General features: G+C 41.6%; 3 protein-coding genes across 3 annotated transcripts; 1 reads left to right on the forward strand and 2 right to left on the reverse strand.

The window, feature by feature from the left end:
• The first annotated feature begins 8008 nt into the window (after positions 1-8008).
• LOC311133917 (survival of motor neuron-related-splicing factor 30-like) lies at positions 8009-15824 on the forward strand. The gene is made up of 6 exons (XM_084167533.1): positions 8009-8127; positions 10059-10178; positions 10310-10452; positions 10774-10929; positions 11073-11226; positions 14971-15824. The coding sequence occupies exons 2-6, from the start codon at positions 10059-10061 to the stop codon at positions 15106-15108; spliced, it is 711 nt and encodes a 236-aa protein (XP_084023659.1). The 5' UTR covers positions 8009-8127; the 3' UTR covers positions 15109-15824.
• Positions 15825-17685: 1861 nt separating this feature from the next.
• On the reverse strand, positions 17686-29741 carry LOC311130882 (max-interacting protein 1-like; the record flags this gene model as incomplete). Its single annotated transcript, XM_084163694.1, has 6 exons — positions 17686-17849; positions 22663-22834; positions 24352-24466; positions 26800-26829; positions 27662-27764; positions 29534-29741. The coding sequence occupies 6 exons, from the start codon at positions 29739-29741 to the stop codon at positions 17686-17688; spliced, it is 792 nt and encodes a 263-aa protein (XP_084019820.1).
• A 6859-nt stretch (positions 29742-36600) lies between these two features.
• Positions 36601-59779, reverse strand: LOC311138033 (gamma-adducin-like; the record flags this gene model as incomplete). Its single annotated transcript, XM_084172682.1, has 14 exons — positions 36601-38691; positions 38941-39033; positions 39250-39373; positions 39643-39732; positions 40131-40247; positions 46862-47122; positions 50934-51107; positions 51821-51919; positions 52230-52373; positions 52648-52797; positions 53388-53468; positions 53775-53926; positions 57848-57992; positions 59579-59779. 14 exons carry the CDS (start codon positions 59777-59779, stop codon positions 38456-38458), a joined length of 2067 nt encoding a protein of 688 aa, XP_084028808.1. The 3' UTR covers positions 36601-38455.
• Positions 59780-72089: the final 12310 nt, after the last annotated feature.

Below are 72089 nucleotides of genomic sequence, written 5' to 3' on the forward strand. Positions count from 1 at the left end.
AACAGGTTTCCCTCAAGAATTTCCCTGTATTTAGCGCCATCCATCATTCCTTCAATTCTGACCAGTTTCCCAGTCCCTGCCGATGAAAAACATCCCCACAGCATGATGCTGCCACCACCATGCTTCACTGTGGGGATGGTGCTCTCGGGGTGATGAAAGGTGTTGGGTTTGCGCCAGACATAGTGTTTTCCTTGATGGCCAAAAAGCTCAATTTTAGTCTCATCTGACCAGAGTACCTTCTTCCATATGTTTGGAGAGTCTCCCACATGCGATTTGGCGAACACCAAACGTGTTTGCTTATTTTTTTCTTTAAGCAATGACTTTTTTTCTGCCCACTCTTCTGTAAAGCCCAGCTCTCTGGAGTGTACGGCTTAAAGTGGTCCTATGAACAGATACTCCAATCTCCGCTGTGGAGCTTTGCAGTTCCTTCAGGGTTATCTTTGGTCTCTTTGTTGCCTCTCTGTTTAATGCCCTCCTTGCCTGGTCTGTGAGTTTTGGTGGATGGCCCTCTCTTGGCAGGTTTGTTGTTGTGCCATATTCTTTCCATTTTCTTATAATGGATTTAATGGTGCTCCGTTGCATGTTCAAAGTTTCTGATATTTTTTCATAACCTAACCCTGATCTGTACATCTCCACAACTTTACCCTCATCAATCTACACACCATACCCCACAATGACAAAGCGAAAATAGGTTTTTAGACATTTTTGCTAATTTATTAAAAATAAAAAAACGAAATGCCTTATTTACATAAGTATTCAGACCCTTTGCTATGAGACTCTAAATTGAGCTTGGGTGCATCCTGTTTCCATTGATCATCCTTGAGATGTTTCTACAACTTGATTGGAGTCCACCTGTGGTAAATTCAATTGATTGGACATTATTTGGAAAGGCACACATCTGTCTATATAAGGTCCCCCAGTTGACAGTGCATGTCAGAGCCAAACCCAAGCCATGAGGTTGAAAGAATTGTCCGTAGAGCTCCGAGATAGGATTGTGTCGAGGCACAGATCTGGGGAAGGGTACCAAGACATTTCTGCATCATTGAAGGTCCCCAAGAACACAGTGGCCTCCATCATTCTTAAATGGAAGAAGTTTGGAACCACCAAGACTCTTCCTAGAGCTGGCCAACCGGCCAAACTGAGCAATAGGGGGAGAAGGGCCTTGGTCAGGGAGGTGACCAAGAACCCAATGGTCACTCAGACAGAGCTCCAGAGTTCCTCTGTGGAGATAAGAGAACCTTCCAGAAGGACAACCATCTCTGCAGCGCTCCACCAATCAGGCCTTTATGGTAGAGTGGCCAGACTGAAGCCACTCCTCAGTTAAAGGCACATGACAGCCTACTTGGAGTTTGCCAAAAGACACCTAAAAGATTGTCAGACCTTGAGAAACAAGATTATCTGGTCTAATGAAACCAAGATTGATCTCTTTGGCCTGAATGCCAAGCGTCACGTCTGGAGAAAACCAGGCAATGCTCATCACCTGGCCAATACCATCCCTACGGTGAAGCATGGTGTTGGCAGCATCATTCTGTGGGGATGTTTTTCAGCGGCAGGGACTGGGAGACTAGTCAGGATCGAGGGAAAGATTAACAAAGCCAAGTACAGAGAGATCCTTGATGAAAACCTGCTCCAGAGCACTCAGGACCTCAGACTGGGGTGAAGGTTCACCTTCCAACAGGACAACGACCCTAAGCACACAGCCAAGAAAACGCAGGAGTGGCTTCGGGACAAGTCTCTGAATGTCCTTGAGTGGCCCAGCCAGACCCCGGACATGAACCCGATCGAACATCTCTGGAGAGACCTGAAAATAGCTGTGCAGCAACGTTCCCCATCCAAGCTGACTAGAGAGGATCTGCAGAGAAGAATGGGAGAAACTCCCCGAATACAGGTGTGCCATGCTTGTAACGTCATACCTAAGAAGACTTGAGACTGTAATCGCTGCCAAAGGCTGCCAAAGGTGCTTCAATAAAGTACTGAGTAAAGGGTCTGAATGCTTATGTACAGTTGAAGTCGGAAGTTTACATACACGTAGGTTGGAGTCATTAAAACTTGATTTTCAACCACTACACAGATTTCTTGTTAACAAACTATAGTTTTGGCAAGTCGGTTAGGGCATCTACTTTGTGCATGACACAAGTAATGTTTCCAACAATTATTTTATAGACAGATTATTTCACTTATAATTCACTGTATCACAATTCCAGTGGGTCAGAAGTTTACATACACTAAGTTGACTGTGTGTTTAAACAGCTTGGAAAATTCCAGAAAATGATGTCATGACTTTAGAAGCTTCTGATAGGCTAATTGACATAATTTAAGTCAATTGGAGGTGTCCCTGTGGATGTATTTCAAGGCCTACCTTCAAACTCAGTGCCTCTTTGCTTGACATCATGGGGAAATCAAAAGAAATCAGCCAAGACCTCAGAAAAAAGATTGTAGACCTCCACAAGTCTGGTTCATCCTTGGGAGCAATTTCCAAACGCCTGAAGGTACCACGTTCATCTGTATAAACAATAGTATGCAAGTATAAACACCATGGGACCACGTAGCCGTCATACCGCTCAGGAAGGAGAGGTGTTCTGCCTCCTAGAGATGAACGTACTTTGGTGTGAAAAGTGCAAATCAATCCCAGAACAACAGCAAAGGACTTTGTGAAGATGCTGGAGGAAACAGGTACAGAAGTATCTATATCCACAGTAAAACGAGTCCTATATTGACATAACCTGAAAGGCCACTCAGCAAGGAAGAAGCCACTGCTCCAAAACCGCCATAAAAAAGCCATACTACGGTTTGCAACTGCACATGGGGACAAAGATCGTACTTTTTGGAGAAATGTCCTCTGGTCTGATGAAACAAAAATAGAACTGTTTGGCCATAATGACCATTGTTATGTTTGGAGGAAAAGGGGTGTGGCTTGCAAGCCGAAGAACACCATCCCAACCGTGAAGCACGGGGGTGGCAGCATCATGCTGTGGGGGTGCTTTGCTGCAGGAGGGACTGGTGCACTTCACAAAATACGGGGGGCCAGTATGACATTTTTTTTTTTTTTATAATTTAAAAAAATAATGTATGCACTTACTAACTGTAAGTCGCTCTGGATAAGAGTGTCTGCTAAATGACTAAAATGTAAATGAGTAATGGGCCAAAATTCACCCAACTTATTGTGGGAAGCTTGTGGAAGGCTACCCGAAATGTTTGACCCAAGTTAAACAATTTAAAGGCAATGCTACCAAATACTAATTGAGTGTATGTAAACTTCTGACCCACTGGGAATGTGATGAAAGATATAGAAGCTGAAATAAATCATTCTCTCTACTATTATTCTGACATTTCACATTCTTAAAATAAAGTGGTGATCCTAACTGACCTAAAACAGGGAATTTTTACTAGGATTAAATGTCAGGAATTGTGAAAAACTGAGTTTAAATGTATTTGGCTAAGTTGTATGTAAACTTCCGACTTCAACTGTAAATGTGATATTTCAGTTTTACATTTTTTTATTTGTATTTGTTAAAATGTCTAAAAACCTGTTTTTGCTTTGTCATTATGGGGTATTGTGTGTAGATTGGTGAGGGGGAAAAAACGATTTAATCCATTTTAGAATAAGGCTGTAACATAACAAAGTGGAAAAAGTCAAGGGGTCTGAATACTTTCCAAATGTACTGTATATACACATTAAAATACAAAAACACAGTCATGGGAAGCACAGATAAACCATCACAAATCACCAAGAAAAACAGCTGCATTACTCCACGAATAAGTCCCAAATCAATACTTGAAATTGCCCGAACAGCAACAGAACATCAAGATGAAATACATTTAGAATTTTGTTCCAGCAATATGGTGCATTAAAACTAAAAGCATATTTACCTAGCTCGGTGGAGACCCTAGGAACCTCGAGTTAATCCCAGAATCCCAGAGCCAACTAGGTGAAAAATCTGTTGATGTGCACTTAATCCTAATTGCTTCTGTAAATCTCTCTGGATAAGAGAGTCTTGTAAATGAGTTCTTTTTTTTATGTAAAAAAAATGCTAATGACAGCAGTAGGCCTAAATAATAGCTTCATATTATTATGCGCCCTAATTGGTGTGTGTGTGTGTGTGTGTGTGTGTGTGTGTGTGTGGGGGGGGGGTAAATTTAGGGTGCGTTCGTAATGCACTCTGTCTATCTACTCCGATTTCAGAGCACTCTCTTCTGAGTGTGCCAGTGCACAGAATAACTGATTAATTTACCAACGTGCAACACCCATTGAATATGGCTGGTGTCAGTAAACCCTTCTCCTCAGCCAGGGCGTCCAGTGTGCGCTCTGAATTTATGAACAGGCAATCTGACAACGCTCTGAATTTACGAACGCCCAGAGCGCACTCTGGCACTCCAAATTGAATTTATGAACGCACCCAACATATTATAGAATAAGGGTGCATCCGTAAATTCACTCTGGCTATCTACTCCGATTTCTTAGCACTCTGGTCTGAGTGTGCCAGAGCGCAGAATAACTAATGAATTTCCGAACACGCAACACCCGTTGAATATGACCGGTGTCCATAAACATCAGCAAAAAAAAAAACACGTAATTAAATTGTTTCCAGCAGCACAGTTACAATCGCCAATGCTCTAGTCTAGATAACATGAAAACAGCCTAACCACCTCTGCTAGGGTAAGTAAAATGGTCAGAGTGAGCTGTTCTCTCATTTGTGTCTGGAAGTAGCTAGCCAACTTTAGCCAGTTCAGCTCTGATCGACCCTACTCCTCCGCCAGAGCGTCCAGTGTGCGCTGTGGATTTACGAACCGGCAAAGATTGAACGAACGACCAGAGCGCACTCGGACACACTGGAGGGTAGGGGAATGGTCTGAACAAGCGAATCGTGGAATCCGGGAGAAAGCAAGCGTGCTTGTTTGAAATGTTAAAGCGTTGCGGTAGCTATTGATAAAGAAGAACATCAAGATGAAGCTGCTGAGTTACAAGTGGGATGCACTGTTGAGTGCTACATCCCGAGGGGTTCGTGCTGATTGTACGGAGATTGTGACAGCCGGTTAAATGGCGTCCCTTGACAAGGCAAGACCAAGATGTATGTCAGGAGAAGTGCAGTATTATCATAAGGAGAGTTATACTTGGAATACGGAGGAGGAATGGAGGGAAAAGGAGAGGCAGATGAGGTCTAAGAGAGAGAGAGAGAGAGGGAGGAAGAGGGAGTTTGAGTTGGTTAAAAATGGCGGTGGAAAGGGAGATGGTTTGTTAAAGAAGAATGGTAGAAAGTGTACAAGGAGTGAGTTGAAGACAGGAGGAGAAATAGAAATGAATGAGGGCGAAGTATCGGAGGTGGTAGGTGTGATGAAGTTATCGGAGCCCGAGGCTTGCATGAAAGGTCAGTATAAAGATGAGTCTGTGACAGTAGGAGTGAAGTCTTTGGAAAAAGTGGGCCTTTGCCTTAAAGCTGATCCATTTGTGGTTTCAGGGTGGGTAAAAACAGAGTTGGGTGCTGTGGAATCTTGTGATAATTGTTTGTGTTTCTGCTGGTCAGAGGGAGCAGGCACTCCTTGTTAAAGGAATGGGGGCAAGATATGTGAAATGTTTTGCTCTCAAGAAAAGGGCGCCATTGAAAGGAGTAATTACTGGGGTAGCGGTAAATGTTAAAGCTGACCAACTGAAGATTCCCGGTGTTTGTAATGCTCGTTGTTTGGTACAACGCAGACACGGTGGCGTGAGTGGAGAAACAGAAGAGTCATTGTCTGTTTGGAGTTTTGATGTTGAGTCTTTGCCCGACAAAGTGATGTTAGGATATACAGTGAGGGAAAAAAGTATTTGATCCCCTGCTGATTTTGTACGTTTGCCCACTGACAAAGAAATGATTAGTCTATAATTTTAATGGTAGGTTTATTTGAACAGTGAGAGACAGAATAAATAAATAAAAAAATCAGAAAAACGCATGTCAAAAATGTTATAAATTGATTTGCATTTTAATGAGGGAAATAAGTATTTGACCCCTCTGCAAAACATGACTTAGTACTTGGTGGCAAAACCCTTGTTGGCAATCACAGAGGTCAGACGTTTCTTGTAGTTGGCCACCAGGTTTGCACACATCTCAGGAGGGATTTTGTCCCACTCCTCTTTGCAGATCTTCTCCAAGTCATTAAGGTTTCGAGGCTGACGTTTGGCAACTCGAACATTCAGCTCCCTCCACAGATGTTCTATGTGATTAAGGTCTGGAGACTGGCTAGGCCACTCCAGGTCCTTAATGTGCTTCTTCTTGAGCCACTCCTTTGTTGCCTTGGCCGTGTGTTTTTGGTCATTGTCATGCTGGAATACCCATCCACGACCCATTTTCAATGCCCTGGCTGAGGGAAGGAGGTTCTCACCCAAGATTTGACGGTACATGGCCCCGTCCATCGTCCCTTTGATGCGGTGAAGTTGTCCTGTCCCCTTAGCAGAAAAACACCCCCAAAGCATAATGTTTCCACCTCCATGTTTGACGGTGGGTATGGTGTTCTTGGGGTCATAGGCAGCATTCCTCCTCCTCCAAACACGGCGAGTTGAGTTGATGCCAAAGAGCTGGATTTTGGTCTCATCTGACCACAACACTTTCACCCAGTTCTCCTCTGAATCATTCAGATGTTCATTGGCAAACTTCAGATGGGCATGTATATGTGCTTTCTTGAGCAGGGGGACCTTGCGGGCACTGCAGGATTTCAGTCCTTCACGGCGTAGTGTGTTACCAATTGTTTTCTTGGTGACTATGGTCCCAGCTGCCTTGTGTAGGTCTACAATCTTGTCCCTGACATCCTTGGAGAGCTCTTTGGTCTTGGCCATGGTGGAGAGTTTGGAATCTGATTGATTGATTGCTTTTGTGGACAGGTGTCTTTTATACAGGTAACAAACTGAGATTAGGAGCACTCCCTTTAAGAGTGTGCTCCTAATCTCAGCTCGTTACCTGTATAAAAGACACCTGGGAGCCAGAAATCTTTCTGATTGAGAGGGGGTCAAATACTTATTTCCCTCATTAAAATGCAAATCAATTTATAACATTTTTGACATGCGTTTTTCTGGATTTTGTTGTTGTTATTCTGTCTCTCACTGTTCAAATAGACCTACCATTAAAATTATAGACTGATCATGTCTTTGTCAGTGGGCAAACGTACAAAATCAGCAGGGGATCAAATACTTTTTTCCCTCACTGTATAAGTTATCCAGTACAAGCTTTTGTGCCGAATACATAATGTTGTAACAGGTGTCAAGCTTATGGGCATGTGGCAGCAGTGTGTAGGAGGGAGGTTCCTAGGTGAGAAGTGTGCAGAAGGGCATGAGACAAAGGAATGTGTAGCATTGGGGAAAGTAGTGGTATGTGTTAATTGTAGGGGTGCCCATGGGGCTGGGGATCAGACATGTCCCGTGCGAGAGAGGCAGGTTGAGGTTTCCAGGGTTAGAGTAGTGCAGAAGTTGTCATAAACTGAGGCAGTGAAGAAAGTAGAGGAAGATGGGTGAAGGTGGAGGGATCCTGAGATGAGTGGTGTGAGTAGTAGATCTGTACCAGTACAGAGGGATAAACCAATAAGTGATATGTTTCAGTAAGATTGGATTTTTGGCATTTATAGCAATGGTTATCAACTGTACTGCAGGGATGGAATGTAAGTCGCAGAAAATAGAGGTTGTGGTGGCAGCTGCAGAGAGGTATTTGGGTGTGCGAGACTTGACAACAGAAAAGTGACAGGATGTTAAGTGGTGGTGTCCCATCCTTTCAGGCTGTTGGCCTGAAGTAGGACTAAATTGATTTAAATAGTGGAGTATGGTATTTTTTGTGAGTGTAGTGTTAGATGGTAGGGTATTCATTCTTGTTTTAAATTCTTTTTTTAAGCAAACTATAAGGGTGTTGTACTCCAGTAGGATAGGGGGCGGTAATGCAACATTTATTGGATGTCAACCGCCTTAAACCTAATCGAAGAAGAGCGATATGACGCTTTGGCAGACTACTATCGCGAGAAGAACCTTTTATAAGAAATAATAGACATTTCCGGTTTATTTCAGCAGATTTTTTTTTGCTGAACTGTTTTGTTGTTGTCTACGGTTTATGAGAAACTATTTCAGTCAAATCTGACTATCCTTATTTATTCAATTGAACCAAATACATAAAGGTAAGATTATTAATTAACATTTAGTCGTTTTGAATAGGTGTTTTCTTGCCAAAAATGGCACTGGATGCCAGCGGTCGTTGTGTTGTGGTTGTGATGATGGCCTACTAACGTTAATTAACTAACATTAGCTATCTAGCGGTAGTTAGCTGACATCCTTGCTAGCGATGCCTATTTGAAAGTCGATAGCTAGATTTTATACTTATCAGAGTATGTAAATAAAGAGAGAGAGCGAACACTAGCTAGTTAGCTAGCTAACGTTAGTTACCTGAGAAACGATTGCTGAAAATGTGTTAACCTTCCACCGAAATGTAACTAGCTACGTTAACTAAGCCAGATAGCTAACTAGCCAGCTAGATAGCTGGTATTTGTTGTGTAGCTACAATACATGGCCAGAAGTATGCGGACACCCCTTCAAATTAGTGGATTTGTACACCGTTGCTGACCGGTGTATAAAATCGAGCACACAGCCATACAATCTCAATAGACAAACATTGGTAGTAGAATGGTCCATACTGAAAAGCTCAGTGACTGTCACCGAGGCATAGTCAAAGGATGCCACCTTTCCAACAAGTCAGTTTGTCAAATTTCTGCCCTGCTAGAGCTGCCCTGGTCAACTGTAAGTGATGTTATTGTGAAGTGGGAACATCGAAGAGCAACAACCACACAATAAAGGCCACACAAGCTCACAGAACGGGACCGCCGAGTGCTGAAGCGCGTAAAAGTCGTCTGTCCTCAGTTGCAACACTTACTACCGAGTTCCAAACTGCCTCTGGAAGCAACATTAGCACAACAACTGTTCATGAAATGGGCTTCCATGGCCAAGCAGCCGCACACAAGCCTAAGATCACCATGCGCAATACCAAGCGTCGGCTGGAGTGGTGTAAAGCTCGCCACCTTTGGACTCTGGAGCAGTGGAAACGCGTTCTCTGGAGTGAGGAATCATGCTTCACCATCTGGCAGTCTGACGGACGAATCTGGGTTTGCCGGATGCCAGGAGAGTGCTACCTCCCCGACTGCATAGTGCCAACTGTAAAGTTTGGTGGAGGAGGAATAATGATCTCTGGCTGTTTTTCATAGTTCGGGCTAGGCCCCTTAGTTGTGCTTCCAACTTTTTGGCAACAGTTTGGGGGAAGGCCATTTCCTGTTTCAGCATAACAATGCCCCCATGCACAAAGCGAGGTCCATACAGAAATGGTTTGTCGAGATCGGTGTGGAAGAAATTGACTGGCCTGCACAGAGCCTTGACCTCAACCCCATCTAACACCGTTGGGATGAATTGGAACTCCGACTGCGAGCCAGGCCTAATCGCCCAACATCAGTGACCGACATCACTAATGCTCTAGTGGCAGAATGGAAGCAAGTCCCCGCAGCAATGTTCCAACATCTAGTGGAAAGCCTTCACAGAAGAGTGGAGGCTGTTATACCAGCAAAGGGGGTCCAACTCCATATTAATGCCCATGATTTTTGAATGAGATATTTGACGAGCAAGTGTCCACATACTTTTGGCAATGTAGTGTACCTAGCTGTTGTGGAGCTAGCTAGTAACGCTAACAAACTGGCTTTGCTAGTACAAAGATAAATGTAACAGCTTTTATCCACAGAGCCCTTTGGCCCTTTGTTAGCTAACGTAACAATTCTTTATGATGTGCGACATTTAATGATGTTATTGGGCTATGTGTGCTTGTTATTTGCTAACATTGCTTTGTTTCAACTGTATCATTTTACAAACTGGCTTTGCTAGTACAAAGATAAATGTAACAGCTTTTATCCACAGAGCCCTTTGGCCCTTTGTTAGCTAACGTAACAATTCTTTATGATGTGCGACACTTAATGATGTTATTGGGCTATGTGTGCTTGTTATTTGATAACATTGCTTTGTTTCAACTGTATTGTTTTACTGTATCCCCCCCCCCCCTTTCATTGTGAATTAGATGTCAGAGGATTTGTTGAAACAGTTGGGCAGCTACAAAGCACAGTTGCAACAAGTGGAAGCCGCCTTATCAACCGACCCTGAAAATGAAGACCTTCTCAAATTACAGAAAGACTTATCGGTAACTTGTTAGCCATGGCCAAGAACATTTTAGTTTTTACACCGAGTGTCAAAATGTTTCTTAGTGTCTCTCTGTCTTCAAATGTGTTATTATCCAGGAATTAAATGACCTCAATTATGTATCCTTCACAGGAAGTCATAGACTTAACAAAAGACCTCCTGACGTCGCAGCCCTCTGAAGGTACTGCTTGTGCCAACAGCTCAGATTCAGCCCCCCTGAAACACAGGTGGAGTGTTGGGGACAGGTGTATGACTGTGTGGAGTCAGGATGGACAGTGAGTATCACCAGAAGCTCCTCAGTCAATAGTCAACCTGAATATTCAACTGATACTTTACCAATTTTACAAGGTCGTCTTTGTTTGTCTTGCTTGTACATATGTGGTCTTGACTTCATTTGACCTACACTATTCTAATTTATTTGTTTGATGAAGCAGTGATAGACATGACAAGGCTGTTGTGATAGATTTTGTGTGAAGGGCCTAGGCTGTGAATAATAACAGTAACAGAAATGCACATCTGTAATTCTTTATAATTGTGTAGTAGGCCTTGAGTCTGTGGCTTGTACTCACCTGCTTACAGCCGGGATTCTTTGACAGGGTGTATGAGGCTGAGATTGAGGAGATAGACGGCGAGAATGGCACGGCGGCCATCACCTTCTCCGGCTACGGGAACGCAGAGGTGGTGCCACTGCAGAACCTCAAACCTGCCGAGGAGGGCAAGCACTCTGGGGATGACGGGAAATCCAAGTCCAGGTAGGAGAGACAACACATATGTTAATTAAGTATGTCCTGTGTCGGGTCAGGAGTTTCCCTTGTTTCCAGTTCTTGATGATGTCCAGAAGAGTCCATGGCTGATCTAAAATTGTAACTTTGGGTGTGTGTGTGCGCCATGACAGGAAGGAGCAGATAGCAGACCAGAGAGAGTACAAGAAGAAGAAGGCCCAGAAGAAGGTGCTGAGGATGAAGGAGCTGGAACAGGAGCGAGAAGACCAGAAATCCAAGTGGCAGAGTTTTAACAACAAGGCCTATAACAAGAACAAGAAAGGACAGGTGACATGCATATTGATCTACTTTACACACATCTTAACACTAGAAATGCCGGGCCTTGAGCCATCCCGTTCTGAGCCAATGACCCGTCATTATGATGTCAACATCCTAACAGTCTAATAAATACATTTGATATATGCTATTGCAAAAATAGTCCTTTGGTTGTGTTTATGAATGTCTTAGGTAACATTAGAATATGCATTTTCCACCCAAAGAATATAATAGCATTTTCAATAGTTTGTTCTAAATCAAATCAAATGTTATTGGTCGCATACACATATTTAGCAGATGTTATTGAGGGGGTAGCGAAATGCTGATGTTCCTACTCCAACAGTGCAGTAATATCTAACAATACACACAAATCTAAAAAGTAAAAGAATGGATTTAAGAGATATAGAAATATTAGGACAAGCAATGCTGTAGTGTGAGTATGTGTATGGGATGTATAGACAATATGGATAGAATATGTAGTGTATCTGATTAATAGTGTGTATATATATATATATATATATATATATATACAGCAATAGTTAAAGAGGATAGGCCTTGACTAGAATACAGTATATACATATGAAGTGGGTAAAACCATATTTAAACCTTATTTAAAGGGACCAGTGTTCCATGACTATGTACATGGGGCAGCAGCCTCTAAGGTGCATGGTAGAGTAACCGGGTGGTAGCCGTCTAGTGACGGTGGCTAAAATTCAGGGCAGGGTACTGGGCGGGGGCTGGCCAGTGGTGACTATTTAACAGTCTGATGGCCTTGAGATAGAAGCTGTTTTTCGGTATCTCGGCCCCAGCTTTGATGCACCTGTACTGACCTCGCCTTCTGGATGGTAATGGGGTGAACAGGCCGTGGCTTGGGTGGCTGAGGTCCTTCATGATCTTCTTGGTCTTTCTGTTACACCGGCTGCTGTAGATATCCTGGAGAGCAGGCAGTGTGCCCCTGGTGCTGCGTTGGGCAGACTGCATACCAGGTGGTTATACTGCCCGACAGGATCCTCTCAATGGTGCATCTGTAACAGTTTGTGAGGATCTTAGAGGCCAAGCCAAATTTCTTCAGCCGCCTGAGGTTGAAGAGGCGCTGTTGTGCCTTCTTCACCACACTGTCTGTGTGGACCATTTCAAATTGTCAGTGACGTGTACTCCTTGGAACTTGAAGCTTTTCACCTTCTCCACTGCGGCCCCGTCTATGTGATGGGGGCGTGCTCCCTCTGCTATCTCCTGAAGTCCATAATCTGCTCCTTCGTTTTATTGAAGGGAGGTTATTTTCCTGGCACCACTCCGCCAGGGCCCTCACCTCCTCCCTGAAAATATTATTATTGTCCAGATGGGATAGGGCAGTGTCATGGCGATTGTGTCATCTTTGGATCTATTGGGACGATATGCAAATTGCAGTGGTTCTAGGGTGGAGGTGATATGATCCTTAACTAGCCTCTCAAAGCACTTCATGATGAAAGAAGTGAGCGCTACATGGCAATAGTCATTTAGTTCAGGTATCTTCGCTTTCTTGGTTACAGGAAGAATGGTGGACCTCTTGAAGCAAGTGGGGACAACAGACTGGGATAGAGAGAGATTGAATATGTCCGTAAACACTCCAGCCAGCTGGTCTGTGCATGCTCTGAGGATGCGGCTAGGGATGCCTTCTGGGCCAGCAGCCTTGCGAGGGTTAACATGCTTAAATGTTTTACTCAGGTCGGAGAACGAGAGCTCACATTCCACGGGAGTGGTGGTGGCCCGCGTCGGCGGCACTGTTTCCCTCGAAGTGGGCGAAGAAGGCGTTTAGCTTGTACGGGTGAAAGACGTCAGTGTCTTGCCATCTATCCACGGTTTTTGGTTTTAATCGTCACAGTGGGAACAACATCCCCTATACACTTCCTGATAAACTCAGTCACCGTGTCAATGTATACGTCAATGTTATTCTCAGAGGCAACCTGAAACATATCCCAGTCCGCGTGATCAAAACAATCTTGAAGCATGGATTCCTATTAGTCAGACCAGCGTTGAACAGTCCTTACCACGAGTACTTCCTGTTTGAGTTTCTGCCTATAGGAATGGAGGAGCAGGATGGAGATGTGATCTGATTTGCCGATGGGATGGCCTTGTAGCCGTCCCGGAAGGGAGAGTAGCAATGTTCGAGAGTTTTTGAAGCAGGCTTCGCTAGTGTTCCTCAGATTTGCTTTAGAAATGCAGTTACAATAAATGCGGTCTCAGGATATGCGGTTTCCAGTTTGCACAAAGTCCAGTGGAGTTCCTTGAGAGCCGTCGTGGTATCGGCTTAAGGGGGAATATACACGGCTGTGACGATGACCGAAGACAATTCTCTCAGGAGGTAATGCGGTCGGCATTTGATTGAGGTATTTTATGTTGTGTGAACAAAAAGACTTGAGTTCCTGTACATTCCAACAATCGCACAATGTTACTGTAGGCTACATGTAAAAACGAAAACATAAACACCAAAATTCAGTGTTGAATCCATCACAAAGAAATGCATTATGTCTTAAAGGTCCAATGCAGCCGTTTTTACCTCAATGTCAAATCATCTCTGGGATAAATTAACTACCTTACTGTGATTTGTTTTCAATTAAAATGGTCAAAAATAGCTTCTTAGCAAAGAGCAATTTCTCAAGCAAGAATTTTGATAGGTCTGTCTGTGTGGGAGGGGGAAACTGGAAATTAGCTTTTATTGGCAGAGAGGATTGGAACTCTCTTTCTTATTGGTCTATTAAGTAATTTACTGCCTGTTGATGTCGCCAGGCAGGACAAATCTCCATCCCACCAAAACAGTCTGAAATTTCAGGCTGTCTTTTCAAACAGCTCTTACGCTGAAAAGGGCATTATCATTTTCATAATTTCACTGTATTATTCCAACCTCATAGTTCAGAAATGTATATAAAACAAAGAAAAATCACTTTTGACTGTACTGGGCCTTTAAGAAACATTATGATCCTAAGAAAATGTATTTTAAAAGAACAGAATAGCATACTTTAAGTGTCATGTTACCAATTGTTGCTTAGTAGCCTAGGCAATATGGTGCAGGGAGTGCTCACATGTTGAAAGCATGGATTCTTAGTTATTCTTGGGGGGGGAAATTATATTTAGAAATACAGCCCTTCCACTCGTGAGTTTTGGCTAAAAGTTTTTTTGAGAAACCTTAGAATATGCTCTTTCTGATGGGTAATATACATCTGAGCTGGATGAACCTATCTGTAAGATGATTTGGAAAAGTAGCTTTTTTGTAAGCTTTTTGGTAAGCTCAATTACACACACCTCGTCTCTTCATTGACAATTGATAATATTGTCACCCATCAGACTTTTGTCAATTTAATCTTGTCTTTAGGTTACATCTATTATGTGTGAAGTTAGTTTAGATATAGTTTAGCTGTAGTTTCGATGGGCTATAATCAAATGGGCAGCCAACTCTCGTGATGGAAGGGCATGGGAAAGAAAATGACATGTCCTCCTTAAACTGCTTATAACACGATCTGTTTGTAATCAAAATTCTAACAACGTCAATGTGTTAAATAGACTTATTTAGGAATATTCAAGGATGGAGGGGGACATTACTTAAATAATCGCAGAGGTATTACCATTTTAAATTCATATGAAATCAAAATGACTGTCTGCGCTTCTAGTGTTAAACTAAGTAACTTTTCAAATGTTATTTTCACATTTTCAGCTGTTGCTTTTTCACAGGAGAAGTACCATAACAAATAGTCTTACTGAGATTTCCATTGTGTGTTGCAGGTGAAGAGGAGTATATTTGCATCGCCGGAGAGTGTAAACGGAAAGGTGGGAGTAGGAACATGTGGCATTGCAGACAAACCCATGACCACGTATCACGACACATCCAAATATAACGTCAGGCATCTAATGCCACAGTGACCGAACATGTTATCTTGGTGTTAAAATATCCCATTGTATAGTAGCAGGATCAGTGCTTACCATTGTGGTTATATGGTTTAGGTTACCCCAGTAAAGGAGCTTTGAAACAAATTGCTTGCTCACCATTGGTTGGCTCATTGGGAAATTGTCCTTACCAGTATATCACATAGAACAGCAGAATTCTTAATAAAATAAATTACCCCTGTAATGGAGTCACAGCACAAATAACGGTTGTGGTGAAATTAGTCTGGGTTGCTGTATCCTTCTGAATGCAACAAAGGCCAAAAAACTATGTTCATGTTTCAATGTTACACATTTATAGATTTTTCAGAGTGAACTGGACTATAATATCATACATTTTTACGGTTTAGTGATAAGACCCTTTTTAAAGCAAGTCATACAAAGCTAATTTTACATTTCAGCTTTGTAAATTTACAAGGAAACAAATTGTGGTTTTTGTTTAGAGGTTAGATGCCCCTCTCTCATTTTGCCCTGAAATTGGGCCTTAACTTAAGTCTGAATAATTTTTCATATTGGTACTGAATGTTGTTTAACACAGTTCCTCCAGATGCCAGTAATGTATTTTGTACCATCTTTGTTCTGTGATGTACGTCAATGACCTTATGTCACTGCTGGTAATAGAAGTTTTTATTATTTTTTTATTAAAATCAGGGATGAGTTGTTGATTCTCCTATTAAACGCTCATGTTTGTGTGATTTATTGTGAGGTTTTGTCTCTGGTACTAGTGCATAAGTGTGCAATCTGCAGATAGAAATGTATTGAATAGAAAATACATGATTTCAGTCATGAAGAATATATAATATCTTATAGCTTTGGACACCACAATGACAAAGAACAACTGAACACTGTATAGGTACATGGGGTGGTAGAGGTTTATTGATCAGGTTTTCAAGGGACCATTACCATGAACTACCCAAAATAGTAGCAGGGGACCAGCAATATATTATTTGTAAAAGTCACCTTTGATGGCTGATTTAGCACAGTAGAGTGTTCAGAGACACTTTCTTAGTCCAAGTCTTTTTCAAAATGCGTTGAAAAATACTGACATTGAATAAGGACTTGGAACTAAGAAACCTGTGCAAGAGTCAATTTAGCCATGTTAAGACACAGTTGGTGGTGATAATATTTTTAGTTGTACCACAAAAATATGGGTATGGTCATAAGATGAAATGTCCAATTTGGTTAGTGGAATAATCATGGGAAAGTGATTTTTGTAGACAAATACTCAAAATATACAGTTTCAGGGTTTTAACTTTGGAATGCTTCTCAACTACATTACAAAAAATAAGTTACTAAATAAGGATGCGATTCAAAACTCATAATTTAAATTCCTCCATGTGCTATTGTTCATGCTACAAAGACATGCGCCCTCAACTGGTCAATCCAAAGCACATGACAACAAAATTGAAAGCTACATTCAATACACATGCACCATTACTTTTTTGTTCCAACTTTTACAGCCATGTTATCTTACTATTGATTACTATTTGTAATTAATACATCTATTGAAGTTGCATACTAAATGAGCATGTTAAATTTGGTGTTGGACGGACAAAATTGTGTGCCAAAAACAGCCAACTGAAGAGTTGACATAACTGGCAAAAAGTGTTATTGCTTCAGAATTGTGCTTGGGAAGTGCGGGATAGCTTATTATAGCTGCTTACTGTATACAAACATTACTTTTGAAATCTCAAGGGGGATAGATGTCAATCATCTCACAAAAGAGGCCACTGAGTGAAACATTTAGCCTGTCCTGTACCATTGCACTAGCTTTTGTCTAGGATAACTTGTCAAACAATGCTCAGTTCAAAACCACAACAGACTTATATAAAACTTCACTTTACAGTTGTCAAAACATCTAAATAATATTTTTCATTTCATAATTCAGGTGTGACCAAGACATACAGTACAACACGATAAATATTGGAAAAATAAATACATTTCTCAATTATATTCTAATAAATTAGGAATAACATTGGTGACTTGTGTTAAAGATTTTGGGTGTAATTGTGGTTTATTCAAGCTGTAGGTACCGTATTAGAGCTGGTTTGGAGTGCAGATATAGAAGCGCTAGTGACTTGCTTGGTGAGTAATGAGAATTGTTTTTTCCTAGAGGGTCATCTACTAGGGGTTTCCAAAGTGTGTGTGGGGTGGTGGGGGGAGTGGCACTGGTGAGCTTCTGGCTGGTTTTATGTGGGGGTTTTGTGCTGGCTTTAGGAGGATACGGGTAACATTAGACTGTAGGTGCAGTCGCCCACATCAGAGGCAAGATTTACAGTTGTTGTAGTAGGATTAGTCCACTTTAAAACTGCAGGTGGGGTTTAGCTTTAAACTGGTTCTTAGGAGGAGAAGGCTAGTTTAGACTACAGGTGGTTGATATTTAGGCTGGTTCATAAGAGGAGAGGTCCAGTTTTAGACTTCAAGAGGAGTTGAACTTCAGGCTGGTTCTTTGTACAGTACCAGTTATAGACTGCAGGTGGAGTGGAGTTTTAGGCTGGTTCTTAGGAGAAGGCCAGTTTAGACTGCAGCTGTGGATGAGGAACTTCAGGCTGGTTCTTAGGAGGAAAAGGTCTGTTTAAGACTGCAGGTGGAGTAGCCCTCGTCGCTGGCCAGGCTCTGCCGACTGCTGTGGTCATCCAAGTCACTGCAGCCACTGGTGCTGATACTGTCCAACTCTCCATGGGAGAACTCAGTGCTTTCCACATCCACCTCGATCTCTTCTACAGAAATTGGGGTGAGAGGAAAATATTTTATAATGATCATCCCACGCTTAGTAATAAGATAATCGTATTGATTGACAACTAATGCTTGATGACACCCAATTCTACATTATAGACTGTAACAAATGTAAATTCTATTAACCGGTTTGAAATGGAACTGAACCAAACTGTTTCTTAGTATAATATACAGTGCCTTCAGAAAGTATTCATACCCCTTGACTTATTCCACATTTTGTTGAGTTACAGACTGAATTAAAAAATGATTACATAGATTTTGTAGGTTAGCCTGCCCTCTTGTGGTATTATATATAACTACATGTATGAAACATATTTCTCTACATAAAATCTTCTAAAGGCATCCGCATCCCATCTGTAACAGTTGTGCATATATTATGATGACATTTTGTGACGTTTTTGTTCATTTTGGTCTTCGCTCCTTCGTCTGTGATTGGTCAACAATTGGTCACACTGCTGCTACTCTCTGTTTTTATTATCTATGCATAGTCACTTTACCCCTACCGACATGTACATATTACCTCCATTATCTCGACTAACCTGTACCCCTGCACATTGACTCGGTACCGGTAGCCCTTGTATATATTTTTATTGTGTTACTATTTTTTCTTTAGTTTAGCAAATTTTTCTTACTTACTTTTTTAAAACTCTGCATTGTTGGTTTTAAGGGCTCATAAGTAAGCATGGTAAGGTCTACTACACCTGTTGTATTCGGCAGATGTGATAAATACAATTTCATTTAATTTGAACAGTAGGGATTCTTATTCAAGTGTTTGTTGTTGTTCAATGAGAAACACATTTTTTTACTTGAGAAATACTGCACCAAACATCTAAGTTAGATGTCAAATTTCACAACTAAGACCTCGGCAAAAACGTCAAAATTACTGGCAGATTTCTTGATTTATCTTAGATTAATTCTGACTACTTTGAGGAAGTACTGTGCCTTGCAAAAGTATTCATCCCCATTGGCGTTTTTCCTATTTTGTTGCATTTCAACCTGTAATTTAAATTGATTTTTATTTGGATTTCATATAATGGACATACACAAAATAGTCCAAATTGGTAAAGTGAAATGAAAAAAAATGACTTGTTTCAAAAAATTCTAAAACATAAATAACGGAAAAGTTGTGCGTGCATATGTATTCACCCCCTTTGCTATGAAGCCCCTAAATACGATCTGGTGCAACCAATTACCTTCAGAAGTCACATAATTAGTTAAATAAAGTCCACCTGTGTGAATAGTTATGCACGCTCAAGTCTTCTGTTTTTTTGTCTTTTTCTTGTTTGTTTCACAATAAAAATTATTTTGCATCTTCAAAGTGGTAGGCACGTTGTGTAAATCAAATGATACAAACCCCCATTTTAATTCCAGGTTGTAAGGCAACAAAATAGGAAAAATGCCAAGGGGGGTGAATACTTCCGCAAGCCACTGTATACAGTGCCTTCAGAAAGTATTCACACCCCATGACTTTTTCCACATTTTGTTGTGTTACAGCCTGAATTCAAAATGGATTAAATTGATTTTGAAATACAGAAATATCTAATTTACATAAGTATTCACACCCCTGAGTCAATCAATACTTTGTAGAAGCATCCTTTCTGGGTATGTCTCTATGAGCTTTCCACACCTGGTTTGTGCATCATTTGCCCATTATTATTTTCAAAATTCGTCAAGCTATGTCAAATTGGTTGTTGAGCATCGCTAGACAACCATTTTCAGGTCTTGCCATAGATTTTCAAGTAGATTTAAGTCAAAACTGTAACTCGGCCACTCAGGAACATTCACTGTCTTCTTGGTAAGCAACTCCAATGTAGATGGACTTGTTTAGGTTATTGTCCAGCTGAAAGGTGAATTCACCTCCCAGTGTCTGGTGGAAAGCAGACTGAACCATGTTTTCCTCTAGGATTGTGCCTGTGCTTAGCTCCATTCCGTAAATTTTTTTATCCTGAAATATTCCCCAGTCCTTAACAATTACAAGGATACCCATACCATGATGCAGCCACCACTATGCTTGAAAATATGGAGAGTGGTATGCAGTAATGTATTGTGGATTTGCCCCAAACATAACACTTTGTATTCAGGACAAAAGGTTAATTGCTTTGCCACATTTTATGCAGTATTACTTACAGTGAGGGAAAAAAGTATTTGATCTCCTGCTGATTTTGTACGTTTGCCGACTGACAAAGAAATGATCAGTCTATAATTTTAATGGTAGGTTTATTTGAACAGTGAGAGACAAAATAACAACAACAAAATCCACAAAAACCCATGTCAAAAATGTTATAAATTGATTTGCATTTTAATGAGGGAAATAAGTATTTGACCCCCTCTCAATCAGAAAGATTTCTGGCTCCCAGGTGTCTTTTATACAGGTAACGAGCTGAGATTAGGAGCACACTCTTAAAGGGAGTGCTCCTAATCTCAGCTTGTTACCTGTATAAAAGACACCTGTCCACAGAAGCAATCAATCAATCAGATTCCAAACTCTCCACCATGGCCAAGACCAAAGAGCTCTCCAAGGATGTCAGGGACAAGATTGTAGACCTACACAAGGCTGGAATGGGCTACAAGACCATCGCCAAGCAGCTTGGTGAGAAGGTGACAACAGTTGGTGCGATTATACGCAAATGGAAGAAACACAAAATAACTGTCAATCTCCCTCTGCCTGGGGATCCATGCAAGATCTCACCTCGTGGAGTTGCAATGATCATGAGAACGGTGAGGAATCAGCCCAGAACTACACGGGAGGATCTTGTCAATGATCTCAAGGCAGCTGGGACCATAGTCACCAAGAAAACAATTGGTAACACACTACGCCGTGAAGGACTGAAATCCTGCAGCGCCCGCAAGGTCTCCCTGCTCAAGAAAGCACATATACAGGCCCGTCTGAAGTTTGCCAATGAACATCTGAATGATTCAGAGGAGAACTGGGTGAAAGTGTTGTGGTCAGATGAGACCAAAATCGAGCTCTTTGGCATCAACTCAACTCGCCGTGTTTGGAGGAGGAGGAATGGTGCCTATCAACCCCAAGAACACCATCCCCACCGTCAAACATGGAGGTGGAAACATTATGCTTTGGGGGTGTTTTTCTGCTAAGGGGACAGGACAACTTCACCGCATCAAAGGGACGATGGACGGGCCATGTACTGTCAAGTCTTGGGTGAGAACCTCCTTCCCTCAGCCAGGGCATTGAAAATGGGTCGTAAATGGGTATTCCAGCATGACAATGACCCAAAACACACGGCCAAGGCAACAAAGGAGTGGCTCAAGAAGAAGCACATGAAGGTCCTGGAGTGGCCTAGCCAGTCTCCAGACCTTAATCCCATAGAACATCTGTGGAGGGAGCTGAAGGTTCGAGTTGCCAAATGTCAGGCTCGAAACCTTAATGACTTGGAGAAGATCTGCAAAGAGGAGTGGGACAAAATCCCTCCTGAGATGTGTGCAAACCTGGTGGCCAACTACAAGAAATGTCTGACCTCTGTGATTGCCAACAAGGGTTTTGCCACCAAGTACTAAGTCATGTTTTGCAGAGGGGTCAAATACTTCCCTCATTAAAATGCAAATCAATTTATAACATTTTTGACATGCGTTTTTCTGGATTTTTTTGTTGTTATTCTGTCTCTCACTGTTCAAATAAACCTACCATTAAAATTATAGACTGATCATGTCTTTGTCATTGGGCAAACGTACAAAATCAGCAGGGGATCAAATACTTTTTTCCCTCACTGTAAGTGCCTTGTTGCAAACAATATGCATGTTTTGGAATATTTGTATTCTATACAGGCTTCTTTCCCTCTGTCAATTAGGTTAGTATTGTGGAGTAACTACAATATTGTTGATCCATCCTCAGTTTTCTCCTATCACAGCCTTTAAACTCTGTAACTGTTTTAAAGTCACCATTGGCCTCATGGTGAAATCCCTGAGCCGTTTCCTTCCTCTCCGGCAACTGAGTTAGGAATGACCCCTGTATCTTTGTAGTGATTGGGTGTATTGATACACCATCCAAAGTGTGATTAATAACTTCACCATGCTCAAATGAATATTCAATTTTTATGTTTACCTATCTACCAATAGTTGCCATCTTTGAGAGGCATTGGAAAACCTCCCTGGTCTTTGTGGTTTAATCTGTCTTCACTGAAATTCACTGCTCGACTGATGGACCTTACAGATAATTGTATGTGTGGGTACAGAGATGAGGTAGTCAATCCAAAAACATTTTAAACACTATTATTGCACACAGAGTGAGTCCATGCAGCATATTTTTACTCCTGAAGTTATTTAGGCTTGCCATAACATTTTAGCTTTTCATTTTTTATGAATTTGTAAAAATGTCTAAAACATAATTCCACTTTGACATTATGGGGTATTGTGTGTAGGCCTATGACAAAATAAATCTCTATTTAATCCATTTTAAATTCAGGTTGTAACACAACAAAATGTGGAAAACGTAAAGGGGTCTAAATACCTTTTTTTTGTTTTTCCTTTTTCTCCCCAATTTCATGTATCCAATTGGTAGTTACAGTCTTGTCCCATCACTGCAACTCCCGTACGGACACCGGAGAGGCGAAGGTCGAGAGCCGTGCGTCCTCCGAAACACAACCCAACCGAACCGCACTGCTTGTTGACACAATGCCTGCTTAACCCGGAAGCCAGCCGCACCAATGTGTCGGAGGAAACACTGTACACTTGGAGACTTGGACACGTGGGGTCTGAATACTATCTGAAGGCACTGTAACATTGCCACTGTCAGACGAAATATGCAGGGAGTAACTAAGCTCTGTGGAATGGTTGGCTCACCTCGGTCCGAGTGTTCTGAGGCCAAAGGGGAACCTACGCTGTCCATATGGACCATGTCCCTGTCTCCGTCTCCAGGGTTCTGTAGGTGGGCCAGCTGCCTCTGCAGGTGCCTCTGCTCACGCTCCAGGCTCTCCAGCTGGTGCTGACTCCTCCGGTCCATCTCCTCTAGTTTCTACACAAAAACAGAGAGGAGAGAAAGTTAATCAACCTTATGTGTGGATTACCCTTCGAATTTGTTGGTATTTTACAGTGGTGGAAAAAGTACTCAATTGTCATACTTGAGTAAAAGTAAAATGCCTTAATATAAAATTACTTAAATAAAAGTGAAAGTAACCCAGTAAAATACTTCAATATCAAAAGTAAATGGAATTTCTAAAAGTAAAAGTATAAATAATTTAAAATTCCTTATATTAAGCAAACCAGACGGCACAATACATATATATTTTTATTTATTTACGGATAGCCAGGGGCACACTTGAACACTCAGACATAATTCACAAACAAAGCATTTGTGTTTAGTGAGTCCGCCAGATCAGAGGCCGTAGGGATGACCAGGGATGTTCTCTTGATAAGTGCGTGAATTGGACCATTTCCCTGTCAAAATGTAACAAGTACTTTTGGGTATCAGGGAAAATGTATGGAGTAAAATGTACATTATTTTCTTTAGGAATGTAGTGAAGTAAAAGTTGGCAAAATATAAATAGTAAAGTACAGATACCCAAAAAACAACTTAACTAGTACTTTAAAGTATTTTTACTTGAGTACTTTACACCACTGGTATTTTATGAATAATACTTGCATATAAATAAATGGTGTAGGCTAAGGAGCAGCTATTTATCAAATTTCATCAGACATCTGCACATAGTATGACACAGCCCTCTGTCGTACAGTCATTCACAGATATTCCGTTTTACTGTACAAATTATAGAATCTTCAACAGCTGCCATTTACAAACAGATTTAAAATTGAATAATGTTTTTATTTTTATTTTACTCTACTTTTGCGACAACACAAATTCTGCCCATTCAAGATTGAGGGACAAACTGTGTGTGTTCTTCTGAGCCTGAATAATCATATGTGAATTTATCCACATCAGACCAGGCTAAAAATACCAACAGATCCAAACGGCTGTAGTGGCAAAGTAATTCCTGACATTTTTGTACGATGGCCAAATGCAGAGCTGGATTTTCTGCTTGTAGGAAAACAAGGGCAATGGCTGGGTTGGTTAAGGTTGAGCATACAAGCCACTCTTTCTTTCACTTTGTATTTTCATTCTGAAACACAGCAATGTGCCAAACATTTCTCAGATCAATTAGAAATACTTTTTCAGAGTTCACAAGGGGGTGACAAATAGGTTCCAGACTACATCTACACCTGGATAAAAGGGAAAATAAAAGCTTTCTAACCAATCATGTTTGATAAATCAGTTATACCCATTAAAGGTATATCCCCATTTCCATTGCATTTGCTTGCGTTTCCAGGCCCACAAGTGTGCAGCCAGGAGTAGCAAGTGATTTGCAGGCTGAGGAAGTAGATCACATTGTGTTTGTGTGCTGCAGTGCTATGGCAGGTCATGGAGCACACAGCTTCTCTATCCATAGGCAAGGGGCTTCCATTGAACCATTCACCAGATCCCATAACACCATGGTCCCCATGACACCACCGTGGTGGCATTGTTGACTACAGTACCTTAATGTGCCCCTTGGCCTTGTTGAGCAACCCCAGGGTAGTGTGCCGACTGCAGTCTGGTCCCAGTGGGATCAGTGTCTTCAACCTCTCCAAACACAGGCGGAGATGTGCTCGTCTAAGAGGGTGAAGAAACAACAGAGGACTACTCTTTAGTGAAACCAATAATAGGAATGGTCTCTCTACATCCAGATGCAATTCCTGGATTTGATGAGGCCCTATTCCCATCCCCTCTACGTTGATGGATGAATATCTTTGGAGGTAATTAGTCATTGATCTGGTTATTATACTGAACAAAAGTATAAATTCAACATGCAACAATTTCAACGATTTTACTGAGTTACAGTTATATTAGGAAATCAGTCAATTGAAATAAATTCATTAAACCCTAATCTATGGATTTCAAATGACTGGGAATACAGATACAGTATGCATCTGTTGGTCACAGATACCTTAAAAATAATGGGCCTCACAATGGGCCTCAGGATTTCATCACAGTATTTTTGTGCATTCAAATTGCCATCGGTAAAATGCAATTGTGTTCGTTGTCCGTAGCTTATGCCTGCCCATACCATAACCCTACGGCCACCATGGGGCACTCTGTTCACAACGTTGACATCAGCAAACCGCTCGCCCACACGACGCCATACACATGGTCTACGGTTCTGAGGCCGGTTGGACGTAATGCCAAATTCTCTAAAACGACGTTGGAGGTGGCTTATGGTAGAGAAATTGACATTAAATTATCTGGCAACAGCTCTGGTGGGCATTCCTGCAGTCAGCATGCCAATTGCACGCGCCCTCAAAACTTGAGACATCTGTGGCATTGTGTTGTGTGACAAAACTGCACATTTTTATTATTATTGTCCCCAACTTCTTGATATGCCACACCGATCAGGTGGATGGATTATTTTGGCAAAGGGGAAATGCTCACTAACAGGGATGTAAACAAATTTGTGCACAACCTTTGAGAGAAATAAGCTTTTTGTGCGTATGGAACATTTCTGGGATCATTTATTTCAGCTCATGAAACTTGGGACCAACACTTTACATGTTGCATTTATATTTTTGTTCAGTATAGTAATTGATTGACCTACAAAAGCAGACCCTTTATATTATTTTCCATTTTGTTGGATAGGAAGGCTAATACATTACTTATAGTCTGGGCCCAGAGCTGCTGAACATCCTAGTGTCTAGATTTGGAAGGGTGTTGTCCTTACATTCAAATGCATTGAAATGTAGGTTAAATTGGGATGACAACTCCTGTCTCGCTAATGATGACCAACCCCTTTGTAGTGCAATTTGAGATTAAGCTATTATCATCCAGAGGCCTGGGCCATCCCTCTTCTGTGTTCTATGATGATTCCCACACTAGCTGCTCTCTACATATTAGCCCATGTCACTGTATTTTGGGAACCGTGCCCTGACATGTTCTTCTTATTGGAACCAAAGATCAGGCCCTGTGCAATAAGCTGCTTTTCAATGCACAGAAAAGCTTAGTTTACGTGGAGGGAAACACACTGTCTGAAACAAGCAGTTCCAGTTCCAACTGTGGACACGTTGTATGGTTGTCTTCCAAGAACAACCTGTACTGGACTGAACTCCCTGATTTGCCTTGCAAAACATACATCTCTGCTCTACCACCAGGATGCTAGCATGCTAATGACCACCACTGTACAAACAAACTTGACATTGTGAAGGTGTTGATAAAAGAAGTGTTGTTTGAAGTCCAGCTGTAAAATAAGCCGCTTTATAAGCCAGTATTACATTTTCAAATTCTGGGTCAATATATTTAGCCTAACATCAGGATATGCTAAATAAATGCAGCCTCCAGAGTATTTTGGATTATCAGCTTGAGGTTCCATTTTGAAAAGACAGCTGGCTCTGGAGATAAAGTCCCCGGAAATAGCTATTTGCCACACCACATAAAATGTTACGAAATTTGTAGCAAAACAACATCCCTGTATTTGTATTTATTATGGATCCCCATTAGCTGCTGCCAAGGCAGCAGCTACTCTTCCTGGGGTCCAGCAAAATGAAGGCAGTTATACATTTTTATTTTTTAACATTACAATACATTCACAACAGATTTCACAACATATTAAGTGTGTGCCCCTGTGTTACTTGTGTACTATCAAACCATGTAGCAGTCTGAGTTGAATTATTATGTGGATATGATGTTTGATATGCACCAAGACAGGTTATGCACCATAAGATATATTAGGCCTATATCTCTTTGACTAATTAATTATCATGTAACTCAAGTGTTTTACCCCATGTTACACAGTTGTGGACCAAATCACAGTCGGGTGGGGAATCAGAGTAGAGAAGAACATGGTAGATGAATGCACATTCAGTACTTGCAGAGATCTTCAATTGATCAACAATAACCACTGTCAATGGAAATATTCGCAATGGCCTCTAACACAGTCACAACCCCTTCTGACTCACCTATTTTTTTCCAGCTCATTGTGTGCTGATCTGGGTGTAAAACAAAATGGACAGGTTATAGACCATATACTTAGATAGACATCGCATCATTGTATCTATCTTATTATGGCATCTGTGAGAGCATGGGCAGTGCCATTGAGGCCATTTCCATTTTGAAGTAGTCCATTTTCTTCTACTACTTCTATGAGTTAGCAAACTAACAGAAACGGTGCATACTGCCACCTAAAGTGTGTTGTTTGAACAGGTATAAAGCCAAGGTTTACGATTTACTGCCACCTGCAGTTATGGAATGTTTGCTCACAAGTATAATTCATTGGCTGATCCCTCCTGATGACCCGGATGGAATCATGTGATCCTTTCTTGACCCATAGGAAGTCCCACCCAGTTTACTACTTCAAAATGGTGAAAGTGGTGCTGCCCATGCTAAAACTGGCTTTTGGGCACTAGAGACTTCTATCTATTTCTATGTTATAGACAGAAATCCAAAAACAAGATATGTTAGCAATAAGCTTTATAAAAGACTGGTTTGACAGTTTCTGTCTTGGTGCACTTTGTTTCTTCCAAGTCCAATAATGAAGAACGGGTAAAAAACAAAATGCTATCAAATCAAAGTCCACAGATTTGCAGGTGTTATAGCAGGTGCAGAGAAATGCTTATGTTACTTGCTCCAACAGTGCAATAGAATGTCTCCAAATACAATACAAATACACAAACAATCAAAAAATCTAAACAAGAAATCAAGAAATTACAGAATGGTCCACTTAACAATCCAGAGTAGATATATTAGAGTGAGCATGCAACTGTAATAACATGGGTATTTGTAATAACACAGTTATAAATAATTATGACAAGCTTAATTTACCTGTTGTGAATATTGTCAATTTTCTTATTTTTGAATTTCCGTTGTCTCTGATGATGCTTGTTCTGAGTTGCAGGGCATGTTGAGGCATATCCATGTTCACATTCTGTTGATGAAATATATATTTTTAACACATTAGGCCTTACATTATAGATTCTGTCATTTCTGTCAGACAAATACTTTTTTGTTTTGGTCTGTAACATTTGTGACATCAAGCTAGTCCCAAGACAACAGGGAATGAATAAACAACATGTCACATAGCCTACCTTCCCCTCCTGTCTATATCCTGCAGCTTCCAATCATCTGTCAATGTTGGCAAACAGTAATGTAGTCATACTGTTGATTATTGTAAAACAAAAATACAACAAAAAAAAAGTTTTCTTTTAAGTTTAGTAAAACTTGGGGAAATGCCTATAGCTTCACCCAACACTGTCTTTTACTTTCTCAACAGCTGATATGAGGACGGTTTTTAAGACACCCTCAATGCCTTTTGGGATAAATTCCATACAGATTATTTTGGATGTTTGTGCTACAAAGCAGGAAACCCATTTTGTACATGGTTTATTGAAAAATACCAACAAACTCTTTCTTCAAGACATAGGCCTATTCATTCATTACTAATTTTGAAATATCACTTAGTAGGCTATATTAGGCTACAGCAGACAATAACATGCATATAGAATACTCAAATTATGTCCAATATAAAAACAATAACATGTATAATTGTCTAACATAGGCTATAAACGTTTTAACCCATTTCTGGCAATGTCAGTATAATAAAATGTCCAATATGAGATTGATGACAGAATTGTGTTAATGTAATATATTTTTTGATCTAATCCTAATTTGTGTATACATACACCTACCAATCCCACAGAATACATGTGACGTCAAAGTTTAACCTGGGTTTGATTGGGTATCTGAAAGGACTCTAGACGGGAACATGGGTTTAGTCCAATCAAAACGGTCAATTTTGCTCCATGTGGAAACCATGTGAACAACAGTGAAGATAAGAGGAAGAGCAACTGACAGAAATAAAGAAATAATAGGGCTGGCATTATAGAGCTTCTATATTCAGCCTCTGCATAATATGCAGATAAAAAACAAACAAAAAAGGGTTTATTTGCCTCATTTGACAGTTGGATTTGGTGTGAGCTAAATAAACATAGGTCTACGGATTATTTGCTTTTCTTCGGCCTGCAGGCATCCACATCCACAGCCAGAAATGGAAGGAAAACCTATGCTCAGCGTTGAGTAGGCTAGGCTAGGTTTAAAAATAAGGTGAGTGAGAGTTTGATAAATCGACTAGCCTATTATGTAGCCTAAATATTTTAATAAGTAGCCTAAATCGAAGGAAGACAAAGCTCAAAGGAAGACAGTCTAACGCACACAGGGCTGCCTTCATGGATACCATTAGAATATGTTTAGTTTAGACCTATTAATGTCTCTAAGAAAATAAACTCATGGAGCTATAGGCAAGTCTCATCCAATTTGAAAATGCACACTTGAATAGCCATTTAAATTCTGCTACCATTCGTGGAAAATGCCATAGTGGGTGAGAGCATAATTTTAAGTCACAGGTTTGTTTTTGACCATGGATTGTTTTTGTAGGCTATATCTAATTCATAAACCATACAAAATATGTCCAGTGCAAGTGATTCATTTGAAATATTCCTAGCATTATCTAAACAAATGTGCATTGGCAGAATATGTTGAAATATTAGGCCTATTCACAATCAGACAAATGGAAGCAGGGGAGTCAGACAGTTGGCTCTCATGTTTACGCGTCTTTTGTCGCCCTAACCATCTCGGTCCATTGTTGTCTGCCTTGGCGAGTCTGCCTCTGAAATCACCAGAATAGCCTACATTACTTACTTCCGTTGTTCTTTTCATTGTTCTCAATGTAATTTGCTGCATCCAGCAACACCTGAACGTTTTTCATGAAAGTGTCGATTTGGTCCATTGCGGAACATTCGGAATATAGGACGTCGGAATATCCAGACATATCGCTAAAATCCTGTTGGTCCATGGACGCATCCGACTCCAAAAGGATCTCGCTCTGCTGTCTCATATATTTAACCATTTTATTTTATGAGAACTGCCAGCAGTCTGAATTTGGTCTCCTTGTCCAAACTGTGCAACGTGCAGAATGAGGGAGATACTGCAATGAATTGGAGTAGATGAAATTGTGCAGTCTGTGAGCCACTTGCCCTAGTTGGCGGTTAATCCCTCCCACCAACGCATGCACATTGCATTCACCGTTGTCAACTGTATGCAAGCCTTGTCATCAACATATTGCTGGAAAGCAACATTTACATGTATGTATAGTCTAACACAGCCCTACATCAGTATTCACAATATAGCTAATCCTGAAGAAAAATTAAAACTCCCCGAAATGGACTGAATGTTTGGCTCAAGTGATCACTCTACCTTCATGATACAAATAGTTCACATAATTTGTAATGCAATTTGTTTTAGACTGATTTAAATAATTGCTCTACTTGTAATAGGGCGGCAGGTAGCTTAGTGGTTAAGAGCGTTGTGCCAGTAACCGAAAGGTCGCTGGTTCTAATCCCCGAGCCGACTAGGTGAAAAAATCTGTCGATGTGCCCTTGAGCAAGGCACTTAACCCTAATTGCTCCTGTAAGTCGCTCAGGATAAGAGCGTCTGCTAAATGACTAATTATTTTTATTTATTATTTTGTACAGTATGTTGTTGCTGTCCTTATACATTTAAGTCATTTAGCAGACGCTCTTATCCAGAGCGACTTACAGTTAGTGAGTGCATACATAATTTTTTATACTGGCCCCCCATGGGAATCAAACCCACAACCCTGGCGTTGCAAACACCATGCTCTACCAACTGAGCTACATCCCTGCCGGCCATTCCCTCCCCTACCCTGGACCAATTGTGCGCCGCCCCATGGGTCTCCCGGTCGCGGCTGGCTACGACAGAGCCTGGATACGAACCAGGATCTCTAGTGGCACAGCTAGCACTGCGATGCAGTGCCTTAGACCATTGCGCCACTCGGGAGACGCAATGACTAGCATCTGCATCAAAGCATTTACTAGTGATGGGGTAAAAACAAATCAATAGTGTGACCTGCTTAACAAGGACAGAGGAATTTAACCTATTGAAAATGTCTTCCTCTACCTATCACATCAAGTCCTCACATAAAGTGCATTGTCATCCGGCCTCAATCGATTTAATGTATTGAAGTAGGATGCTATGCAGGGCCTTGATATGATGGGAATGCACCACCAAAGTCATAGTTTAGAGTTTAAATGATTTCCCAATAGACAAAGTTTAATGGAATGCATTTATGAGTGCACACTGTGGAAGCACTTGGTATTTAAGTGATAATGCCAGAGAAGCCGGTGTTTGGAGGATATATTGGCACTGGTGTTGTTAGGCCCGAGACGAAGTCCAGTCGTTCAGTCTTTTTGTTCTGTATCTATGGATGTGACCCAGTCGTTCGTTCTAAATGTTCCATTACCATACTGGCTGGCAACGTTCTTATCCCTTGCTTGCTAGCTAGCCAACTACGGCTAACTTACAGTCACGTCAAAAAGTGCAGCCAGAGTAGCTGCATTTGCAATTGTTTAAGTTGTTTTCTAGTGACATTTATTTTAATACATCCATGACAATGAGGCGCGCATCGAAAATGTGCTCACTCGTCAGGACAATGTTCTCCAGAGGAGCTAGCCAACAACACACTTCAAACTGAAGCTGGAAAGACTGCAAACTAGCTGCACGTTTTGTTTGACCTTTTTTCAATTAACATTTCTTTGTATATATCCATAAAAATGATGTCAGCTGATTCATGATTTCGACTGGCTGAGAAATGGTGCCTGTCTATCTCGTCCCGACTGCCGACACGTTCATTACTATGAGACAGCTGGAGATCGAATTTGAATATTGAAACAATGTTGCAAATGTCGGAGAGACAGACAGCAAGGTTTATACAAATCTAAAAATTAGTCTAAAAGAAATGTGAGATAATGTCTAGATGCTTTTAATAGTGGAGATCAAGTTTATAAAGTGTCTGGCTGGGCTGATGAGACAGTGGATTGCACAGTCAGATGGAACAGAGTAAATAGGCGTTTTAACGTCATAGATTTAGCCGGTGGTAACTTGTGGAATTGACACCGGCTGGAATGCGGTTTTAACCAATCAGCTTTCAGGATTACACCCACCCGTTGTATAATATATAATATCCCACAGTCCTTCCCCAAGGTTTAGTCACTTTAGCACCCCCTGTTGCTACTTTGAGACAGTTTTAAAACAGTGAATACATAAACATACCATTTTCTGTAGAGAAGCATTATTTTCGAAGTTAAAATTTTGTATTTGTATGTTTGACTTACAGTAGCCTACTTCAATATACTTGACTTCTGAAAGAGTGAACTCTAAATAAATTAATCCATTGTGGGACCACTTCATGTGAACTACACAATCATATTGATTGCTCCATATAGAGCAGGGGTGTCAAACTCATTCGGTGGAGGGCTGAGTGTCTGCAGGCTTTTAGTTTTTCCTTTCAATTAAGACCTAGACAACCAGGTGAGGGGAGTTCCTTCCTAATTATTGACCTTAATTCATCAATCAAGTACAAGGGTGGAGCGAAAACCCACGGACACTCGGCCTTCCATGGAATGAGTTTGACTCGTGATATAAAGGATACCATGATAAAGCTATACAATAAAGCTTACCTTGAAATTGAATTAATTTCTAGTTGGACGGTCTATTACTATTGTGCCTTTGATTGATTAAGAAGTCATTTTTTCCTTGGCAGAGAAGGAAGGAGGAGGACAGAGGGTATTGGGGCTGTCTTTAGGGGGGCAGTCATGCGTGTGAGCCTGTGTTGTGCGTCTGAGACAATGGGTGCAGATGGCTGCCCCACTGCAGATGTGGCCATGGCTGTAACGGACGCCTGGGAGAGAGAACACCCTCCCATGGAGTCTATTTCAGCTGCTTGGCAAGGACTGATGCACACACACACACACACACACACACACACACACACACACACACACACACACACACACACACATACACACACACACACACACACAATTAGAGAAAGAAAGAGAGACAGATGCTCATGTTGAAAGCATATGAGGACTGGGTTTAGGTATCTGTCCATATTACATACTGGGATCGTGTACAGACTGTCAGCTCTCTGCTTTGACACAGACAGCATAGAAAGCTGACCCATTGTAGGATAGTGTAGAATGTGACCACAACTGGAGTAATCTGAAAAGCCTGAGGATTATACTAGTCGGCTCAGCTGTCACAGAGGAGGCAAAGTCACACGTTGTGTGTGTGTCAGTCAAACCATGTAGCAGCAGTCCCTATGGTTACCCTCAGTAGGGAGTGTATTGCATGTAATGTTCTGAACAGCAAAATGTGTATTCTTAAAGAGGAAGAACAACTGTGGATAATAGGCATGTGCAAGTCCGATTTCTGTCTCCTGACATTTTATCATCAGATAGTGACCAAAAATAAGATATTATATGATTCAAACATACTGGCTGTTCTGAAGACTGGTACATGAAGTGAAATGTTGTGTAAGAGTGTTCTAAGATATTGTATTTTACTTTAAAGAGTAAGATATTTCCTATATAACCTTATTATAACATATTGTCTACTCTATATGACTGTTATTACATACCATGGTGGTCATCTGCTCTGAGATGCTATCTATATCTGTCTGTAGTTAGGTATTATGCAGTTGTGCCTATTGTCTGAACACAATGGTTGTTCTTTACCCTGAGGTCACAGCAGACGGTCACTCCACCAGCCCAGAGTGTGTCACCTGTTCCTTAAAGCAAGCCCACACCACCGACTCCTCCTCTCATTAACACTCATTAACACAGGCAGTAGATGGAAGAGCTGCTGAACACTAAGCTTTGTACTTCACAGACACAGCAAGGGCTGTTGATCAGAAAACCTTAGGAAGTTTGGCACCTACTTTTTCTAGTGACAATAAAACATGAATCATGTAGGCTACTGCTTAATGCAGGGTCATCTCAGTCCCAATTATAGTCAGTCGTCTAATGTCACCTCTTGAGATGAGATGGGGTGGTGGTATGATCCTGTCTCACACGCCTGACAGGACCACCTGTTGGACGGCAAATCCCCTCTTTGTCTCCACAGCCCCTCTCATTGGATTACCATGGCAACCTCTATTCACACACAACAGCAATAGACCTACTGAATATTACATTTTTACATTTACATATAGAGGGGCTTCACATAGATAGGCAATTATCAATCAGGAAGATGCATTGTTTTTAGGTGACACCACCGTTTTGTAGTAGACTACTGTGTAAATACAAGTTTTAAAAGAAAGCCTTATTCCCTTGAGTATTGAATGTGTGTGGGTGTTTCTAAGGAGAAGGCCTGCCAGGATTATTCTACCTGGAGCCTGTTGATATGAGGATGCAACGTTACAGAATGTTTAGCTCTTCATGTGTTATGTAGAACCTATATAATTGTCTGCCAAGTAGAATAGGCAGCTCTATTCATTACATTTCAATTTGCCTTGTATTAAATGCATTATGAACAAAATTGTATAATGTAGGCTCCATGAAATATGAAATGCGTTATGAAGGGCCTTTCTGACTACAAGTGCACCAGTATCCCAAAGTATTAAGCGAAAACAAGAAAACAGCATTGGTATTAATAAAAAATATAAAAAACGTAAGGCTACTATTATATTATAAGAATTTCGGTGACAACCTTGTTGATTAACAATATTGGTTTGTTAACGCATTTATTTTTTAATATAAATAAATGTGGGACACAAAAAAAGGCAGTGTAGAACACCATTTCCCAAACTGCATTGCTCCAATAACTTTCAAAAGATTGTTCCTTAAGTTTGCCCCCCAGAAATTGATTTTCCATTGAATGAAGTCGCACAAAAATGTGTGTCTTTTCCTACGAATTAAGTGGCACAAAAATGTGTGTATTTTCACACAAATTAAGCCAAACAAAAACGCACGAAATCTGCTGAAATACTTTTTGTATATATTTGCACGAATTGAGCGTGAGATTGTGTTGATGTTTGCCATGGGCTCTCCAACCTTGTTCCTGCAGCTACCCAGTGCTTAATTTGGGAAACCAAGTGAAATCTGTTTGGGAACATCCATAGTAAACATATTTCACTAAACTGTTGACAGTCTGTCTGCGCGCTCGAGAAATGAATAAAGGAGAGAGAGGAGAAGATGGAAATGCATGGTGGTGAGTTATTATGTATAGCTACAGGTAATGTGTCACTTAATTAATTATGAAAATATAGAACATTCCCTATTACTATACTATTCAAAATCAAATACAAATCCACTAATTGTGGGCTAACTGTAAGCCGCCCTACACAATCAATGAACCAAAGGCCAAAGGCTATACGTTCTCTCCCAGACCCATGGATAGAAATTTTGGAGTGTAGCATAAGGTAATCAGTCCATCCAGTATTCATAATAATACAGTCCACACTCAAAGGCTAGACCAATTACGTACCAAAGACATCTTAAATCAGTTTTTTTTTTGGTTTTTCAGCCATGCATAATATGCGGTAGGCTACAGTATGTACTGTATAATGGCACAAGCATAATTTGTATTCCAGTTTCTTTTTCGGGCTTGGGCTCATAAGCCTATGCATATGCATAGGCGCTAATATGCGTATGAGGGTTTTGAATTAATCATCACCTTAGAAAGCGCTGTCCGTTTCGTTGAGTTAGGCTTTGAAACAACATCCACAACAACCATGTTTTACAGTTTCAACCTGTTGAACTTCTTTCTTCAAATTGATCATCACAGTGAGGTGAGTTTTAAAAGTATGATAGGCCTACTGTTTTGATGATAAGTGTTTGATGTGATTTTCGGTTAGATTTGCATTGATGTCAGAGTGGTTAGAGGGACAATAGAGCCCTGAGTACTAGGCCATTAGGACCTGATGGTAGTTAGCAAGTTGGATACTACCAAAGCATGTCCAGAGTGCATAAAAGGAGATTACCGTGACTCAATGGTCACGTGGAATTTTACTGCGGTCATGACTGCCGCAACAGCCCTATCTGAGACCAGGTTTCTTAATAGGATGTTGGGCCACCACCAGCCAGAACAGCTTCAATGCACCTTAGCATAGATTCTACAAGTGTTTGGAACTCTATTGGAGGGATGTGACGCTATCCAGAGTCTCCCATAAGTGTACAATTGGTTTGAGATCTGGTGACTGAGACAGCCATGGCATATGGCAGGGTTATTGACATACATGTAACTGCCAACATAATGGAAACACTTGAGTAAACAGTATATACAAAGTATATTGAAAGCAGGTGCTTCCACACAGGTGTGGTTCCTGAGTTAATTAAGCAATTAACATCGGTCCGGAGCTTGCTGGTTCTCTGTTCTCCCTGATAATTAATCAAATCAAATCAAATTTTATTTGTCACATACACGTGTTTAGCAGATGTTATAGCGGGTGTAGCGAAATGCTTATTGCACACACCTGGTGTCCCATGTCTAAATCCCTGATTAGAAGGAACAATAAAAAAGCAGTGAGTTTGAGAGCAATATGGTTTACATCAGTTTCATGCTCATCAAACCATTCAGTGACAACTCGTGCCTTGTGGATGGGGCCATAGCCATGACAGCCAAAATAATGGCCTGCCCAGCATTTTTATACATGACCCTAAGCGTGATGGGATGTTAATTGCTTAATTAACTCAGGAACCACACCTGTGTGGAAGCACCTGCTTTCAATATACTTTGTATATACTGTTTACTCAAGTGTTTCCATTATTTTGGCAGTTACATGCATGTCAATGTTTGTTGCATGATTTAATGACATAAGAATGCAAAAATATTTAAAAGAATGTAAGCAATACTGTATGTTTCAATCAACAATGGACCTTGGTAAAATAAAAAAATCATGTAAACACACTGTTTTTTATTACATCTGGTGAAATGTAATTTCATAAGGAATGTAATGAAATGCTATGAAGCTGCTATACAGAGCACAAGTTATATTGCAAAAGCTCAGTCAATACAAAAGCAATTCAAACAAACCATGAAGGACAATATAAGCATTAGTAATACAAGTTAAAAACTGGGACCGTGAACATGATAAACTGGGTATATTCAATTCAGTTAAGCTTGTAATACTTCAACAGAGCATAAGCTGACAAGCATCAAAACATACAAAATAAATGTTAAAGCAACCATTGCAAATTAATCAACCTTAATTTCAGTATTGCATTTAAAACTGCTTCACAAAACGTAGTATCTACAAAGGAAAACCATGTTTCTCCCTTTGGATCGAAGCAAATCATTCACATTGCTAACTGGGATAAATCCAATCCTCGATTTATACCATCTCTGGATGTTTGACTTTGTCTTTCGGTTTAACTCAGGTCCAGAGAACAGCTTTTTATAACATGTTGCTATTAATCTGCCATAAGGCCATACAAATGTAATTAAATGTTTTAGAAAAGTGAGACGAGTGAGCGAACCTTACTAAGCAATCTTAGTTCAACACCTAGCGACCTAATCAAGACATTTAAGCCTCTTGTGGAGGCAAAAAGAGGCATAGCTTTGCCATAACCTGAGAGGAAGTTGTGTATCTTTTTACTGGATAGCTTCAGTAAAAATAAAATTGGGGCATAATCTTGCATTTCTTTCTTACATTTTTTAGAAATGTGAAGATTAAACATTTTATTACATATGTATGGCCTAATCAACTTTCATATTATCTATAAAAATACTGTTTCAACAAATCTTACACATTCACAACACATTCATATTACATTTTATAGTCTGATATAGGCCTATTTCATATCCTTACATTTGTAATTTAGCTTTCAGTCGTGATATCCATGCCTAGATATCAGTGAATGTGGTAAAAACATATTCAGCAGTATTGAGCTCAGAGATTGGAGATTTTACAAATCTTCACACTTTCAGTTCATTTTGTCACAATAATGAATAAGCAGCAATCACTAAAATAATATCACTGGCATAAATAAAAGTTTCTGCAAAACATGCCTAGCTAAAATGGCCTTCTCTGTCTTGCATTGTTAAAAGTATGATGTATAATACAATTATTATTAAGGACACATGTACTGTAGTGTATATCAAAATGTTAACAGAATACTGAATAATCATAAACACTACTACAACCCATACTTCAGCCTACTTTTAATCAACTAAAACTAAGACAGCATTATTATGAATAGGTCCAGATAAAAACCAACCACACTTCTTAAGGCTTGACCTCATATACATTCCAATATGTGCAGGCACCAGGATACAACACTCGCTTGACACTGCCTCATTACATTTATATCTCACCTTCATCTATGGCCTACTGTTCAATGATGAGCTGACTGGAAAAGGGTATCTGACAACAAATACATAGCAGGCAATGTGGTATTTCAATGAGAGTTTTATCTTTTAAAGAATTAGGTTCTGTAGCTATGTAAATATACAGTATATTGTCATTTTTTTGGATTACAGGATGGCAAATTGGCTATAGTAGATACTAAGAGCAATGCAGCTGATATACTACATGTTCAACCCATCATGCCTACTATTCATGTGTGGAGCCCTCAGAGGAAGTGATTGAGTAATAAGGAGATTGTAATAACAGGCTTATTGTTACAGTTGCTCCTTCCCAAAAGCTGGAGATCTATTAAGATCTTAGTGACTCATATATTTCCTCTCTAAGGGACGCATCTCATCCTATGATCTCATCTCATACCAAACAAGCTGACCTGTCTTTCTCCAGCGTCTCTCCCTCTAGGCCTCAGCCTTCTCTTTCTTATTATTCATTTTAAGGAAGGAGGGAGTGCGAAACTTATTTTTCTTCTTGGGGGACTTGGTTTGGCTGTCAGGGGTCTTGTCTCCCCCTGATTTCTCTGAGGTTGTGTTGGATATTTCAACCGTTTCTGTGGTGCTGACGCTGAGCTTGGATACTTTGATGTTTAGTTTCTCTTCCAGTTCTTCCATATAATTTCCCCCATTGGGTATGATCTCTGTTAATGGGAAGAAACCAAGTCAGTGAGGAAAGGTGGGGGCATGAGGCAGTTATACACTTGTAGAAAAGTGTATAACTGCAGGAAGTATGAAGATGACCATTTTGTCTGTAGTACACCCTTTCCAAAATTCTAACCATTTGAGCAAATAACATTTTTAAGAGAAGGAATGCCCTGATATAGGAATGAATCTTCTCATGGAAACTTTATTGAATACATCGGTCTTGCTCCTTTCTTATGAAATACTACCTTTGGCTGGAGACACGAGTGGAGACAGGGACAGTGAGATGTTTGACTCGTCAAATGTTGTAATCTCATCTGCGTCTGTGACATCATCAGCATCTGCAAGTTCAAGGGTTATCAATAGGGCATGGAGTTTTCCTGACCATGTGACCTGGCCAGGTAAAACGTTGGTCCTTAGTCATCACAGATTCAGCAACACAAATACAGTAGCAATACTGTAGATAACAGAGGTGGGAATTAAATGAAATGTAGATGAAGTGAGTGTTCTACATCATGACAGTGTTGAAATTTGTATGGGATAGGGGAGAATCGTACCATCCAGGCCCAGCTGTCTTCGCTCCACAACGCTCTTATACTCTTCTAGCACCTTCTCTGTCAGCTCACTGAAGGGGTTAGGAGGAAGAGAGTGCATTTGCTCCTCATCCTCAATGATAAAGGCCTGAAGGGAGAGAGGTACAGAGCAATGGGGTTTACTTAACTGCTATACATACTGCTTAAGGACTAATGAACTCGACAAATGCCCAGTCAAACCGTAAACCAATGGGAAGGTCCATACCAGTGAGCTCCAACCCAACAACGTCACTGAACACAATATAAGGAAGGACCAACAAAGACCCACATTACAGTCTTCTGTTCATGACAATCATGGAACTCACCACCATATCATGTTAGAGTGTTGTGTGGTGTGAAGCTGATCCAAGTACTTACTGGTCCTGGTATGGTGTCCACAACGATGCCAGCTAGAAGATGGGACTTTGGTCCTGGAGTCATGTGATCAACAGTGTTCTGTTGCCTTATCTAAAATACAGATTTCCATTACAAATTATTTTAAGTTCTGTTTTCAAGACATTGGCATCACTCTCTGGGCAATTAGCACTATCTACTAGGAGAAGTACAAAGCTACAGTCTATTTTTGTTCTGAGAGGATTCAGTGAGAGCACATATGCATCCATAAAAATGTATACAGTTGCTTTATGACTGATTGGACCACCCAGTTGTCATACCAGAGGGAGACAGGCTGCATCCTATAGGTCACTGCAATCAATACTAATTTGCTTGGGAGGGAGTTCAATAGCACCTCCTTTACAATGTGTGCAGCAAATGGTCAGGCTGTTGAACTCAATATGTATCCCAGCCCAATATGTCTGAACTCGTCAATAAGGAACATGATTAGAGAACATGATGTTCTAGCTCACCCGGTTCCTCTTCTCCAGAACATCAGTGGGATTTGTATTAAGGGGAACAAACTGGTTGGGGTCCTCGATCTTAATGGAGGTGCCAGTGCCATTGCTGGTCTCTTCAGATTTCATCCACTAAAAGGAAAGATACTGGTTTAATAAAAATATTTCAGATTGGAGCTCATTAATCCATTTGATAAGTGCATAGGGTAACCTAAAGCCTTCCGCATGCTTTGGTTCGCCGAACGATTGTGCTCGCATACTCCCTTAAAAGAACTTTGCTTGAAAAACAAGAAAAAAAGTGGCAATAGTACTGTTTGTCCATCTTGAGACACCTACGGTAGCCAGTGCCTTCAGAAAATATTCATACCCCTTGACTTATTTCACAGTTTGTTGTGTTACAGCCTGAATTCATAATTGATTAAATGTATTTTTTTCTCACGCATCTACACACAATACCCCATAATGACAAAGTGAAACCATGTTTTTTTTTTTATGTTTGCACATTTTTGGCAAATTTAATACAGAAATATCTAATTTACATACAGTACCAGCCAAAAGTTTGGACACACCTACTCATTCATGGGTTTTCCTTTATTTTTTACTATTTTCTACATTGTAGAATAATAGTGAAGACATCAAAACTATGAAATAACACATATGGAATCATGTAGTAACCAAAAAAGTGTTTAACAAATCAACATATATTTTAGATTCTTCTAAGTAGCCACCCTTTGCCTTGATGACAGCTTTGCACACTCTTGGCATTCTCTCAACCAGCTTCACCTGGAATGCTTTTCCAACAGCCTTGAAGGAGTTCCTACATATGCTGAGCACTTGTTGGCTGCTTTTCCTTCACTCTGAGGCCACTCCTATTTGCCACATCTTCAATTTAAGCCTACTAGAAAGTGTGTGCCCTTAGGCCTGGAGGGAAGCTAAAGTCATTCCGCTACCCAATAATAGTAAAGCCCCCTTTACTGGCTCAAATAGCTGACCAATCAGCCTGTTACCAACCCTTTGTAAACTTCTTGAAAAAATGCTGTTTTACCAGATACAACGCTATTTCATTTACATTTACATTTACGTCATTTAGCAGACGCTCTTATCCAGAGCGACTTACAAATTGGTGCATTCACCCTATAGCCAGTGGGATAACAAACTGACAACAGACTTTCAGCACGCTTATAGGGAAGGACACTCAAGCACAGCACTTACACAAATGACTGATGATTGTCTGAGAGAAATTGATGATAAAACTGTGGGGGCTGTCTTGCTAGACCAGTGCAGTTTTTGACATTATCGATCATATTCTGCTGCTGGAAAAACGTATGTGTTATGGCTTTACACCCCCTGCTTTAATGTGGATAAAGAGTTACAGTGAGGGAAAAAAGTATTTGATCCCCTGCTGATGTTGTACGTTTGCCCACTGACAAAGACCTGATCAGTCTATAATTTTAAATGGTAGGTTTATTTGAACAGTGAGAGACAGAATAACAACAACAAAAAATCCGGAAAAACGCATGTAAAAAATGTTATAAATTGATTTGCATTTTAATGAGGGAAATAAGTATTTGACCCCTCTGCAAAACATGACTTAGTACTTGGTGGCAAAACCCTTGTTGTAAATCACAGAGGTCAGACATTTCTTGTAGTTGGCCACCAGGTTTGCACACATCTCTGGAGGGATTTTGTTCCACTCCTCTTTGCAGATCTTCTCCAAGTCATTAAGGTTTCGAGCCTGACGTTTGGCAACTCGAACCTTCAGCTCCCTCCACATATTTTCTATGGGATTAAGGTCTGGAGACTGGCTAGGCCACTCCAGGAGTAACTTTCTCCTTGAGCCACTCCATTGTTGCCTTGGCCGTGTGTTTTGGGTCATTGTCATGCTGGAATACCCATCCACGACCCATTTTCAATGCCCTGGCTGAGAGAAGGAGGTTCTCACCCAAGATTTGACGGTACATGGCCCCGTCCATCGTCCCTTTGATGCGGTGAAGTTGTCCAGTCCCCTTAGCAGAAAAACACCCCCAAAGCATAATGTTTCCACCTCCATGTTTGACGGTGGGGATGGTGTTCTTGGGGTCATATGCAGCATTCCTCCTCCTCCAAACACGGCGAGTTGAGTTGATGCCAAAGAGCTCGATTTTGGTCTCATCTGACCACAACACTTTCACCCAGTTCTCCTCTGAATCATTCAGATGTTCATTGGCAAACTTCAGACGGGCCTGTATATGTGCTTTCTTGAGCAGGGGGACCTTGCGGGCGCTGCAGGATTTCAGTCCTTCACGGCGTAGTGTGTTACCAATTGTTTTCTTGGTGACTATGGTCCCAGCTGCCTTGAGATCATTGAGAAGATCCTCCCGTGTAGTTCTGGGCTGATTCCTCACCGTTCTCATGATCATTGCAACTCCACGAGGTGAGATCTTGCATAGAGCCCCAGGCCGAGGGAGATTGACAGTTATTTTGTGTTTCTTCAATTTGCGAATAATCGCACCAACTGTTGTCACCTTCTCACCAAGCTGCTTGGCGATGGTCTTGTAGCCCATTCCAGCCTTGTGTAGTCTACAATCTTGTCCCTGACATCCTTGGAGAGCTCTTTGGTCTTGGCCATGGTGGAGAGTTTGGAATCTGATTGATTGATTACTTCTGTGGACAGGTGTATTTTATACAGGTAACAAACTGAGATTAGGAGCGCTCCCTTTAAGAGTGTGCTCCTAATCTCAGCTCGTTACCTGTATAAAAGACACCTGGGAGCCAGACATTTTTCTGATTGAGAGGGGGTCAAATACTTATTTCCCTCATTAAAATGCAAATCAATTTATAACATTTTTGACATGCGTTTTTCTGGATTGTTTTGTTGTTATTCTGTCTCTCACTGTTCAAATAAACCTACCATTAAAATTATAGACTGATCATTTCTTTGTCAGTGGGCAAATGTACAAAATCAGCAGGGGATCAAATACTTTTTTCCCTCACTGTACTTGTCTAACAGAACAGAGGGTGTTCTTTAATGGAAGCCTCTTAAACATAATCCAGGTAGAATCAGGAATTCCCCAGGGTAGCTGTTTAGGCCCCTTACTTTTTTCCATCTTTACTAACGACATGCCACTGGCTTTGAGTAATTGGGTTGAGGTTGGGTGCTTGTGGAGGCCTGGTAATCTGATGCAGTACTCCATCACTCTCCTTCTTGGTCAAATAGCCCTTATACAGCCTGGAGGTGTGTTGGGTCATTGTCCTGTTGAAAAACAAATGATAGTCCAACTAAGGGCAAACCAGATGGGATGGCGTATCGCTGCAGAATTAACTTTTAACAAGGCACACCTGTTAATTGAAATGCATTCCAGGGGACTACCTCATGAAGCTGGTTGAGAGAATGCCAAGAGTGTGCAAAGCTGTCATCAAGGTAAAGGGTGGCTACTTTGAAGAATCTCAAATATAAAATATATTTTGATTTGTATAACACTTTTGTGGTTACTACATGATTCCATCTATGCTATTTCATAGTTTTGATGTCTTCACTATTATTCTACAATGTAGAAAATAGTAAAAAATAAATAAAAACTCTGGAATTAGTAGGTGTGTCCAAACTTTTGACTGCTACTGTAAGTATTCACACCTCTGAGTCAATACTTTGTAGAAGCATCTTTGGCAGCGATTACAGCTGTGAGTCTTTCTGGGTAAGTCTCTAAGAGCGTTCCAAACCTGGATTGTGCAACATTTGCCCATTATTTGTTTCAAAATGCTTCAAGCTTTGTCAAATTGGTTGTTGATCATTGGTAGACAACCATTTTCAGGTCTTGCCATAGACTTAAGTAGATTTAAGTCAAAACTGTAACTCTGCCATTTAGGAACATTCAATGTCTTCTTGGTAAGCAACTCCAGTGTAGATTTGGCCTTATGTTTTAAGTTATTGTCCTGCTGAAAGGTCAATTCATCTCCCAGTGTCTGGTGGAAAGCAGACTGAACCAGGTTTTCCTCTTGGATTTTGCCTGTGCTTAGCTCCATTCTGTTTATTATTTAACCTGAAAAACTCCCCAGTCCTTAACAATTACAAGCATACCCATAACATGATGCAGCCACCACTATGCTTGAAAATATGGAGACTGGTACTCAGTAATGTCTTGTTTTGGATTTGCCCCAAACATAACACTTTGTATTCAGGACAAAAATATAATTGCTTTGTCACATTTTTTGTCGTATTACTTTATTGCCTTGTTGCAAACAGAATGCATGTTTGGAATATTTTTATTCTGTACAGGCTTCCTTCTTTTCACTCTGTCAATTAGGTTAGTATTGTGGAGTAACTACAATGTTGTTGATCCATCCTCAGTTCTCTTATCACAGCCATTAAATTATTTTACTCACGTCACCCCGCTCCTCCGCACACTCCACTGGCTTCCAGTTGAAGCCCGCATCTGCTACAAGACCATGGTGCTTGCCTACGGAGCTGTGAGGGGAACGGCACCTCCGTACCTTCAGGCTCTGAGCCATAAGACTCCTGAACAGCTAATCATGGCTACCCGGACTATTTGCACTGCCCCCCCACCCCTTCCTTTTTACGCTGCTGCTACTCTGTTAATTATTTATGCATAGTCACTTTAACTCTATCCACATGTACATATTACCTCAACTACCTCAACTAGCCGGTGCCCCCGCACATTGACTCTGCAACGGTACCCCCCTGTATATATAGCCTCCCTACTGTCACTTTATTTTACTTCTGCTCTTTTTTTTCTCAACACTTTTTTTTGTTGTTGTTTTATTCTTACTTTTTTTGTTTAAAATAAATGCACTGTTGGTTAAGGGCTGTAAGTAAGCATTTCACTGTAATGTCTGCACCTGTTGTATTCGCGCATGTGACCAATAAAATTTGATTTGATTTGATTTGATCAGTCCCTACACCCAAACGAGAGCATTGCGTTCATCCACCTCTGGCCTGCTGGCCCCCCTACCTCTGCGGAAGCACAGTTCCCGCTCAGCCCAGTCAAAACTGTTCGCTGCTCTGGCACCCCAATGGTGGAACAAGCTCCCTCACGACGCCAGGACAGCGGAGTCACTCACCACCTTCCGGAGACACTTGAAACCCCACCTCTTTAAGGAATACCTGGGATAGGATAAAAGTAATCCTTCTACCCTCCCCCTACCCCATCCCCCCCCCCCCCCCAAAAAAAAAGGTGATATATTGTAAAGTGGTTGTCCCACTGGCTATCATAAGGTGAATGCACCAATTTGTAAGTCGCTCTGGATAAGAGCGTCTGCTAAATGACGAAAATGTAAATGTAAATGTTAACTGTTTTAAAGTCATGGTGAAATCCCTGAGCGGTTTCCTTCCTCTCAGGCCACTGAGTTAGGAAGGATGCCTGTATCTTTGTAGTGACTGGGTGTATTGATACACCATCCAAAGTGTAATTAATAACTTCATGCTCAAATGGATATTCAATGTATGCTTTTTTTTTACCCATCTACCAATAAGTGCTATTTTTTTGCGAGGCATTGGAAAACCTCCCTGGTCTTGTGGTTGAATCTGTGTTTGAAATTCACTGCTCGACTGAGGGACCTTACAAATATTTGTATGTCTGGGGTACAGAGATGAGGTAGTCATTCAAAAATCATGTTAAACACTATTATTGCACAAAGAGTGAGTCCATGCAACTTATTATGCAACTTGTTTTTACTCCTGAACTTATTTATGCTTGCCATAACAAAGTGGTTGAATAATTATTGACTCAAGACATTTCAGCTTTTCATTTTTTATGAATTTGTAAACATTTCTCAAAACATAATTCCACTTTGACATTTATGGGGTATTGTGTGTAGGCCAGTGACCAAAAATCTTAATTAAATCAATTTTAAATTCAACCTGTAACACAACAATATGTAGAAAAGGTCAAGGGGTGTGAATACTTTCTGAAGGCACTGTATACTTCCTAAAAATAATCAGAATGAATCTAAGATAACTCAAGAAATCTGTCATTAATTTTGCCGTTTTTGCAGAGGAGGTAGTAGTCACGAAATCTAACTTAGATGTTTGGTGCAGTATTTCTCAAGTGAAAAAATTAGTAGGAAAACGATTAATCTCTCGTTGAATGGCAACAAACACTTAATTGAAGAATGCCTACTGTTCAAATATAATCAAATGTAATTTGTCACATGCGCCGAATACAACCTTACCGTGAAATGCTTATGAGCCCTTACCCAACAATGCAGACTTTTAAAAAAGTAAGTAAGAAAAATGTGCTAAATAAACTAAAGGAAAAATAGTAACACAATAACAATAACAATAACGATGATATAAGGGGATACAAGGGTTACCGGTACCGAGTCAATGTGCAGGGGTACAGGGTAGTCGAGGTAATGGAGGTAATATGTACATGTAGGTAGGGGTAAAGTGACAATGCATAGATAATAAACAAAGAGTAACAGCAGCTTGACCAATTGTTGACCAATCACTAACGAAGGCGTGAAGACCAAAACATCACAAAACGTCTTCATAATATATGCAAAAACTGTTTCGGATGGGAAGCATGCAGACACTTTTAGAAGATTTTATGTAGAGAAATATGTTTCATACATATAGTTATACAAGATTCCACAAGAGGGCAGACTAACCTACAATATGTGATATTTCAGCTCCGCTATAGGAAGACATATTGTCAGGTGGAATTAATAGAGGTATAATACTGCATGTACACAATGTAGTCTACCGGTACACAAGGTAGATTGAAGAAGACTGGTTTATAGCAGCTCACCATGGTCTTGGTTCTGGGGCTGCACTCTCTGCTGGGTGAGCGTTCAGGCACATTGACCTTCAGGTAGCTGTTGGGAGAGTTGAGCCAGCGCGTCCTCTCCCTCTGCTGTTTCTGCACCAGGAAGTTAAAGGGGTTTCTCTGACCCAGATCACTGTCCTGCAACGGGACAGTGTAGACCGTAGCAGGAATCTCCACATCGTTTTTGGTCCGAATCTTTTCCCTTACTATGGGGTGGTGGTACGCGTAGCCTGTACGGTAACCCTAGCAACACAGATAGACAATGTTTCAGTTCACCTGTCAAAATGGATTCCATGAAAACTCAGCCACCTGTTATCCATCAATTGTAAAATCTCTATTAGTGTTGAGAATGTTTATTAGATTTTCAAGGAAAAGGTTTGTGCAACTTAATTATGCTCAGTACCACCACAAGGTGTTCTCTGTTAAGTGAATGGCCCTCGACAGCATATAAAAACATCTCCCAAGGACACGTTTTCAAACATTGGTCCTGCAGTTTCCCATCACAAAGTTTGTAAGATTATTTTCATCTTTAACAATGTGGAACATTTCATATCAGTGACTAAAGCCTGTGGTTTAAGGGGATCCTAGACCACCCAATGTTCAGCCTCTCCATTGTTGGAACACTTTGTACAGTACATATAAACAACGCTTTCAGAAGTGCCTGGTTTCAAAGGAAATAGATCACGCCTGGCAACACAGTGCAGTTGGCAGGGGAACTGTTGTTAGGAACACATCAAAGAAAAGGGGGGACCGCAAACCCCAAACCCAACCATGTTGAGCGGAACCCAGGGAGCGTGTTGAGTTTTCCAGTCAATTGACTCTGAAGGATTGTGTGGTCTGTGCTATTAACTACACATAGCATGGCCTGCCATCTGTAATCCATGATGGGGTGTCACGCCCTGGCTCTAGGGACTCTTTTATGTTGAGCCAGGGTGTGTAGTGTCTATGTTTTGTGTTCTATGTTCACGATCTAGTTTATGTGTTTCTATGTTGGCCGGGGTGGTTCTCAATCAGAGGCAACGTGAATCAGCTGTTGCTTGTTGTCTCTGATTGGGAACCATACTTAGGCAGCCTATTGTGCACTTGTCTTTTGTGGGATCTTGTTCCGTGTTGGTTTGTATTGTATAACCGAGGACTTCACGTATCGTTTTGTTGTTTTGTGTATATGAAAGTACTAAAATAAAAGTATGTACTCGTATCACGCTGCGCCTTGGTCCACTCCTTTCGACGATCGTGACAGAAGATCCCACCAATACTGGACCAAGCAGCATGTCCAGGAGCACACGCAGGAGGTAACGTTAGTGGATGTCCTCCTCGGTTGGGGGCAGATTACGGAGGAGGCCGTCCGTTACCGGAGGGCGAGGAAAGGGGAGACCCAGGCAGGAGAGGAGAAGCGGCGCCAACCGGGTCGTCATCGGACAGGCGAGAGGCACCCCCAATAAAAAATTTTTGGGGGGGCACATGGCATGGACGACGGGGCTGCTGGAGGCAGATAAAGGGCGAGTTTGTGGACATGGAGAGAAGGCCACCAGGTTACGGGGGCCATTGGTCATTAGAGGGAAGGAAAGTGTAGAGGCACGGCGAGAGGTACTGAAGTGTGTTACCAGTCCGGTCCGGCCCGTTCCTGATCCCCGTATAAGGCCAGTGGTGTGTGTTCCCAGTGCGGTCCGGCCTGTTCCTGTCCCTCGCACCAAGCCTGTGATGCACGTCGCCAGCCCGGCCCGGCCTGTTCCTGCCCCTCGCACCAAGCCAATGGTGTGCGTCGTCAGCCCGGTCCGACCTGTTCCTGCTCCCCGCACCAAGCCTATGGTGCGCGTCGCCAGCCCGGCCCGGCCTGTTCCTGCTCCCCGCACCAAGCCAGTGGTGCGCTTCGTCAGCCCGGTCCGGCCCATTCCTGCTCCCCGCACCAAGCCAATGGTGCGCGTCGTCAGCCCGGTCCGGCCCGTCCCTGCTCCCCGCACCAAGCCAATGGTGCGCGTCGTCAGCCCGGCCCGGCCTGTTCCTGATCCCCGTATAAGGCCAGTGGTGTGTGTGTTCCCAGTGCGGTCCGGCCCATTCCTGCTCCCCGCACCAAGCCAATGGTGCGCGTCGTCAGCCCGGTCCGGCCTGTTCCTGCTCCCCGCACCAAGCCAATGGTGCGCGTCGTCAGCCCGGTCCGGCCTGTTCCTGCTCCCCGCACCAAGCCTATGGTGCGCGTCGCCAGCCCGGCCCGGCCTGTTCCTGCTCCCCGCACCAAGCCAGTGGTGCGCTTCGTCAGCCCGGTCCGGCCCATTCCTGCTCCCCGCACCAAGCCAATGGTGCGCGTCGTCAGCCCGGTCCGGCCCGTCCCTGCTCCCCGCACCAAGCCAATGGTGCGCGTCGTCAGCCCGGCCCGGCCTGTTCCTGATCCCCGTATAAGGCCAGTGGTGTGTGTTCCCAGTGCGGTCCGGCCCATTCCTGCTCCCCGCACCAAGCCAATGGTGCGCGTCGTCAGCCCGGTCCGGCCTGTTCCTGCTCCCCGCACCAAGCCAGTGGTGCGCTTCGTCAGCCCGGTCCGGCCCGTCCCTGCTCCCCGCACCAAGCCAATGGTGCGCGTCGTCAGCCCGGTCCGGCCTGTTCCTGCTCCCCGCACCAAGCCTATGGTGCGCGTCGCCAGCCCGGCCCGGCCTGTTCCTGCTCCCCGCACCAAGCCAGTGGTGCGCTTCGTCAGCCCGGTCCGGCCCATTCCTGCTCCCCGCACCAAGCCAATGGTGCGCGTCGTCAGCCCGGTCCGGCCCGTCCCTGCTCCCCATACCAAGCCAATGGTGCGCGTCGTCAGCCCGGTCCGGCCCGTCCCTGCTCCCCATACCAAGCCAATGGTGCGCGTCGTCAGCCCGGTCCGGCCCGTTCCTGCTCTCCGCACCAAGCCTGTGGTGCGCGTCGTCAGTCCGGCACAGCCCGTGCCAGTTTCACCGGTGCCTGGTCAGGTACCGGTCAGCTGCTCCACACCGGAGCCTAAGCAATCCGCTCCACCGATGTCCAGTCCAGCTCCAGCCAGCGGGACCAGACCAGGGGCGCTACGGGGGGCTTGTTAGAGGGTGGTGGTCACGCCCGGAGCCGGATCCGCCTCCGAGGAGGAATGCCCACCCGGCCCCTCCCCTGTTGGGTTTATGTTGGCGCGGTCGCCGTCCGCGCCTTTGGGGGGGGGGGGTACTGTCACGCCCTGGCTCTAGGGACTCTTTTATGTTGAGCCAGGGTGTGTAGTGTCTATGTTTTGTGTTCTATGTTCACGATCTAGTTTATGTGTTTCTATGTTGGCCGGGGTGGTTCTCAATCAGAGGCAACGTGAATCAGCTGTTGCTTGTTGTCTCTGATTGGGAACCATACTTAGGCAGCCTATTGTGCACTTGTCTTTTGTGGGATCTTGTTCCGTGTTGGTTTGTATTGTATAACCGAGGACTTCACGTATCGTTTTGTTGTTTTGTGTATTTGAAAGTACTAAAATAAAAGTATGTACTCGTATCACGCTGCGCCTTGGTCCACTCCTTTCGACGATCGTGACATGGGGGAGGCAGGCTATGATCATACAGAGCTGTACAAGCTAACACAGCTGTAGCCTACACCAGCCCCAGTCCCCAGCAAGTGGCATGTCATTAGTAGATTCAATAGAGAGATCAGGCTTGCTCATCGTCTGCTGTGCCAGAGAATGTGTCTGGCCCTAGTCATTAGCAGTGTTGTTGAGATAGTATTGTTTACATGGGAAGCCCTTTGAACATCACACAATTATCTACAGTGGATGCTAAACACAGACCCATCGCTAACAAACAGCCTGATAGCTACTGGCTAAGATTAGACGCTCATCTTTGATAAACACGCAACGGTCTTTAATAAGGCACATTGGGACAATTATTGTGCGTTAGTTCAAGGAGCTACAGCTGGCATTCATGATCTCCAATGTTTGATTCATGAGTTAAAAATACTGCTTTCCAGTTGGGATTATGATGTCAATGTGTTCACACACATCCTCAGGATGTGCATGGGAGAGGAAATGCAAAGCATTGTGGGAAAGGTCAGATATAATGGTCAGGTCAGTTACCAGGTTGTCCAGCATCCTCATGAGCGACTCGAACTCTGCCTCGCCCACTTTCCACTTGACTTCGCTGTCCACGGTGACCCCAGCAGCAGCCACTCCGTTGGTCAGGGGCTTGAGCCTCTCCCTGTCCAGGAGCACCAGGTTTTCTACTCCTGCAGAGCACCGCAGCGCATTGACCTGAATTACCACATCAAAAACACATATCATAGTCAAGGCCAGGAGTTTTTCCTGACCATATGAATTGACCATGTTAGGCGAATAATGGGTAAAGTCTAAAACTAGCTATTATAGTGAAAATATTTGGTAAAATATGTGTCACGAGGCGTCACTAGAGAGCGTAGTAAAGCAAACACAGAGGAATCCCAGACTGACCACACATGGAATGACCTGCTCAATGGAAAAACCAACACTATCCCAGACACATATGATGATAAGAGAACACATTATCTGTCTGCTCCACATAGAGCTATGAGCTACATGGGGACTCAACCAAGTCCTAGAACACTAAACTCCACCCGGTGCTGTTTGAGAACAGTGGTTTCAATCACACATAGAGTATTTGATTTAGCTTTGTTTTAACAGATGTTTGACTTCTCACTCGTTTTTCTCTCACGTAGGGAATGTAACACCATATCATTCAATTGGAAAACAACCAACACCAAGTTTGATTTATTTCCAAAAACCTGGGACCATTTTTCTTCACATTTAATACATGCGGATATGTTTAGACCACACACGTTTACTGAGGCAAAGTAAACACACATAAATCTTGGATTGCAGCACGCCAACATCCTATTTCCAAGGTAAGAAAAAATAAATAGCAGTGAACTATTCCATTAGCTATACAATAATGTGGTAGAAAAGGTGTGGCTGATGAATTCAAGTGTTACCTGGATTTCACAAGCTTGCTGTGAGTGGTAAATGTAGTGGAAAGCTTCCTCTATAGTCTCCCCCAGAGCAACCAGGCCATGGTTCCTCAGAACAAGCACCTGCAAAATGATTAAGCGCGGGATAACAACAAGCTAAAAAGGTAAAATGAATGCATAAGTAAATACAAAGACATGAAAGGTAAAACAGTTTAGCAAGTGGATACAACTTCCTGTAACGCGTGACATTACATTTTAAATGCTCTTATACTTGTGTAGAAAGAGCAATTACTACAGTAACAGAACAGTTTGATTAAATGGCAGGCAGTCTAATCTCATCTCGATGGTGATGCAATTCTGTGTTCTGTTTCTATGTATGGCACACACTACAGTGAGCCTGTTGTTGTTAAGGAAACCCATCATTCTGCGTTACCTTGGCAGTGGGCCCTAGGGCTTTCTGGAACTCCACCTTCTCTTCTTGATCATCCAGACAGCCTTGGTAACCGAAGTAGGCAACATCGCCCAGAACCAGAGCCTCTTGGGAAATGGGCAGTATGCCACATTTCATCGAGGACACCTGTGAGTTCAGGATAAAAGCAACCGTGTCTATGCTGTGTCAACAACAACAACTAATGAAAGGCACCTTTTATGATATTTTCGGCTAGTAAAACATCAGACATATAGCAACTATAAACTTTAAGAGACGACCTCAAAGGCAACATCACAATTACATTAGGTGCACTTACTGTACATACAATAATGAAACAAAGATGAGGTAAATACACCTTGCTCTTAATTCAGTCATTAAGTGACATGGCCACTCATTGAGCTTTAGTTTAAAGTGTACTCACAGCAGCAGTGGCAGAGGTGTGGATGTGTATGATACACCTGACGTCAGGGCGCATGGAATAGACAGCAGCGTGAGGGCTGAAGCCAAAGTGGTCCACCTCCAGGTAGGTGGATCCCTGGTTGACAACATCACCAATCATGTTCACTTTCACCTGGAAACAGACCAGGACACAATATCTCTAGGTTTACCATGGCAGCAAGATACTGAGTCGGATACTAAGTCACACTAATGTATTAGGCATTATTCCAACTCACTGTGCTAGAACATTGCTGCACTATTAATATAGATTCATTATTCCAGTCTGTTTTTCTCATTTTAATTATTAGTTTAACTGTATTCAGTTGTTATTATGATTATATTGCAAGAGGATTACAAGTAATCTAGTTATCCTTCTTTTGGGACTTCCATCAATACTGTAACAAGGCATCTGAATGCTGACAACAAGCTAGAAAACATCCATTCAACACAATTGTCATTTCTCCTTGACCCCTTGCTGAACTAGAGTGAGGCATGTCTCTCAGCACAGCCAGGGGCTGTTTGAGTGGCTGGCTATTGATTATGTGGCCCTGTCAATAGTCTGAACACATATTCTGCACAATTCACACATCTGAATAGGGTTGTTTTGTACTGTTAATGATTGTGTTGTTCACCCACTGGAGATAAGCACAAACTTTTATTTTTTATGGTAGTTATAAGCAATGTGTAACTGGAATATGAAAACGCATGAACCATTATACCTACCAGATTGCCAGCCGTCACTTCAGTGAAAGAGAGTCCTTGTGGGATGATAAGAACATGGTCTTGTTCTTTGCTAACCCGGACCTGTATAAGAAAAAGGAAAACGGATATAACAAGCAAATGTCAAAAGGCATGCATTGCCAAGAGCAACATTGTACCAGCTATATAAATTGCTACTGGATGTAGACTACTATCAAGATAACAATGTCTAGACTATTTATTTATACTTCAACAATGCTTGCCAATGCGTATTGGGTGACTGAGAACTCCATGTGTTATTTTGACATGCCTACAGTAATCAAAATTCATACTGTGCTTATAATGCTACATTAAGTTGGTATTACAGTACGGTCTAATACGTATTTTTTTTTTAATGAGGGTTCTACTCACAGTAATGTATGAGCTGGTGAAATGGGCCCAGCTGAAAAGGTCCACCAGTCTGTAGACACTGGCTAGCTTACAGCGACACTGTTTCTCCCCTTTGGTAAAGGATGGAGACTCTACCCCACAGAGGTCATTGACTGGGGCGACCATCCCTAGGCCTGGAGAGAAAACACATGCATTGCATTCATGGTGAACTGATGTGACAGAGAGCACAGTCACTAACACCCTACAGCCTTCATGACAAGCACCACAAATTTCAAATTTCTACTTTGTTACAACTAAACAAGCTAAACCATTCATAATACTTCAGAGATATAACATTTATGAATGTTCATGAAACAAGAGCTTTCTTTATGTTCAAGTTGCATTATGACATGGTCAATGGAATTTGCTTCCTCTTTCATTTGAGCTTACAACAAGCAACATCTAAGCCTACTCGTTCAACTTTCAAGTTTCTCTAACAACATTTAGCTCAAACGATTACATTAAATCACTAAATCTCAGCATCCCTTGCTTAACTTTTGGATCATAAAAGCGTCTGTTCTCAGAACTTCTCATAAGTGCTCTGAGTATTATATATTTTTTGACTTTATACTGTATAAGGGCATTGGACAAAACTGAACACTAATCTTTTACAACCACTTTAACAGTGACTGTTGATTTATAAAGAGACAGTTCTGCCTCCATCACCTCAAAGCCATAAGAGACGACGGTTATGTTTACATTTTCTAACAGTTTCAGTAAATATTCCTAGTGTTTTTAAAATACTATACTATGGTATAAATACTATAGTATTCACTGTAGTGTTTTTGCGGACTAAAGTCAGCAAAAACACTACAGGCAATACTGTAGTATTTACTTTAGTATACCATAGTATTTACAGTTAAAGATGTACTATGGCGAAATGGCTCAGCCATTTCCTGGTTGCTAAAATTCTAATAGTTCGCCTAGTTTCAGTTTATGTGACAAAACAAGCAAGTATAGTATAGAGAATCATTGTACCATCTAAACCCCTGTGAAATATATGTTCCATAACCCAAAATATTGTATTTTCAGCTGGTATACAAAACTGAAAGTAAATTAGGCAAGAAATGAAAATTGAGACCGGGAAGCATAGATATAGCGCACATAGAACAGATCTACCACTTCTTAGACTTGCTTTCAATGAGAACAACAGATCTATAACTACATTTCTATGTGAATTTGGTTAGGTTGCTCAAAAAGTTGCATATTGCAGCTTTAACAATAGTATACAGTGCATTTGGAAAGTATTCAGACCGCTTGAATTTTTTCACATTTTGTTACATTACAGCCTTATTCTATAATAGATTAAATTGTTTTTTTTTCCCTCATCCATCTATCACACAATAACCCATAATGTCAAAAAAACAGGTCTTTACTTTTTTTGCAAATGTATAAAAAATTAAAAACTGAAATATTACATTTACATACGTATTCAGACCCTTTACTCAGTACTTTGTTGAAGCACCTTTGGCAGCGATTACAGCCTTGAGTCTTCTTGGGTATGAGGCTACAAGCTTGGCACACCTATATTTGGGGAGTTTCTCCCATTCTTCTCTGCAGATCCTCTCAACCTCTGTCAGGTTGGATGGGGAGTGTGGCTGCACAGCTATTGGTCTCTCCAGAGATGTTCGATCGGGTTCAAGTCCGGGCTCTGGCTGGGCCACTCAACGACATTGAGAGACTTGTCCCGAAGCCACTCCTGCGTTGTCTTGGCTGTGTGCTTAGGGTCGTTGTCCTGTTGGAAGGTGAACCTTCGCCCCAGTCTGTGGTCCTGAGCACTCTGGAGCAGGTTTTCATCAAGGAACTCTCTGTACTTTGCTCCGTTCATCTTTCCCTCTTCCCTCAAGCCTGACTAGTCTCGCAGTTCCTGCCGCTGAAAAACATCCCCACAGTATGATGCTGCCACCACCATGCTTCACCGTAGGGATGGTGCCAGGTTTCCTCCAGACGTGACGCTTGGCATTCAGGCCAAAGAGTTCAATCTTGGTTTCATCAGACCTGAGAATCTTGTTTCTCATGGTCTGAGAGTCCCTTAGGTGCCTTTTGGCAAACACCAAGCGGGCTGTCATGTGCCTTTTACTGAGGAGTAGCTTCTGTCTGGCCACTCTACGATAAAGGCCTGATTGATGGAGTGCTGCAGAGATGGTTGTTCTTCTGGAAGGTTCTCCCATCTCCACAGAGGATCTCTGAAGCTCTGTCAGAGTGTCCATCGGGTTCTTGGTCACCTCCCTGACCAAGGCCCTTCTCCCCCGATTGCTCAGTTTGGGCAGGCGGTCAGCTCTAGGAAGAGTCTTGGTGATTCCAATCTTCTTTCATTTAAGATATATATTTTTTATTACCTTTATTTAACTAGGCAAGTCAGTTAAGAACAAATTCTTATTTACAATGACGGCCTACACCGGCCAAACCCGGACGACGCTGGGCCAATTGTGCGACTCCCAATCACGGCCGGTTGCGATACAGCCTGGAATCGAACCAGGGGGTCTGTAGTGACGCCTCAAGCACTGAGATGCAGTGCCTTAGACCGCTGCGCCACTCGGTAGCATTTCAGAGAGTGCATGATGGCGGCCACTGTGTTCTTGGGGACCTTCAATGCTGCAGAACATTTTTGGTACCCTTCCCCAGATCTGTTCCTCGACACAATCCTGTCTCGGAGTTCTACGGACAATTCCTTCGACCTCATGGCTTGGTTTTCGCTCTGACATGCACTGTCAACTGTGGGACCTTATATAGACAGGTGTGTGCCTTTCCAAATCATGTCCAATCAATTGAATTTACCACAGGTGGACTCCAATTAAGTTGTAGAAACATCTCAAGGATGATCAATGGAAACAGGATTCACCTGAGCTCAATTTCGAGTCTCATAGCAAAGTGTCTGAATACTTATGTAAATAAGGTATTTCTGTTTTTGATTGTTTATACATGTGCAAACATTTCTACACACCTGTTTTCACTTTGTCATTATGGGGTATTGTGTAGATTGATGAGGAAAACATTTAATTTAATCCATTTTAGAATAAGGCTGTAATGTAACAAAATGTGGAAAAAGGGAAGGGGTCTGAATACTTTCAGAATGCACTGTAATTACTGTAGTAAAATACTGTAGTATATACTATAGTAATTAAGTGTCTTTGCGGATTTTAGCATACTGTAGTATTTACTGTAGTGTTTTTGCAGAAATTACTGTAGTATTTACTATAGTGTTTTTGTTTTATTCTCTTTGATATGGAAGTGGAGGCTTGGCCTCCCAAGTGGCACAACCGTCTAAGGCACTGCATCGCAGTGCTAGAGGCGTCACTAAAGACATGGGTTTGATCCCGGGCTGTATCACATCCGGCTGTGATCCGGGTTAAGCGGGCCGGTGTTAAGAAGCGCGGTTTGGCGGGTCACCTTTGCCTCCTTAGCCCGTTGGGGAGTTGCAGCGATGAGACAAGATCGAAATTGGGGAGAAAAAGGGGGTAAAATACAAAAAAATTTGACAAAAGAAGTGGATGCTTTCTCCTGGAAATCTACTGGATAAATACTAAAAGAACACATTTTCCATCCAATTAAATACTGTAGTACAGTGTTTTTGCGGACTGTAGTGTTTTTGCGGACATTACTGTAGCATTTAGCCGGTGGTAACTGGACACTAGCTGGAATGCGGTTTTAATCAATCAGCATCCAAGATTAGACCCACCCGTTGTATAATATTCTACAGTATACTACAGAATTCTATAGTAAGTACTGAGGTATTCTATAGTAAACTGTAGTATTTTTTTATGTGGACGACCTCCATTGAAAGACGGAGGGCAACATAATTGACGCTCCAGACAGCTGTAATTCATTATAAAGTCCAGAACATGTGGCCGACTTATTAGAAACATTTGGAATGTGGAATGTTGTCAACAAGTACTTGAGTAGAATTTTTCTGCATAAGGGCTCTCAATGTCACAAGTTGTTGTGAATTCCGTGTCCCAAAACATTGACAATGCAGAGAATCAGGATGTATCACTGAAAGACTATGCAGACCCACATGCACTCTCTCACATGTATGCACACACACTGTTACTTACTGAGAGGAGATGTGAAAGAGCCTGTCCCTCCCATAGAACTGGCCATGATCAGATCAGCTATCTGCCTAAGAGCCAGCAGCCCTGTTGGATTATTGCCCTTCGTCATCTGATCCTGGATCAGCCCTTCCAGCTCATCCTTAAACACCTGGAAACCAAACAGTGACATGTTAAAATGACACCCCCTGGAATCCATGACTGAGTGAAAATAGTCCCAATACCACTGGCTTACATCTATCAATCTTTACCAGTCCAGGATAGTGGTCACTGGTCACAAAGAATGAGACGAGGAAAGGAAGTGGGGCGGAAGGTAGCCTAGCGGTTAGAAAGGTGAGCCAGCAGCCGGAGGGTTGCCAGTTCGAATCCCGGGTCTGCCGGGAAGTGGGCTGGCAACTGGAGGGTTGCTGGTATCAAATCCTAGATGCCATTGAGCAGGACACTTAATGTCCCACAATGACAGCTTCCCGGGCGCCCAGTGTGGCAGCCCCTGCACCTCTCCAAAACCTGTCCTTCGGAAGGGTTGGGTTAAAAGCGGAAGTCTTGTGTACAATTGACCAATAAAGTTATCTTAATCTTACAACTCCTGGGATGGTCTACTGTATGTGTAGTTATGCAATTATTCTCACCATTACCCTGTTCCAATTCCCTGTCTACTCAGCCGTTCACATTAGGACAATGTACTTCCAGTGTACTCTCAGACCTAAAGAAGCCCTCCTTAAATAAATCACATTAGAGGCTTCTAAAACCCTCTTTGTGCCCATGTCACTAGAGGTGACTGGGAAGTAGCCCTCCCATTCAGCCAGCCTATTAATTTATGCCCACAGTGTCGTTGTGAATCTTGGGTATCCTTCCTAAAAAGACGATTCTCCTGCAAGCCTCTTTGGTGGAACACCAACATTCCGCCCCATCTCAGTGCAGTTCCCATGGTGATGAGCTACGTTCCACTTGTTGGGGTTTGTTATGCAATCACAGACGAGCGTGGGCTCATCTTATTTCCATGCACTTTACGGGCATGTGTTTGTTGCACCTCCTAGCAGCATCTCTAACCACATTTTACTGCTCGATTATCTATGCCTCCGATTCACAATGGCATATATGCATTTATCATTGGTGCATGTAGGCAGCATTTACTGCTTATACTACAAAAATATAAGCATAAATACAGCGGATGACAATCATTGTTCTGTTCATGCCTATATTGCTCTGTCTCTCAAGAATTCTATTTGACATAAATGTTGCATGAATAATGCTAAGCTGTGAACTTGATGACGACATTTGGCAAGCAAAGTATAATAAAGCTAAAATCTATTTGGACTGGTTCATATTTAAAACGACAGCAGCGGAGCTTGGCTGTTTCCTCTGACAGTAGCACATCGTACTGCATTGCAACAAAGATTTACACTGTACAAACGCCTTACTACTTACTATGACTGAGTTGTCTAACTTGTCTTACCTAGCTACCTTAAGATGATTGCACTAACTGTAAGTCGTTCTGGGTAAGAACGACTCAAATGTAAAAGTAATAGTCTCTTTATCTGCAGATCAGTTCAAATTTAGCCGTCAGAATGAAAACTGAAGACATCAATGATGTAGAGTCTCTACTAGAGCCAACAACATAGGCCTGGATCTCGAAGAGCAAAACCTTTCAGGTCATTTGATGGTCTGCAGCCAGATAATGAAAGTGGCTGTACTGTGTACACACATCAACATATACATAGAGAACAAGAGACATACTGGACTCTGTAGGATCTGAGTGACTCTCTTCTTCTGCTCCATCATGTTGAAGTCCTGCCGTATTTCAGGTGACATGTTCCTGCTGCGGAGGTACTCAGGGTCACTCTCGTCCAACCGGTCAAAATACTTCTCCTTGGAGTCTGTGCTGGATAGGGACAGGGCCATGGACCCAACCACATGTCTGATCTCCACCAAACTCATACTGTCCAAGTCTTCACAACAGCCTCACTCTCTCTTGATCCTCACCAGCAACACTCCAGGACAGCTGTCTCTGGGAATCTGTTGGGGACAGACCAAAACTTTAGTTTTCCACCAGAGCTGATGAGGAAGCAAGTAGGGCCAGATGTTGGAGAAAAAAATAATTGTTCCACAGGAAACTTGATTCATACTAAATCAAGTATTTTATTGCTGAGGTAATCTAATAGGCTTGCATAAAGTTGTAAACAAACACACAGGGAAGGAAAGGTTTGCCATACCATAACCACTACTATCTCTGCAGACAGAATCCCCTGTGTGTCTACTGTAATCTGTGGGGTGGGGGAAGGGAACATCAATCACCTATGTCTACTGTCATGCAAACAGCCAGAAAGCATGTCAATAGAATATCACAGAATATCACTTTGTGTTATCGACTCATGTAAATCAACCAGTTTGTGAGAGCAGTTAGCACCTATTGTATTAAAGTTACACCTATGGGGGAGGGGGGGCATCAGCAGGAGACAAGTAAATGGTTAAAACTGAGTCTGTGACCTAGATTATTTTTACTCTATTATTCCTGTTCAATATCTCACCAAATTCTTATCAACACAACTAGAAATTGGTCTACATGTGATGGAGGCTAGACAAATAAATTATAACAGATATTCTACCAATTTTAAGGTGTCAAACGTGGTCTATTCAATGTACATTTTCTGCAGTGAAAAGCCAGAGACAGATAACTTAAAAATATTATCTGAAGATAATATACAGTAGGCCTAATTACAGAAAACATCAGCAGAGCATTTCCAGTATTACACAAATATAATAACTATTGGCCAGAAAATCGGTAAACTTTCTTATTTCTATACAGACATCTAATCAAAAATAAATAGTAGGGCTAGGCTACAAGAAATCAACCATATGTTCAAAAATGAGTAAAATATATCGAGTTCTGCTAATGCGAACGGCAAGGAGCACATTGAAGGCACTCAGGTCCCGTAAATATACCGTTACGTAAGAGTTCACACTTTAAAATCAGATCCAACAATGTGATATGATGAAATGAACAACAGAAGAGGGAACATGTGCATGCATGATGCATCAAATACATCTCACGCTTTAATCAAAGGAGATACTGAACTCACACTCGAAATAGGCTACTCCATTGAGGAGAGCATCACGACAAAAAAGTTGAGCATGTACATCATTGAATTGACCATCGACTCGTGACTTTAAACTTCCATGAGTATTATCAAGACGCTGTGCTACAAAGTAACCCTAAACCCTTTGCACTAAACCAGTCCACAGGAAATAGGCAACATAGTATACAGTAACTATTTGAAACATCAAACCTTTTTGGCAGTGATCGTATCTCCGTAGCCTATCTAACGACAGAAACCCCCCACAAGTCCTGGACAGAATTCAAAGATCGAGAGTAAAAAGTGTTACATGTATTCCAGATTTCGATGCATTCTGCAACCGTGTAAAATACTCCGTATGTACGCCCTATGGCATTGCAGTGAATATTGCAGTGAATATGTAAACAGCTGTGTGTGTGTGTTTCTAAATTTTCTGGGGCGTATTCATTACGCGATTCTGTTGCGAAACGTTTCTTAAACGGAAACAAACTGAACGTAACGGGGTGGGACCTACTTGCATTTGTCCAATATAAGCTCTCGTTTGGACCACTGAAGATTACACCCCTGAACGCAAGGAAGTCCACAATCTGGCATTCCCATGGCCTTGGAGTAAGGTTGGCATCAAATATTTGGCAGTCTAGACATCATGGGGCACTTGATCTGTTAATTTTCTTGAATCATCTAGCTATTCTATAAACACGATTGACACCAAGTCTAATTCTCAAGGGTATTTTCAGTCAGATACAACTCAGAAATGTAAAGTCTGGAAAAGTAGGTATTTAATGGACACAATTATATTTCCTGTACTATAGAGAGCACACATACAGTGCCTTCAGAAAGTATTCACACCCCTTGACTTTTTCGACATTTTGTTTTGTTACAGCTCGAGTTTAAAATGGATTAAATTAAGATTTGTTGTCACTGGCCTGCACACAATACCCCATAATGTCAAAGTGGAATTATATTTTTCGAAATTTGTGCAAATTAATTAAAAATGAAAAGCTGAAATGTCTTGAGACAATAAGTATTCAACCCCTTTGTTATGGCAAGCCTAAATAACTTCAGGAGTAAACATTTGCTTAACAAGCCACATAATAAATTGCATGGACTCAGTCTGTGTGCAATAATGGTGTTTAACATGGTTTTTTAATGACTACCTCATCTCTGTACCCTATATATTCTGTCGAGCAGTGAATTTCAAACAAAGATTCAACCACAAAGAACAGGGAGGTTTTTCAATGCCTCGCAAAGAAGGGAACCTATTGGTAGATCGGTAAAAATAAAAAAAATTAGACATTGAATATCCCTTTGAGCATGGTGAAGTTATTCATTACACTTTGGATGGTGTATCAATACACCCAGTCACTACAAAGATACAGGTGTCCTTCCTTGCTGGAGAGGAAGGAAACGGCTCAGGGATTTCACCATGAGGCCAATGGTGACTTTAAAACAGTTACAGAGTTTAATGGCTGTGATAGGAGAAAACTGAGGATGGATCAACAACATTGTAGTTACTCCACAATACTAGCCTAATTGACAGAGTGAAAAGAAGGAAGCCTGTACAGAATACAAATATTCCAAAACATGCATCCTGTTTGCAACAAGACACTAAAGTAATACTGCAAATAATGTGGCAAAGCAATTAACTTTTTATCCTGAATACAAAGTGTTATGCTTGGGGCAAAAAAACACAAGGCCAAATCTACACAGGAGTTGTTACACTGGAGTTGCTTACCAAGAAGACAGTGAATGTTGCTGAGTGGCCAAATTACCGTTTTGACTTAAATATGCATGAAAATCAATGGTAAGACTTGAAAATGGTTATCTAGCAATGATCAACACCCAATTTGACAGAGCTTGAAGGATTTTAAAAATAATAATGGGAAAATATTATGCAATCCAGGTGTGGAAAGCTCTTAGAGACTTACCCAGAAAGACTCACAGCTGTAATCACTGCCAAAGGTGATTCTAACATGTATTGACTCAGGGGTATGAATACTTATGTAAGTTAGATATTTCTGTATTTTATTTTCAATAAATTAGCAACATTTCCATTATGGGGTATTGTGTGTAGATGGTTGAGAAAAAAACAATTAATGTAATCCATTTTGAATTCAGGCTGTACCACAACAAAATGTGGAATAAGTCAAGGGGTATGAATACTTTCTGAAGGCACTGTACATCACATTTCGAACAGCAACATTGTGATATGCCCCTCAAGCACTGGTGTGATTGTTTCACATATCATGCTTAGTTGATTAGCCTACAGACACAGTCAAATTGAGTCTAGTTCTAGTCAAGGGTTGAATTAATGAAAGAGATTCTCCGGTACTTTTGTATAATTTTTAGCATGTCGTTTTGAAAGTAGAGCTCATGAGCCAAAAGTGGTCCCCGAAAATTGCATACTACATCACATATGTGCAGATATGTGCACCATGTAATTGCTCTCTCTCTCTCTCGCTCGACTGTGTGTGCATCTCTCTCTAGCTGTCACTCAAATGGCGAGGGGCTGCATGCTCATTGGCTAGAACTCGAATTGCTAGGGGGCTGGCGCATGTGGGGGAAAATGAATGGAAAATGGCGCAGCACAGCTTCCAGAAAAACAGTTGGTTTCAAACTCTGGATTTCGTGGCTAATTGAGGTAAGACAGTAATTCTGCTCATAGATTATGCATGTATGAACTACACATTGACACATCCAGCCCAAAGAGGGAGGTTTAAAAAATACTTAGTAGTCACCAAAGTTCCGGAGCATGTTTTTAAGAAAATAAAAAACTAGAAATTACAGTTCATTACTTATTCAGATTCATGTCAAAATTGTGGCGCAGTGGTCTAAGGCACTGCATCGCAGTGCTAGCTGTGCCACTAGAGATCCTGGTTCGAATCCAGGCTCTGTTGTAGCCGGCCGCGACCGGGAGACCCATGGGGCGGCGCGCAATTGGCCCAGCGTCTTCCAGGGTAGGGGAGGGAATGGCCGGCAGGGATGTAGCTCAGTTGATAGAGCATGGCGTTTGCAACGCCAGGGTTGTGGGTTCGATTCCCACAGGGGGTATGAACAAATAAATAATGTATGCATTAACTGTAAGTCGCTCTGGATAAGAGCGTCTGCTAAATGACTAAAATGTAAATGTAAAATGTATTCCTTACTTGAATGAAATGTAATAGTAAATTCTGGCATCCTTTTAAAACTGTTATGTGATTAAATGTGTATCTCTGTCCCCTGTTTTGGTCGCTTGGGAATGTGATTCACTAGTCCATTCAGGAAATAATCTTATTTAACTCTGTTAACTCTGTTAATGGAATTCCACTGTGGGTTGTGTCCAAACCACTCACAAAATGTTTTTGCTCTGACAAATTAAATTGGCTTTATTGCAGAAAACGAGAGATAAGATCGACACAAAGACAAAGACACAGAAATTACAACAAATCCAACTACACACACACACACACACACACACACACACACACACACACACACACACACACACACACACACACACACACACACACACACACACACACACACACACACACACACACACACACACACACACACACACACACACACACACACACACATTTGGAGAGAGAGAGAGAGATTAGTTCAGTGACTGACATAACAATTCCAGGAAGCAGAGTGGAGTCTCCACAGCAAGGCAGATACGGGGACATATGGGTTGATGTAATGAAAAGCAGAACTTTCTCAATGAAGAGCTGTGTGACCCTTCAACTCCCCAAGGCTACCCTGGCTGCAACCCTGCGTGCACTGGCAGAGTTCCTATGGAAACCACACACTAAACATATGCGCTCACTATAAAATGAAGTGCACATACACACACATACTTTCAACATCCTCCTATTGAACCCCTACATTCTCTGTAACTCTATTTGGATATTTTTTGAAAGGGCAGTCCTTCTTGTGTAACATTGACCAGATGTCTGGTGTTATTACTAGAGACCTCATTTATAAGGTACACAGTAAGATAGAGTATATATACAGTGGCTTGCGAAAGTATTCACCACCCTTGGCATTTTTCCTATTTTGTTGCCATACAACCTGGAATTAAAATGGATTTTTTGGGGGTTTGTATCATTTGATTTACACAACATGCCTACCACTTTGAAGATGCAAACTATTTTTTATTGTGACACAAACAAGAAATAAGACAAAAAAACAGAAAACTTGAGCGTGCATAACAATTCACCCCCCCAATGTCAATACTTTGTAGAGCCACCTTTTGCAGCAATTACAGCTGCAAGTCTCTTGGGGTATGTCTCTATAAGCTTGGCACATCTAGCCACTGGGATTTTTGCCCATTCTTCAAGGCAAAACTGCTCCAGCTCCTTCAAGTTGGATGGGTTCCGCTGGTGTACAGCAATCTTTAAATCATACCACAGATTCTCAATTGGATTGAGGTCTGTGCTTTGACTAGGCCATTCCAAGACGTTTAAATGTTTCCCCTTAAACCACTCGAGTATTGCTTTAGCAATATGCTTAGGGTCATTGTCCTGCTGGAAGGTGAACCTCCGTCCCAGTCTCAAATCTCTGGAAGACTGAAACAGGTTTCCCTCAAAAACATCCCCACAGCATGATGCTGCCACCACCATGCTTCACTGTGGGGATGGTGTTCTCGGGGTGATGAGAGGTGTTGGGTTTGCGCCAGACATAGCGTTTTCCTTGATGGCCAAAAAGCTCAATTTTAGTCTTGTTTGACCAGAGTACCTTCTTCCATATGTTTGGGGAGTCTCCCACATGCCTTTTGGCGAACACCAAACGTGTTTCATTTTTTTCTTTAAGCAATGGCTTTTTTCTGGCCACTCTTCTGTAAATCCCAGCTCTGTGGAGTGTATGGCTTAAAGTGGTCCTATGAACAGATACTCCAATCCCCGCTATGGAGCTTTGCAGCTCCTTCAGGGTTATCTTTGGTCTCTTTATTGCCTCTCTGATTAATGCCCTCCTTGCCTGGTCTGTGGGTTTTGGTGGATGGCCCTCTCTTGGCAGGTTTGTTGTGGTGCCATATTCTTTCCATTTTTTTAATTTTAATGGTGCTCCGTGGGATGTTCAAAGTTTCGGATATTTTTTTATAACCCAACCCTGATCTGTACTTCTCCACAACTTTGTCCCTGACCTGTTTGGAGAGCTCCTTGGTCTTCATGGTGCCGCTTGCTTGGTGGTGCCCCTTACTTAGTGGTGTTGCAGACTCTGGGGCCTTTCAGAACAGGTGTATATATACTGAGATCATGTGACACTTAGATCGCACACAGGTGGACTTTATTTAACTAATTATGTGACTTCTGAAGGTAATTGGTTGCACCAGATCTTATTTAGGGGCTTCATAGCAAAGGGGGTGAATACATATGCACGCACCACTTTTCCGTTATTTATTTTATAGAATTTTTTTAAACAAGTTATTTTTTTCATTTCACTTCACCAATTTGGACTATTTTGTGTATCCATTACATGAAATCCAAATAAAAATCAATTTAAATTACAGGTTGTAATGCAACAAAATAGGAAAGACGCCAAGGGGGATGAATGCTTTTGCAAGGCACTGTATATACAGTACAAGTCAAAATTTGGACACACCTACTCATTCCAGGGTTTTTCTTAATTGTTTACTATTTTCTACATTGTAGAATAATAGTGAAGACATCAAAACTATGAATGAACACATATTATATTATATTATTAAACAAATCAAAATATATTTGTAGCCTCCCTTTGCCTTTATGACAGCTTTGAACGTTTCTTCAAGTGCAGTCGCAAAAACCATCATGCGCTATGATGAAACTAGCTCTCATGAGGACCACCACAAGAAAGGAAGACCCAGAGTTACCTCTGCTGCAGAGGATAAGTTCATTAGAGTTACCAGCCTCAGAAATGGCAGCCCAAATAAATGCTTCACAGAGTTCAAGTCACAGACACATCTCAACATCAACTGTTCAGAGGGGACTGTGTGAATCAGGCCTTCATGGTCGAATTGCTGCAACAACAAAAAAAACACTACTAAAGGACACCAATAAGAAGAAGAAACTTGCTTGGGCCAATAAACACGAGCAATGTACATTAGACAGGTGGAAATCTGTCCTTTGGTGTGATGAGTCCAAATTTGAGATACTTGGTTCCAACCGCCGTGTCTTTGTGAGATGCAGAGTAGGTGAACGGATGATCTCTGCATGTGTGGTTCCCACCGTGAAGCATAGAGGAGAAGGTGTGATGGTGTGGGGTGCTTTGCTGGTGACACTGTCTATGATTTATTTAGAGATGGTTTGGGATGAGTTGGACCACAGAGTGAAGGAAAAGAAGCCAACAAGTGCTCAGCAAAGCTGTCATCAAGGCAAAGGGTGGCTACTTTGAATAATCTAAAATCTAAAATATATTTTGATTTGTTTAACACTTTTTTGGTTTCTACATGATTCCATATGTGTTATGTCATAGTTTTGATGTCTTCTACAATGTAGAAAATAAGTAGAAAAACAAAGTAGAAAAACCCTTGAATGAGTAGCTGTGTCCAAACTTTTGACTGGTACTGTACATATATACAGTATATCAGAAACTCAAGCACACCTTTCTTATGATTGATTTCTAAGCGCCTAAATACAATCCCCCAAAGCACTTGATTAATAGTTACCCAAAAGGTATGCAAGACATGAAGAATTGAGGAAAACCACACTATCTTAGGATAACACCTAGAGTGATAACAGCAAAAGTGTTCATGAGATTCTACGTCATCAATTAATATGCCATTTAGCAGAGGCTTTATTCCAAAGCGACTTACAGTCATGCATGCATACATTATTATTATTATTTTAAATTTTTTGTGTATGGGTGGTCCCGGGGATCGAACCCACTACCTTGGCGTTACAAGCGCCGTGCTCTACCAGCTGAGCTACAGAGGACCACATGACAGAGGACCACATGACATGAACTTGACCTCACTCCTTGGCAGAGGGAACCATATAAAAGGCTGCTTTATAGAAAAAGATGGGTTTACAGTAACAAGTCCTGCTGCTCTTCCAAAGGCTTCCAATGACCTTCTAAAATGTCCACTCTAAGACTAATAACAAGTAGACTAGAATCATGGCCAAGTTATGCATTTACATCCACTCCAGAAGATGCAATATGCTGCATGTCGTTTGGATCAGTTACAGTATGTGGTTTTCCTTTTGGTCTTCTCATTATCATAATGTGCATAATAACTACCCGCCCGTGTGTTTTTACAACTCAAAAAGTCATTGTGAAACAGAAAGTTTGGCAGGAATTTAATGACATTTGAGCTTTAATGAGTTACTGGACCATAGCTCTGGCAGGCAAGACATAGTGCTATAGTACATACTATATCATGATAAAATGACTGTAATGGCAACTAAAATCATGAAATTATAACTTTCTTTACATTTGGTTTTGTCACGATGTGTTCATTTCCCCTTTTATTTTCCTTAGCTGTTCATCAAAGACCATCTACTGTAAATCAACACAAACAGGAATGCTTTTTTTTTTTGCTTACTGCATCTCTGGTCCTTAAGCACCCTTAATGATTTTTTAAAATTGTATTTTAGTGTTCAAATTTCATTTTCATCATTCTCTAATATATTTTACTTTTATTTCTCAAGCTACACTAATTGTAATTACAGTACTAATCTGAAATGTAACACAACATTAGTTATCACTGAAGCTAATCATGGAATCTCCTTCACCACTCTGCCAAATATTTGTAGTTGACAAGACTTCTGGTTAGTTGGAGGGATGCCATTAGAGTTTACAGGCATCATTATTATGTCTGTTGCTCAAACAAAGGAAATAATTTCTGCATCATGGTGGCTTTCTAGTGAGCGGATAAAGAGAAAAACTCTTCACAGGAAGTAGAATGGTGAACTCCGGGCTTCCAGACAGAAAATCATCTGTTTGTCATCTCAGAGAAATGGAGAAGAGAGAGAGTGAAATATAATAATATGCAGACCAGCAATATCTTACCCCAAACTTCCCTTTTCAGTGGGAGTCTAGGAGGTGGACACATCCTATTTTCATCAGACAAAATTACAGGTCATGTTGCCTTCTTGACTGATTATTCCTACTGTCAGAACAAAATGTTAAAGGTCATATCCCCTCATCAGCCAATCGCAGTCGCTCTTCATCATATCTATTGATTTTCTCGTGTTCAGTTAATGACTATTTCAAGATTGAAAGGGGAACTTTTCTCTCTAGGGTCCTTGAAATATTGCCAGATACTTTTACGTCCATGTCTGTCCCCTCCCATGCCTACATTTATGGTCATTATCCTTTGGCCTCTGTGATGGGGAACCCCATATTTTATTATCAACAAAATTCCCTTTGACCCTAACCCCAACTAATTGATACCAACTGTTTAGAGCCATTCTCTTGGGAGAAAAAAAACATGTGTTGTTTATGAGTTCATTCGATACACTAAAATATACATAGTTTCAGAGTTTGAGGAAATGGATACCTCATCTAATTTCACCAACAGCGCCTTCAAGTCGGTTCCACTGAGAAAAAACATCCATCAATAGCAGTTCTCTGAAGAGAATACAGCCATGGACTAATGTTGAACAACTTCACATCACTTCACAACTCACTAGATACCTTTAAAAACATTTGCTTGATACAGTGTCTTAGCCACTGAATGTTTTACCCACTTCAAGGCTTTTTGTATGCAATGAAATAGTATAAAGTAATCCTCTGTAATCCTGATTAAATTGATACCTCACTGTAAATGGGCGGTGAACAGCTTTCTCATATCATGGACATTTAGATAATTTCCCCCGAGAGCCTAATGTAATAACCAAGTCAGTGTCAAAGGCCTGAGAAAAGCCTATTTCTGAAGCCCTATTTCAGGATATTGATTGCTGCATAGCTTAACTGAAGGCTACTCCTGCCTTTGGTCTGAGCTTTTCTTTTCCCTTGCAGTGTTCTAAGTTTACTGATGTCAAATGTGCAAAAAAGAGAACCACTGTTACAATTACATTTATGCAAAACTTTCTATAATATGACGAACATAATCATAAACCCTCTGACGGCAAGTCCACAGTGGAACAATGTTTGTATCTTTTCAATACGATCACACCACTTATGAACATGGCTCTGAGATTCACTTTAGCAGTGTGGGTGGTAAGTAACAACACATGTACAGGCAACTAGGGACCTGGAGCAATTTACATTGTTGCAGTAAAAAACTGTATTTTCTGTATTTACTTTATATAGAATTTGAAACTGACAGAGATTAATATTGAATCAACACAAAAATATAAACGCAACATGCAACAATTTCAGAGATTTTACTGAGTTACAGTTCAGAGAAGGAAATCAGTCAATTGAAATAAATTAATTAGGCCTTAATCTATGGATTTCACATGACTGGGCAGGAGCGCAGCCATAGGTGGGCCTGGGAGGGCATAGGCCCACCCATTTGGGAACCAGGTCCACCCACTTGGGAGCCAGGCCCAGCCAATCAGAATGAGTTTTTCCCAACAAAAGGGCTTTATTACAGAAAGATATACTCCTCAGCACCCCACCTCCTCCTCCTTTTTTATTATTATTTTTATTTCACCTTTATTTAACCAGGTAAGCCAGTTGAGAACAAGTTCTCATTTACAACTGCGACCTGGCCAAGATAAAGCAAAGCAGTGCGATAAAAACAACAACACAGAGTTACATATGGGGTAAAACAAAACATAAAGTCAAAATACAACAGAAAATATATATACAGTGTGTGCAAATGTAGCAAGTTATGGAGGTAAGGCAATAAATAGGCCATAGTGCAAAATATTTACAATTAGTATTAACACTGGAATGATAGATGTGCAAGAGATGATGTGCAAATAGAGATATTGGGGTGCAAATGAGCAAAATAAATAACAATATGGGGATGAGGTAGTTGGGTGGGCTAATTTCAGATGGGCTGTGTACAGGTGCAGTGATCGGTAAGGTGCTCTGACAACTGATGCTTAAAGTTAGTGAGGGAGATAAGAGTCTCCAGCTTCAGAGATTTTTGCAATTCGTTCCAGTCATTGGCAGCAGAGAACTGGAAGGAATGGCGGCCAAAGGAGATGTTGGCTTTGGGATGACCAGTGAGATATACCTGCTGGAGCGCATACTACGGGTGGGTGTTGCTATGGTGACCAATGAGCTAAGATAAGGCAGGGATTTTCCTAGCAGTGATTTATAGATGGCCTGGAGCCAGTGGGTTTGGCGACGAATATGTAGTGAGGACCAGCCAACAAGAGCATACAGGTCAATTTTTTTTGGTGACAAAACGGATGGCACTGTGATAGACTACATCCAATTTGCTGAGTAGAGTGTTGGAGGCTATTTTGTAAATGACATCGCCGAAGTCAAGGATCGGTAGGATAGTCAGTTTTACGAGGGCATGTTTGGCAGCATGAGTGAAGGAGGCTTTGTTGTGAAATAGGAAGCCGATTCTAGATTTAACTTTGGATTGGAGATGCTTAATGTGAGTCTGGAAGGAGAGTTTACAGTCTAACCAGACACCTAGGTATTTGTAGTTGTCCACATACTCTAGGTCAGACCTGTCGAGAGTAGTGATTCTAGTCGGGTGGGCGGGTGCCAGCAGCGTTCGATTGAAGATCATGCATTTAGTTTTACTAGTGTTTAAGAGCAGTTGGAGGCTGCTGAAGGAGTGTTGTATGGCATTGAAGCTCGTTTGGAGGTTTGTTAACACAGTGTCCAATGAAGGGCCAGATGTATACAAAATGGTGTCGTCTGCGTAGAGGTGGATCTGAGAGTCACCAGCAGCAAGAGCGACATCATTGATATACACAGAGAAAAGAGTCGGCCCAAGAATTGAACCCTGTGGCACTTCATAGAGACTGCCATAGGTCCAGACAACAGGCCCTCCGATTTGACACATTGAACTCTATCTGAGAAGTAGTTGGTGAACCAGGCGAGGCAGTCATTTGAGAAACCAAGGCTATTTAGTCTGCCAATAAGAATGCGGTGGTTGACAGAGTCGAAAGCATTGGCCAGGTCGATGAAGACGGCTGCACAGTACTGTCTACTATCGATGGCGGTTATAATATCGTTTAGGACCTTGAGCGTGGCTGAGGTGCACCCATGACCAGCTCGGAAACCGGATTGCATAGCGGAGAAGGTACGGTGGGATTCGAAATGGCCGGTGATCTGTTTGTTAACTTGGCTTT

Source organism: Coregonus lavaretus (assembly GCF_964263955.1).
Source record: "Coregonus lavaretus genome assembly, chromosome: 1".
Classification (NCBI taxonomy): domain Eukaryota; kingdom Metazoa; phylum Chordata; class Actinopteri; order Salmoniformes; family Salmonidae; genus Coregonus; species Coregonus lavaretus.

What these genes read in the sequence shown, in the direction of transcription:
- LOC311133917 (XM_084167533.1), top strand. Translation starts at nt 10,059, where the DNA reads ATGTCAGAGGATTTGTTGAAACAGTTGGGCAGCTACAAAGCACAGTTG. An exon ending in GACGGGAAATCCAAGTCCAG is followed by an intron (nt 10,930 to 11,072) that starts GTAGGAGAGACA and finishes GCGCCATGACAG; the next exon opens with GAAGGAGCAGATAGCAGACC. An exon ending in ACAAGAACAAGAAAGGACAG is followed by an intron (nt 11,227 to 14,970) that starts GTGACATGCATA and finishes TGTGTGTTGCAG; the next exon opens with GTGAAGAGGAGTATATTTGC.